Raw genomic sequence first — 72,089 nt, 5'->3', positions numbered from 1 at the left:
AGCAATTACTGACAGCCCTGGTCAAAGGGGTTGTGTCCTGAAGAAAGTGATCCTAGAGAGACATGGGAAATGGAAGGGGACCTCAAGAACAATAGTACTAGGTAAGGAAATTTTCCAGTGACCATCCCTAAGTTGGCCAGCTAAGCCAGGACTCAACTCAGGCCTGAAGCATGACTCCAAGGCCATGGAAGCCCATGAGTGACCCAGGGCATCCTAGCTTCACTGGCTCTTAGGAAGAGTGACCTCCCTGACACACTCATGGGTAGCTCTCCCCAGACATGGCTGACATGGCAACCACTCCTCCTACCTTCTCAGGGCACCTCATTTCCTTGTGCCTCCCTGTGCAGCATCCTTGCTCTGTCTCCATTGGCCACACCTGTCCTTCTTCCAGATACTTTATCAGCTCTTCCTTGGGGTGCATAACTACTCTAAAGACAGTGTCACCACCCCACTCCTACCTCACTTTCTCACCTCTCACATTTTCCTAAACCTGCACCTTCATTGAATTTCACTACCTTGGAGAGTAGGGGCAGCAGCAATGCCCCATGATAATTTTCTAGTCAAACCAACAACAACAGAAAAAAACAACAACAAAAAAACAAAAAAACATGACCCAAGAACATCTGGGCTGAAGTAAACAAAGCAGTAAAAGTCAAGCCTAAAGATCGAGTCCTACCCTGGACACTGACTGGTTTCTTCTCTCCCATATTTCATTTTCTCCTTCCCACAACCTCATCCATTGGCTTCACCACTCTCTTCTCCCCAGACCAGGCTGCATCTCACCCACTTCATAAGCTTTAGCTACCCATATTTTGTCACAATGGGAAGTGGCCCAGCAGCAACTGTGTCCACCCCTAACTCTCCCATGACCCACACATTAAGACTTAGATCTTCAACACTGTTCTCCACTAAAACGAACTAGCATTACCACTCAGGACAGCTCTGGAGTAATCCCACCATGGGCAAAAGATCAGAGGGAACACTTTAACAAAGACATGCCGATGGCCAAGAAGACATGCAAATATGCACAGCATCATACACAACCTGGATTCTTCATGAGATACCACGACTCATTTATTAAACAGGCTCCAATAAAAAGACAATACAAAAGAACAAATGACAATGTCAAAAGTTGGTGAGGATGTGGAGCAATTGGAATCCTCATACTTGGCTGGTAGTAAATAAGAAGGGTACAGTGGTTTTGGAAGACAAATTTGACAATTTCGAGTAAAGTTCCACACATGGTTACTTTATGACTCAGCAATGCTACCCCTAACAATTTACTCAACAGAAATAAAAGCTTATGTCCATGTGCCTGTATACCGATGTTTGCAGAAGTTTTAATTATAAGTTTAAAACACTAGTTTGGCACAATGGCCCATGTCTGAATACTAGCAGCTTGAGAAGCTTAAAATGTAAGATTGCAAGTTCAAAGCAAGACTCAACAACTTAGCAAGGCCCTAAGCACCTTAGTAAGACCCTGACTCAAAAACAGCAACAACAAAAAAAAAAAAAATAAGGGAAAAAATGAAGGGCAGAGGAGCTAGGGATGTAGCTCAGTGTTTAAGCTCCCCTGGTTTCAATCGCTGGTACAAACAAAATAATACAAAACAAAAACACTGTGGAAAAACAGATAAATGAATTATCCTTCAATGGGTGAATGTATAAATAATGTGCAGGGCATCCATACCATATGACACAACAATAAAAGGAAATAAAATACTGTTAAGAGCAACACAGGGATGGATCTCAAATGCATTGTATAAAATGAGTGAAGCCAAACTTAAAAGGCAAAGACTCCATTTATATATGATTCTCAAAAAAAAAAAAAAAAAACCATAAGGATGTAGGGAGTGAAGCTGATAACAGAAGATGATGAAGGGACTTTCTGGTCTATCCTTATTACGTTGGAGAGTGTATTCACTTTTCAAAATCCTTAATTGTAGATGAAAAAGGGCGAATTTTACTGTGTGTAAATTAATCCTCAAGAAACAACTTTAAAAAAAAATTTTTAATGTGGCTACCAGGTTTTTTTCTATATCCAAACTAAATTCTACACTTGAGTTTCTGGATCCTATTAATCCTGAGCCTCAGAGGGTCAACTTCACTTCCCATGCCATATCCTAGAGCTATATCTTCATCATTCCTTAAACATCCTATTTTTTGAATCCTGTGCCTTTTAGCACTACTGTGCCCTACACAGGTCATGCCCTCCTGTCCATACCTATGTCCGCAGAGGCGGCACTCCTGAATCTACAATGAGATCTCTCCACACTCTCAGTTCCTTTCACTGGGCTGCACCACTCAGGACCAATACTGCTAAGAGTGTTCCTGGGTGTCTCCTGTGTCATTGTCTTTGCAGGTTGCTCATCAACACAAGTGCACGATGTACTTACTCATCCCTGTACCCATGCCTCAAATAACCCACAGCCTAGCACACCTAGTGCACAGTAGGCTCTGGAAGCAATGCACCCAAGAGGGAGCAGGACCAGCGAGCTCCAGGAGAAGGAGATATCTGAGCTGCATCTGAAGAGGTGGGTGTGGAAGGACTAATGAGGCACCATCAGGGCCAAGAACATTAAAGCAAGCACAGAGAGTGGCGGGAGGAAGAGGTACAAGTTGACTCTGCACAGCCGTGTATCCTGACACAGGCCCCAAGGCCACTTACCTATCTCTGGGGTGCCTGGCAGTGCTCACCTCTAGAGCCTGGATCTACACCCCAAGATGAATTACAGTAAGGCGGCTGTGGAAGGTATAGCCACTAGGAAGCTGTGTGCGTGCTAAGAAGCCAATCCTGGGGACAGTTGCTCACTGGCCCCGCCCCTGGGCTCAACTCCGCCCTCCGTGACCCCTCCCTCAGGTAGCCCCGCCAACCCACTCTTCCTCCTTGGACTGGACAGTTAGACCAGTACTCCCAACGGAAACTTCCCTCCACCACGCTGCATTGTCCTCCTGCTCTCTCTGTTTTACCTTCATTACCCCTCTCTCTGGCCCAGCTGGAATCTCTGTTCCACAGTGTATGTAGCCTACCCCACCTAGCTCCCTGACCCCACAAAACTTGAACATGTCTTTGACAGGTTCTCCCAAGGGGCTTTGCCCTAGACCTGCCCTCCATTACCCCATCTCTTGGCTCTCCACCCCTCCACCCACACAACCCTGCTGTTTCCAGTGTGGGCCCTGGGGACTGCATGGACCCGCCATGGTCTTGTCCAAGGAGAACAGCATCTCTCTAGTACACAAAAGGAAGATGACACATGTCACCAGCTGGGCATCCAGGTACAAGCAAAGGGGACCAAGAAGCAGCAAGAACAGCTTGGTATTATAGTGCTCCACACAGTTCTTTACCCACCTACAGTGGTGCTCAGACTCCTATGGGAGAGGTGGCAGGCTTTGAGATTATATCTAGCCTGGTCTCCATCATCCCCAAATAATAAGGCCTCCCCCAAAGCTGTCCTCTAGGCAGCCTTCTCTTGGCCCTACACACAGGCTCCCATCTCATGGAGAACCTAGCATATCCATTGTTAGAGCACAGTTAGGACTCCATGGCTCATCAGGTCACTGGTCATGAGTGAGGTCTTTAGAGACTAGACCTGCCTGGTGTTACCTGGAGCAGAATATGCAATAACTCTGGGCCTCTATTTACTCAGATGCTGGTTAAGGATGTAAAGAACACCCTTCCCATCCATGCTTCTGCCCTTGGAGAACACTGCAGGGTGTGCACATGAGAGAGCATTCAGAACCCAGCAAACCCTCCAACTGAGACACCCAGATCAAGACAGGCAAAGACCTCCAGAAGATGGGAGCAGCCGGCCTACAGATCAGGTATTTAGTACCAATAAGCCAGGGGATGGGACAGTCACTGCCTTTCCTCCGCCTGACTCCACCAGGCTCAGCACAGATGGGATGCCCTTTGCATGTCATCATCTATGCAAGCAAGGCAAGCCTCTCAGAACACATACTGACACAGAGGCCATAACAGATGTAAGTGACCAAGTGTGGCTGGGAGCCACTCTTAAGAGTCTGGGAGGATAGTCTTGTACCCACCTCCGGCCCACTTATGCTATGAGGTTTCTGGTCCTGATCAGGTGCCTAGGAATGAGTTGGTGATTGGACAGGGAGGAGGAGTACTCACCTTCACACAGATGCTACAACAGGGACAGTGGAAGGTCCTGGGTGGACAGTGGGAAGAGCAATGTGGGCATCAGGGCATTAAAAGGCTTTTGATACATTCAGGCCATGTATGCTGCCTTAGGGTTCCGCTTGTAGAAGTCTGGCATGGGAAGAGGTTTGGGCAGTGACAAGAGACCGTTTCTATCACTCTGCTGCTCAGGGCAGCCCCATAGCTGGAAATCAGGCAGTGTTGTTAGAGAAGGACCTGCCTTTGCACTGTCTTCCTGCAATTATTCCACTAAGCCTTGCTTCAGCAAAACATCAAGAAGGGTATTGAAATTTATTTCTTAATACTTTGCCTGATCTTAAAACAAAATCATAATTTTAGCAGCAGGACGAACTCTGGTATGCCTTGTGCTATTTGGCTTCAAAAAAAGTGTGTAAATTTTCAAGAACATTTTACTTTTAATTGATATTCTTCCCTGGGTAAATATAAAAACTTACTAGTTGGTGCCATAGAGATGTTGTCAAGAGTAAAATTATGTAATTTTGCTGTTGTCTGGGATGGAATGTTGGATGGATTATCTTCTATGTCAAAATAGATACATAAATTTACATTGTAACAAAGATGCTCAAATGAAACAATAAAATGATTAAATTGAAGGCACAATTCACATCCTTGGGTACTGAGCTACAAATATTTCACCCCTTTGGAGTTGGAAAAAAATTTTAGTGTAGCAGTACTGACTTTTCCAGATGAAACTGGCTTATACAAACCAAATGTAAATATATGTAATTTCACTCACACCAATTCTCCTAGCTCAGAGCCCTGATACAAAACCCAACCAACTGAAGCAAATGCATAATACTTTTCTTGTATTGCTTAAAGAAAAAGGGAGGCCAGATTTTTTTTTCATGCACCAAGATTCTCTGTGCAAAATTTGAACTTTACTGTTCTTCATTGAGTGGGAGGAATGCAGTGGGGAAAGTTTAGAAGGTTCTTTGAAGAAGAAGCCAAGTTACTAGAGAAAGCACCAGTTTCTTTCAGACTCACCTTCCTGTCCTTCACTGGTCACAGTCAGTACTTGCACTGCCTGTCCACCTGGGAGGAAGGCAAAGCATGAAGGGATGGTAGAGGAGGGAGAAATGCAGCTAAGCATTGAACATACGTCTTTGAGTTGGGTGTGTCTGGGTATATGATAGGCAGATGAGGAAGAGACTAATAACATTTCTTTGACTTTGAAAATGACTTTGACTCCTGCTACACTAAAATGTGCTTTAGACAAATATGACTATTTGTAGTGTTCTAAGTAATCCGTACACCACTCCCACAGACAAGTTCACAGGCAGTCTTGTTCCTTTCAGGACTTCTCACTGTGTTTGCCCAAAAATCTCTCCAGCTCTCCCAGTCTGAAGGAGCTTGGTGCTTGAAAAGAGGGCAAGAAACAAAACCTCAGGGTCCCACCTGAGCAGACCCCATGCTTCATCTCAGACTTCCATGTCAACCACTAGGGGAAGTCCACACTTGGGGAAGACTAAGTTCTTTTGTTTTCTGACTGCTTATGCTGCTCCTCCTGGCTCCTCTATGGGACCTTTTAGGGAGGTGGAAGGATCTACGTTGAGTACTTTCCTGCCAGCTGACCCCAGACCCGGTCAACTCAGCCCACCAGAGAACTAATATGTGAAATTTTCAAATTAAAGGAAATAGGATTGCTTTTTCAAATTTGTCTCTGGCTTCTGCAAATTTGCTAACCCTGTCCCCCAGGGAGGGCAGTGGGGTGAAGGAAGGACACACTCACACCTGGTTAGGAAAATCTCCAAATCTATAAACAATCATAGATGTAACTCTTGTTCTTTGCTATGGAGAATTCTGTCTATGGTAGAAAGCTTTTACAAGTCAAAGGGGACCTGTGATGTTTCACTGTGTTTTGTCACTTCCCAGAGATTTTGAGGCTTGAGTCAAGGGCTAGTAAGCTGCAAGGAAATTTACCTTGACCTCAGAGAGCTGCCCCAAATAGAAGAGACATGTGGTAGAAGTAATGTTAGTTTTAGAGTCTGTGTGCTTAGTTATGTGAAACTAACTCTACGTATAATAGTATGGACTTAGAATACACTCTTACATTTTAAATAAAAAAAAAACATTAACTCTTAAGTTGATGCTAAAAATTTAAGATTTAGAGCAAAGGCCAGATGGTACACACAGAAACAAAGAGCAAAATATGAGGCTTAAATCCAAATATATCAATATTACACTGAACAGAATGAATTAAAACCCCAGTTAAAAGGCAGATATTATCAGAACGGGTTAAAAAATCAAGATCTAATCATGTCTACAAGTGATGTGCTTTAAATGTAAAGATACAGATATATTGAAAATTAAGAATCAGGAAAATAATGATGAAAAAATAAAGAATGAAAAGTTGTAAATGCTGAATTAATATCAGACAAAATAAACTTGAAAAGTATTACCATAAATAGAAGTTCTGAAGACAGATATGACAATAATTAATTTTCCTGTACCCATTAACAGAGATTTAAAATATATAAAGCAAAAATTAACTGAATGAAAGGGAGTAACATAGAGTTACCAACCATCATGGGAGATTTTGATATCTGTCTCTCAGTAAATACATTAATTTGGAAAAAATATTAATAAAGACATAGAAGTTTTGAGCAAGAGAATCAAATACCTTAGCCTAAATGACTTTATAGAATACAACACCCAACAACTACAGAACTCCTGTTCCCTTTAGGGCACATAATACTTTCAGTAACAGGTCATATTCTGGGCTATAAAACAATATTCCTTACCAATAATGGGATAGATTCAAACTCAGAAACTTTTTCTCAGAAATAGGAATGATCAATAATGTAAAGAGAGAGCCCACAGAGTGTCAGATCATTTTTACTACACGCACATCAGATAGAGCACTAATTTCCAAAATATATAAAGATCTCAAAAATCTTAATACCCCAAAACCAAATAACCAAATCAATAAATTGACTAAGGAACTGAACACAGAATTCTCAGAAGATATATGTTCATCAACCAATATGTGAAAAAATGTTCAACATCTCTAGCAATTAAAGAAATACAAATCAAAACTATCAGATTTGATCTCACTTCAGTCAGAATGGCAATTATCACGAAGACAAGTAAGAAGAAATGTTGGTGAGATTGTGGGGGAAAAGACACACTCATAGATTGCTGGTGGGACTCCAAAATGGTGCAACCATTATGGAAAGCAGTATGGATATTCCTTAGAAAACTTGGAATAAAACCACAATTTGACCCAGTTATCCCACTTCTTAATTCCCAACAAACATAAAATCGGAATACAACAGTGACGTGGCCACATCAATGTTATAAAGCAGCTCAACTCACAATAGTTTAACTATGGAACAAACCTAGGAGTCCTTCAACAGATGAAGAAAATGTGGTCTCTATGCACAATGGAATATTACACAGTTTTAAAGAAAAACGCAGTGATGGCATCTGCCAGTAAATGGGTGGAAGTGGAGAATATCATACTAAGCAAAATAAGCCAATTCCTAAAACCAAAGTCTAAATGTTTTCTCTGATGTATTGACACTAATTCACAATAAGGAGCATGGCTATGGAAAAATAGAATTATTTGTATCAGGCAGAGGGGAGTGAAAGGAGGGAAGCCAGGTATGAAAGTAGGAAGAAGAGTAGAATGAATCGGACATTATTACCCTATATGCATGTGTGACTACATGACTGATGTGATTCTGCATCATGTACAACCAGAAAAATGAGAAGTTATACACCATTTGTGTATGATGTGTCAAAGTGCATTCTACTGTCATGTATTGCCATTGTGAAACTGGGCGAAATAACTGGGAGATGACAAGCAACTTGAAGATTGAAGCGGGAACTATTTTATTGTGAGTGAACTCAGTGGGAACTGAGTGGGAACTCAAAGTAGCGGGTACCCTAGGTAGCAGGCACCACCTCTCTGCCGAACTGCAGAGGTACATATACCCAACTAATTACACACAGCTTAACTTAATTAACATAAACTAGATACAGCAGTCAGTCATTAAGGAATCCTTATAATCTTAATGGCTCCCTGGCATTGGCTCAGAAACAACTCCTCCTAGCAAATTGCCAGGCGCCATCTTAACTTGGTTGTGGCCCTCATTAATGTATAACTAATTAGAACAAATAAAAGAAAAAAAAGACTTGTGGCAGCCAAGGGGTGGAGGAGGAGAAATGGGAGTTTTACTTACATGGTGGCAGAGCTTCTGTTTGGAGTGACAAAACTGTTCTGGAAGCAGAAGCTTGTACAATATTGTGAGTGTAATTAATGCCTTTGAGTTGGTCACTTACCATGGCTAAAACGGCAAATTTTATGTTACAAGTCTTTTACAATAATTAACACTTTATTATAGTTTTAAAATTTTTTCCTTTCAGAAAATGAAAGAATAGGATGCCATGTTAGTAGCTATTCTTGAGAACCACATTGGCCGCCAGGATGTGTGGAGTTAAACTTGCTAGCATTTTTGCCAAGTTCAGGAATGGGTGCTGCCAAAGAGAGAAAACAAAAAGTGCATAATTTAAAAGCAAAACATGTTCTTTCAACTAAGGCCTGAAGACTACTTATGAATACAATTAATTTAAGCAACCCATATTTTAATACCTGCCCAAATGTCTCATAATCACAACCATAACTTTCATTAACTGTTTTGAAAACAGAGTTGTTTTTAATTGTTCTAATTTCTAAAAATCAACAGTTAAACATCCCATTAATACACTCATGCCAGCATTGAATGGATACGATATTTGATAATATACCAAAACAAACTCTCACGAAATTAAACTTTTACTCCTGGCAGATGAAGTCCTAAAATATAGCAGCTGCCTTATTGGTAGTGATCAATGAATAGTGAAGTGGAAACTTTCTGTGGGTTATTCAAAAAGAGTCAATATTTTATCCAACTCACATTATTTCAAAATTTAACTCTAACAATACCTTGGTTGAACCCCTTTTCTCCACATCCACTTCCAAACACTTATGTAAGAAATCGTGAAAGTTTGTCTGGATTTGGAAGTTCTGGAGTTCCATTTGTTGCAATCAGGTGTAAGGCCTGAAAACAGAAAAATATCTCTGACATTCTTTGGGGGGGGGGGCTGAAATACTGAGGGTTGAACAGAGGTGGCATTGCCAGTCAGCTACATTCCTAATCCTCATTTTTATTTTTGAGATAGGGTCTCACCAAATACTTGAGGCTGGCCTTGAACTTGTGATCCTCCTTTTTTTTTTTTTTTTTTTTTTTGCCTCCTGAGTCACTGAGATTACAGGTGTGCAACCATTGGGTATAGTACTTGTGACATTCTTAAGGTAGCTCAACAAAGTTATAATATATAAAGGTTATGGATTGTTATGGGTTTTTTTTAGGAATTGAACCCAAAAACATGCTAAACAAATAAGTGCTCCACTGCTGAGCTATACACCAGGCCTCTTTTCATTTATTTTGAGACAGAGTATCTCTAAATTGCCCAGAAGGGCTCAAATATGAGATCCTCCTGCCTGAGCCTCTCTAGAAGCTGAGACTACAGGTGTGCGCCCCCAGGCCTGGCAGCTTCATTTTTTTCTGAGTTGAAGTATAACTGCATACACTTGCTTAAAGAAAATAAAATCAACAACAGCAAAAACCCCACCTGGGTTGCATAAATATATAAAGAAAAATGATGACAATCCTACTACCAATGTGGACTACCCTGTTAAACCTTTGTAAAAGTCACATTTCAAAACTATTTGGATCTGCTGAAACTCTTTCCTTCAAAAGCTATATGCCAGCTTCATCATTCCTAATAACTGACCATAAAATGATTCTAATGGCTAAATTGAATAGTGCCTTAACATGGGTCTTTTCATAATTTAAACAATCTCCTTTAGAAAATCTTTGTATTCTTTAATTTTGATTATTACCTTTAAATTTCTAAAAGTGAAATTATTTCTAATTAATGGGTTTTTTAAGTAGAAGTTTTAAGTTTTATGATTAAGCAGACAGTAGAAACCCTCGTTAAGTTGCCTGTGAGACAGGAGGAACACTTTAAGGGATCTGGCTGACCTTCTTCAAAACTGAAAAGACAACTAGATAGCCTTGCAAATGCAATTTCTAAATGCATACTGGGTCTTAAAATGGGGATCCCTAAATGTTCCCATGTTGGCCTCTCATGCTCTTATTATTAATATCTTGCATAACAATACAATGCAATTATTATATTGATATTTGTGTATCAATTTTATAAAATTTTTTATATTTATCAATATTTTATATTGATAAATATAAAATATTTATATTTTATATCTAAATATAAATGTATTTTGTTATTTTTTTGGCTGGCACTTGAAATCTGGGGAAGTTGTGAATGCTATGCAAAAACTCTAAACAAATAAACAAAGATGGATATACTTCTATTAATCCAAAGTTTACAACTTTACATTAGAGTGAGTTTGGTATTGTATTGTATAATCTCTTATTAGGTATTATTATATAATTGTGCATTGTATTATTTTATTCTGTGGGTTTTTAAAAAATTAATATTGTCATGTATCCACCATTATAACATCAACTGAATAAATTCACTGCATTAAACACTTACTACTCAACTGCCGCAGTTCGGCTGCAGCAAAATAACCGGGGGTGGGGGGGGGGTGACGAGCAACTTGTGTAGATTGATACAGCAGGAGTGGGAGCTGCTTATTGTAGGACCAGAGGGGTATATATACATTTTACACAGATTATCTTAATTAACATAAACTAGATACAGCAGTCAACCAATAAGGAATCTCCACACTTAATGGCTCGCTGGCATTACTTAACAAACCACTCCCTCTGCAAAATGCCAGGCGCCATCTTGACTTGTTTACAGACTCTAACACTCAACCTCTTCACATTTCTGAATCCCTGCAATTATTGAGTTTTTAAAACTTTCCCTACTTGAGATGTCCTCTACTTACATGCTGGGCAAGTGCCCTAGCATGGATGAGCACTTCTAGCCCACACATTCAACTTGCAATTGGAGAGCATCTAGCCCCTTTAAACTGAAAGACATCATTATTAAGCACTATTCTCTTAAACATCTTTCAGAATATAATATGCCCACACCATATTTTCCGTGTTAGTTCCCTATAATAAGCAAATAGATAAAGTTCTGTCATGTCTATTGTTGTTATGATATCTCAATTTTTATCCATGAGTACTATTTTATTGTATGGATATAACATATACATTTGATTTCTTTTATTCATTTTGTGGTACTGGGGATGGAACTCAGGGCCGCAGAATTCGAGGTATGTGCTCTACCACTGAGTTGTGCACAGACCTCACATTCACTTTTTGAAATACATCTTGGTTGTACATTCTGTGTCAAAGGAACTGCTTAGCTAAAGCCAGTCTTGGTTCCAAGTTTGGCAAACACAAATAAAGATGCTATAAAATTTTTTCATAGGTTTTTTGTGTGGACATGTTTCAATGCCTGGGGGTAAATACCTAGGAACACATTATTCTAATGGCTAAATTGAATAGTGCCTTAATATGGCTGTTTTCATTATTTAACAAACAGATTGATGAGTTATGTAGTAAGGTCATGTTTTGTGATAACCTGAAAAAATTCTCTTCTACAGGGAGCCTCCCACTAGCAATGCAGGAGCATTCCTATTACTCCATCTCTCTTCCAGCATTTCTCACTTTTTATTATTCTCATTTCTTAGAGATTAGGTACAACTCTCTCTTATTATTGAATGTTTGCATCTTTCAGTGAGCACACTTAACCATCATGTGACACACAATGTCGCAAAGGACAAGAAACTTAGGGTTGTTGTTCTTGGCCCTGAGGGTTTTATTGTCATTTTACATAAGCATATCTTCTGCCTCCACTGTTATTATTTTTATTTAAATGGTTTTATCTTTTAAAGATACTTATATAGAAAAAAATCATATACTTATTCAGGTAGTTAGAAGTAGTTTCAATTTACTGCATTTGAGAAACCTGTTATTTAGCTTTTGGAGATAGATTTCTGGGTTGATTTTTTTCTTTCAGAACTTCATTACACATCATGAAAACACTTGAAACTGTCTCAAAGCTCACTGATGCTATTTCATTGAAAAGTTGTTTTCACATCTCTCCCTATGTTTTACTGTGGTAGTTTCCATTACTGCAATAATCTATCATTAATCCAGTCTCACATATTATAGTTTCCATAATGTGTTAGCCAATTGTTTCACTGTGACCAAAGTACCTGACACAACAAAGTTAGAGGAACAGGTATCTTGGCTCACAGTTTCAGAGGTTTAGTCCATGGTGCACTTGCTCCACTGCTCTGGGCTCAAGGCGAAGCAGAACATCTTGGAGGAAGGGAACGGTGGAGGAGAGCTGCTCTGCTCAAGGAGGCCAGGAAACATAAAAGCAGAGAAGGGGAAAAGGGGTACTGGGCAAAAAACCCTTTGAGGGCACCTTCCAGTGCCCCATATGCTCCAGCCACACTCCTATAGTGACCAACTCTCCATTCAAATTAGGAGAGAGTGATTAGATTATGGCTGTAACAATCCTATCATTTCTCTTACAAATATCTTTGCATTAACACTGGAGCTTTTCAGGGACATGTCATATCCAAATCACTATATGTAACTAAGTTTGGTTTGCATCATTTAAAAATTTGCCTTCAAAATGCATAGTGTTTTAAACCCTGGAACATAATTATAAAGATTATTTTCATGACCTTGTGTGCTAATTCTTTTATCTGAGTCAAGTATGGGCTGGTTCCATCTGAATATTTTCTCCTCATGATGGACTGTATTTTCCTACCCTTTTGTCTTTTTCTTAAAGCTTTGACTGGAGGTCTGGGTGCCTGTTTCATCCTGACCACTTCTGGATTCCTATCAATATTCTCTGATATTTTCCAAATCAGATCAAGGCTTCTTTTATTTGAAGGGCAGATCTGTGTTAACTCTAGAGGCTACAATGAAGGTAGAGCTTTATTTCTGGGCTTCATCCTCTTTGGAAAGTCTTGATGATCTCCTCCTCCTTTCTTGGCCTGGAGGCGCTCTTCACAAAGGTGGCCCTCACCAAGGTCAGTAAGGATTCTCATAGGTCTTATCTGCCTTCAGCTTGTGGACATGTTCCATGAGAATCTGTTTTGTTTGGGGCCATGTTCCTTCATCTCCAGTACAGGCTCTGATCAAGTGGCAATCTTTTTAGATTCATGGTATCTTATGAGAACCTGGTATACAGCTCTCACTCTCTCCTCCAGGTTACCTATTCTAACTATGCCCATGTGACTGCTTTACCTGCAGGCCAATGTGTTTTTTCATACTGAGCCCAGGGAATGGAAAGTAGCAAGCTCATCGATGACCAGTCCATCTTTTATCACCTCTTATCTACTGATAGTTGATGACATATAGGATTTAGCCAGATTCACTAGGGTCTAATCAGATCCACAACAGAGGACACTGAGGACAAGCCTCTTCTGAGGCATAAGTAGAACAATGGTTGTCATTGTGTCCCTATAAATATTCTTGAGCTTTGTTCTGGGATACAGTTTTAAGCTATTTGTGTCTCATTTGTAAGATTTGTTAGGTGGAACTGAAACAGTGTTTAAGGATAATTATTTCCTATCATTTAGATAAGACAATTATGACTCTTCTAGATATCTTGTGAGTGATAAGGGTTTTTTTTATGGTAGCTGATAGAAACAGGCACTCCTCCCAACCCTATACACGTGGCAGACACTACTCTTTCTGATCTTGTTCTTCTGAGCTTGGGGGTCTCACCATTTTTCCCAGACTTGAGCTCAAGTGATCCTCAGTGTTCCAACTACCTGGGACTATAGGTGTGCACCATCACACCCAGCCCAGGGTTTGTTCCTACTGATGGAGGTTGAACCAAGAGCCTTGTGCATGCTAGGCAAGCACTCTGTCACTGAACTACACCTCAGCCCAGTTCTTGCCAATTTCATCAGACAATTATATCTCAGTCTTTACAGTGGCTCTTGGTAGGAATTCATAAGTGGCTCTTTGTTGAATTCATAAGGGGGGTCCTCCCTAGAGCTCGAGAGTGTCCATATTTTCTATTTTCTCAGCTTCTCCAGCAATGTCCCATCTGTGTTATGCCTCTCTGCACATGGCCTAGAAATTGGGGCAGTTGTAGGGTTCATTTCAGTTGTTACTTTCTGACATCACTGTCCTTCATTCAATGTCTGACACAGCATCTTGAAAACCACTGTTTCCTATAATCTAGTTTCTTGAGGTCATTTTAAGCAAGAAGGACTAAAATGGTCCTAGCTACTTTATTTTAACAAAAAGTAGATGTGCCTATTCTTCAAGTTTGCACCAACATTATATCTTAACTGATCAAGTCTCAGTCTTCATCTTTATTGACATAACTGTGGTTTCTGCCAAGCAGATCTCTCCCTCACTTTTTGCCTATAGATTTCAGGGCATATCTTTTTCCCTGTCTTTGCTTCCATTATTTCTTGGTCTCCTTGCTGGTATGCCTCATCAACTCTTAGTTATGAACTGTGTCAGGGTGCAAAGTAAATTTATGTCCATTTATTCCCACTTGACTCTGTGACCTCATCTTGCCTTTCAGCTTTAGGAAACATCTGTAGCTAAGAAGCTTCAATTTTATCTCTCTAACTTGGATCCCAGGCTTGGATACCCAACAGCCTCATCAATATATCCACTTGAACATCTTACTAGGTGTCTTAACTTTAACATGTCTAAAACACATTAAAATGCTCACTACTAAACTCCCAATTACAACCCCAACCCCTCTACCCATCTTGAAGTCCTTCCCATCTCAACTAAGGGACACTTCAATTTCATCATTCTCATTCTTAGGCCATAACTCTTGGAACTACCCTCAACTCTTCTTTACATAGACACTCCTTTCAAAATACATCCAGAATCTGATTATTGTTTTTTTTTCCTTTTATCACTTCCATTGATACCATTCTTGTCTACATTTCTGTCATTTCTCACCTGAATTATTGCAACAGCATTCTAATTGGTCTTCCTGCTTCTGCCTTGGCCTTCCTTGAGAATCTCTTCTGAATAAATTGACCAGAGTGAGCCTCTTAATATTTAAGTAAGACCATTTAATGCCTCTGCTCAAAACTTTCCACTGGTTTCCCCATCTTAGAGTGGAAGCCAGAAGCCCTACAAAGCACTACATAGGGCCTCACTCACTGACCCTCACCACCTACTGCTTGCTCAGTGCACTGTGACTCTGCTAAAGCCCTTCAAGATCTTTCACTGCACTAGAAATATTTCTGCCTCAGGGCTTTCCATGCTTGTCATGCTTTTCTGCTTTCCATGCTCTTCCCTAGGTAAGGAACCCTTTGAAAACAACCCTCTGACTCTCACTCTCCTGCCAGTTTATCACCTAAATAGTCTGTTGCTTAAGGTATTATTCTTATTTCCTTTATACTTTCTCCCGTTCTCTAGAATGTAGGTTCTACAAGGCAAAAATTTTTGTGGGTTCTCTAGGCAGCAAATTGAATAGTGCCTTGCACAAGGCAGGGACTAAATTCAATATTGGATAAATGAATATATAAAACAAAAGTGTTTCAAAAATGGCTCTGGAAAGTGTTCTAAATAGATCTACTGTCAAAACTACTTTAACTGCTTACTTAAACTGGAATCAGGCAATGGGGCAAAAAGCATCAGGGAAAGCATATGCAAATCCAATTCCCTATGCTCTTTCACCTGTTTTCCTTAGTAGAACACATTCAAGGGTCATTGGTGTACATGTATTAGAACTTCCTTCCCTTTTATAGCCAAATAATATTCCACTTTTCATCAGGTGAAAGGTAATTGCATTGTTTCCAATTTTTGTTATTTTAAATAACACTGCTATGAACACTTTGTATATGTTTTGTGTGAATATGTGCTTTTATTGCCTTTTTTTTTCTATTGTCAGTGCTGTGAACTGACCCAGGGCCTGCTAGGCACTCTACCATTGAGCTACATCTCCCACTCCATTGACATATGCTTTTTATTAATTTATTTATTTTTATTTAATTTTCTGCTTTGATGTGGTGCCGAGATTGGAAACCAGTGCCCCACACATGCAAGGCAAGCATGCTTCTACTTATCCACAACTCTTGCCCTGGACATATGCTTCTAATTCTCTTGGATATATATCTAGTAGTAGTAGTGCTAGTTTATACGGTAACTCAATATTAGCTTTCTGAAGAACTTTTTATGACCTCCTCTTTCTAAGAGAGTGGATAATACAAAATCATATAAAATATTAAGTATAACCAGAAAAGTAGGAAAATGCATAAAGAACAAATGCAAAATGGAGAAAGGAGATATAAATACATTAAATACTACTCCAACTCTACCAATAATCACTTTAAATGTGACTAGTCTAAAATGACAATTAAAGAAAAAGTTTCAAACTGAATAAAGAAACAAGACTCTACCATGTATTGTCTATAAGAAACCACTTTGATTAAGAAGACTCAGATACAATTACAGCCAAAAGATGAACAGAGCTGTACTATAGGAACTAATCAATGGTAAATCTGCAATAGCTTTATTAATTTTATATAAAGTAGATTTCAGAATATGGAACATTATCAGGGATAAAGTGGGACAAACTCCAAGAAGACATAACAATTCTAAATATGTAAGCATTTAACAACAGACTTCTAAATATGTGACACTAAAACTGATATAACTCAAAGAGAAATTGACAAAATTTACTCCTAAAATTGCAAACTGCCGAACACATCTCTCAGGGCTTAATAGATGAAGGAAGCAGAAAATCAATAAGGATACAGTTGACCTGAGTGGCACTGTCAATCAACTTGATCTTATTGGCATTACTAAAATACTCTACTCCAAAATAATAGAGTACACATTCATTTCAAGTTTACATAAAATTCAGAAAGGTCCACCATGTCCCGTGCCATAAAAGAGTCAGCAATAAATTTAAGACATTAGAAATAAAATAAAACATATTTTTATATCACAATAAAATTAAGCTAAAAATCACTAATAGAACGAGAACTGAAATATCCTCAAATATTTGGGAATTCAATAATACATTTATAAATAACACATGAGTAAAAATAGTCTTAAGGGAATTTTTTAAATATTTTTAATTAAAATGAAGAAAATACAATGTATTTTAATTTCACAATTTATCCAAAGCACTGTGTAAGCATTTAGAGCACTTAGGAAAATTTATAACATTAAATATACAGATGAGAGAATAAAAAGGAGCTAATTCAGTAATCTTGCTTTTAGAGGCCAAAGCCAAAAGAACAATTTAAGTTAAAGGAAGCAAATGAAAAGAAAAAGGAAAAAGAAAAAAAGGAAACAGAAAGAAAGAAAAAGAAAAATCAATGAAATTTAAAACTATATGCCAGCTATATGCCAGCTTCATCATTCCTAATATCTGATCATAACATTATTCTAATGGCTAAATTGATAGTGCCTTAATATGGGTGTTTTCATAAATTAACCAATACCTTTTTTAAAAAATTTTTATTGTTGTTTGTTCAAAATATTACATAGTTCTTGATATATCATATTTCACACTTTGATTCAAGTGGGTTATAAACTCCCATTCTTACCCCATGTACAGATTGCAGAATCACATCGGTTACACATCCATTGATTTACCTATTCCATACTAGTGTCTATTGTATTCTGCTGCCTTTCCTATCCTCTACTATCCCCCCTCACCTCTCCTCCTCTCCCCTCTTCTCTGTCTACCCCCTCTACTGTAATTCATTTCTCCCCCTTGTATTTTTTCCCTTTCCCCCCACTTTCTCTTGTATGTAATTTTGTATACCCCTGAGGGTCTCCTTCCATTTCCATGCAATTTTCCTTCTCTCTCCCTTTCCCTCCCACCTCTCATCCCTGTTTAATGTTAATCTTCTTCTCATGCTCTTTGTCCCTACTCTGTTCTTAGTTACTCTCCTTATATCAAAGAAGACATTTGTCATTTGTTTTTTAGGGTTTGGCTAGCTTCACTTAGCATAATCTGCTTTAATGCCATACATTTCCCTCCAAATTATATGATTTTGTCATTTTTTAATGCAGAGTAATACTCCATTGTGTATAAATGCCACATTTTTCTATCCATTCATCTATTGAAGGGCATCTAGGTTGGTTCCACAGTCTTACTATTGTGAATTGTGCTGCTATGAACATTGATGTAGCAGTGTCCCTGTAGTATGCTTTTTTTAGGTCTTTAGGGATTAGACCAAAAAGGGGAATAGCTAGAGGTAAATAGGGAGCCCACATTTTGGGAACAAATCTTTACTCCTCACACTTCAGATAGAGCCCTAATATCCAGAGTATACAAAGAACTCAAAAAATTAGACAAAAAGATAACAACCCAATCAACAAATGGGCCAAGGACCTGAACAGACACTTCTCAGAGGAGGACATACAATCAATCAACAAGTACATGAAAAAATTCTCACCATCTCTAGCAGTCAGAGAAATGCAAATCAAAACAAACCTAAGATACCATCTCACTCCATTAAGTTTGGCAGCCATTAGGAAGTCAAACAACAACAAGTGCTGGCGAGGATGTGGGGAAAAGGGTAGACTGGTACATTGCTGGTGGGACTGCAAACTGTTGCGGCCAATTTGGAAAGCAGTATGGAGATTTCTTGGAAAGCTGGAAATGGAACCACCATTTGACCTAACCAATACCCTTTAGAAAATCTTTGTAGACTTTAATTTTTGGTTATTACCTTTAAGTTTCTAGAAATGAAATTATATCTAATTAATGGATTTTTTAGTATAAATTTTAGGCTTTAAAATTGAGTAGACAATAGAGACCCTCACTGAGTTGCCTGTGACACAGGAAGAATACTTTAAGGGATCTTGCTGACCTTCTTCAAAACTGAAAAGACAACTAGAGAGCCTTGAAATATTTTTTATTTCAATGTCTATGCAGTTATAAAGCAAAATCTCCTTCTATGCCACTGACAATATATTTATTTCTAGCATAAACTTTTTCTTTCTAAACTGAAAATCATTTAAGGCAGTAATGAGAGGAAACACCCCAAGTAAATGCAACAACTTGGAACAAGTGTCAGTCCCACTACTATGTTTAATTATAATGTATAAGAAATATGGAAAGATGTAAAACATCCAATTCAATTTCTAACAAAACTATGAGATCAAAATAATCCTCAGGTTACAGAAGATGTTCAAGAGCCATTCAGACAGTTGAGAAAAAGCAGTTTCTATGTAGGAGGAAGTAGGGACAATATAGCTTAGCCTTTTATTTTTCCAGAAATGATCTTTTCATCTATCAGTGCTTCACAAGTTTCCATGTGATTCAGTGTTTTACCACTGTCTGATGTCTTACCAGGGGGAGTAAAGCTTAGATATTTCTGCTTCACTGTGTTGACATCACACCCACTGCTCTGGCATGCCCTAACAAAGAGAAATTCAGAAATTAGTTGTGGTTTCAATTGCTCTAATAAATCAGTTTTCAGAGATTAATGTCAACCATACATAAAACAAACCAATACACATAATTTTAGATTTGACTAAATTCTAAATGGTCTAGCTTTCTAGAATTCTATGTTTCTATATCTATTTTGCAAATGAACAGGAATGTTCAAAACAGAGTACTAGGAATGGAGTGCTGGGTTTTTTTGGGGAGAGGGACAGAAGTGTCAAATTTGTATTTCCTCCTGTTAATCACCCACCAGAGTAGCTCCTAATTTAAAAGGCTTAAGCTAAAGTCAGGGGACAGCAAACAGGAAGGAAGATGCTTGCTTATGTCTGGTTCCGGTATAGGCTTTAGACCAATACAGAACACAGGGCAGCAGGCCCATTCCAACTTCAGCATTTCAGGAAATAAAAATTTAGGGTTTCTAAACCAGGAAGCCATCTTATACACTGTTTACTGTTTCATATCTTTTTTGGATGGAGAGGGGGGGATGGGTACCAGGGATTGAACTCAGGGGCACTCAACCACCAAGCCACATCCTCAGCCTTTATATTTTTTAAGACAGGGTCTCACTAAATTGCTTAGTTCCTCCCTTAGTTTCTGAGTCTGGCTTTGAATTTGCAAACCTCTTAAGTCAGCTTCACAAGCTGCTGGAATTATAGTCATGCTCCACTGATCCCAGCAATATATAACAGTTTTTTTACCCCTAAATTCATTTAAAATAACCAAGTAGTACATTAAATGGCCATGCCACATTTTAACCAATTTACCACTAATAATATTTGAGTTGAGTTTTTGCTACATTTTGCTATCTAAATAATGGGACAAAACTCTTAATATATGCTGTTCTATTGTTTCCCTAGGACACATATGCTAAAAATTACATTTCTGGGTCAAAAGGTATACAGGTGAAACTAACATTTTTATTTGTGATTTGGAAAATATACATAAAGTTTTTTAATTTGTTTTTATTGTTTTCTTGGTGTTTGGGATTAAACCAGGGCCTCAAGCTTCTAAGTGTAAGCTAAACACACTACAAGTTACACATCTAGTCCCAAGATTTTAATGTTATGGAGTCATTTCCTCCCCCATCTCCTGGACTGAAACTAGGGGTGCTTTACCACTGAGCTTCATCCTTATCCCACAACCCTTTTTTAAATTTGGAGACAAGAGTCTTGTTAAGATCCCAACACCTGCATCCTCCTACCTAAACCTCTGGAGATTCTGGGATTACAGGGGTGAACACAGTGCTTGGCTTCACAAATTATTATTATTATTATTATTATTATTATTATTATTATTATTATTATTATTTAGTGTGTTTTTTTTCTTGAGACATAAGATCTCACTTTTTTCACAGGCTTATCTCAAAATCATGGACTCAAGTGATCTTTGTGTATGGGTCTGCAGAGTAGCTGGAACTACAGGCATGTGTCACCAAGCCCAGCTTTAAAGTTTATTCTTTTTTTAAAAAAATATTTAGTTGTAGATGGACATAATACCTTTGTTTTACTTATTTTTATGTGGTACTGAGGATAGAACCCAGGGCTTTGTGCATGCTAGACAAGTATTCTACCATTGAGCCACAACTCTAATGTTTTTATTCTTTGTTTTGGGCAGTACTAGGTATTGAAGCCAGGATCATTATACCACTGAGCTACATTTACAACCCTTTTTACTTTGAGATAGAGTCTTGCTAAATTGCCCAGGCTGATCTCAAATTTAAGTTCCTTCTGCCTCAGGCTTCTGAGCTGCTGGGATGATAGGCTTATGACACTATGCCCAGTCATCTTAAATTGCTGTTTTTTATTCTGGGTTTCCTGTCACATGTAAAAGGTCTTATCAATATTAAATTATACAGCCAGGTATGGTGGTATGTACCTGTTGTCCCACCTGATCAGAAAGCAGCAGCAAGAGAATCACTTGAACCTACAAATTTGAGACCAGTCTGAGCATCACAGAAAGCCCCACAAGACCCCCAAAGAAAATGGGAAAAAAGATAAAAGTGGGGTGCTTCAATAACTAACAGGGAGAAAATAACCTAAATTTAAATGTAAGGTCTCTGGTGTGACTCAATGCCTAGCATGATCAAGGACAAGAGTTTCCATGCTTATTCATATTAGCCCCAAAGCAGAAATCTAAACTCTCCAAATCCTTCTATATGATAGAATATGTATGTATGTATGTATGTATGTATGTATGTATGTATGTATGTATATCCCTCCCCCAGAACTGGGGCATTGACCCCAAGGACATCCTACCACTTAGCTTTATCCCTAGCTCTTCTTATTTTGGGATACAGTCTTGCTAAATTGCAGAGGCTTGCCTAAAGCATGTGATCCTTCTGCCTCAATTTCCTGAGTTGCTAGAATTAGTCATGTGCCACCAAACCCAGTTTACAATCTCTTTTCTAGCCAGTCCAGTGGTGCACACCTGCCTTCCAGCACTCAGCACATTGACATAAGAGCACTCAGCACATTGACCTCAGGAGTTCAGGACTGGCCTGGCCAATATACTGAGACTCCACCTCAACAAACATAAAAACCACAAAACTGATTGTCAATTTTTTTTTCCTTCTCCACCTCTGTGGACTGAATCCAGGAGTGTGTTACAATTGACCTACAGTCCTATGATTTTTAGTTGTTTTTATTTTTTATTTTGATACATAAAACAATTATCTTTCAGTTACTGATCCTTGACTTGTGATCCTCCTGCCTCAGCCTCTTGAGTAGCTGAACTTATAGACGTGCACCCCTGTACCCAACTCTATTATTAGTTTTCAAGTATGCAATAAATTAACTGCAACAACCATATTGACAACTATATCTCCAATACTTACTCATGTTTAACTGAAACTTTGCAATTTATGACTAATATACTATCCTATTAGGACTAATAATAAATAAGTTCCCTTCCTATTTTATGAAATAGTTTGAGGTGCACTTGGTATTATCCAAGCTGGTAGGCATCTGCCCCTCTCCAGGCCTTGCCAGGAAGCCAGCCAGGTCAGTTGCTGTGATTATTACTGTTGCCACATTTTTAGAATGAGAGACATGCTGAATGTTTTGCCCAAGGTCAAAGAGTCAGGCAGTGTTGAGCTTGAGTTCCTGAGCTTGAGTCTCCAGAGTGCAAGGATCTTCTCTTCCAGGAGGACTCTATCCCAGCCCCTCTGAGCCTCCACTCATGCCCAGAAAACCCACTTCTCTGAACCTAGGACAGACAGCACAGAAGCCATAAGAAGCAGCAAAAAATATGAGTATATAACAGGTGTGGGGGTCTTAGCACTCTTATCAGGAGAGTGAGTGAGGGCTCAGGCACAAATCCCCCACATGTGGCTCAGGAGATGAGCTTCTGTGTTTGTCCTGGCATTGCTGGGTGTGAAGGGAGAATGGGAGGCCAAGCCTCCCCTGAAAGCCTCCCAATACATCACTGAGCTAATGGTAAGCTAAACACAGAGTCAGTACATGGGGGCTCTCCCTAATCTTCATCTCACAGATCACATTCAAGTCTCTGGGTATCTAGAGGCAGGACAAGAAAGAGGGCTGGAACCACATCACTGCAAGAGACCATGGGGGGCACTGTTGGTTACCCATCCCATTGCACTTCTAATGCTCCACTCTAAATTTTTCATATCATATGTCAAAAAAATTCCAATAAAAGGTAAATCTGGGGGTGCTGGGGTTGTGGCCCAGTGGTAGAGTGCTTGCCTAGGATGCATGAGGAACTAGGTTCAATTCTTGGCACCATATAAAAACAAACAAGTAAAATAAATATATGTGTCCATCTACAACTAATACACACACACACACACACACACACACACACACATAAATATAAAAGAAACAGAATTTTCTTTAAAAAAAAAACTATTGGAATAGTCTCAGTCCTCATTAATAGCTGAGAAAACTGGGAACAAAAAATGTAAGGACTGGCCCAAAGCCAATTAGAAAGTTAGTGTTTCAGTCTTTTCTTTATCTTTCCAGGGACACCTTAGTGTGCTCTGAAGCCCTGTGACCTGGACCCTGCATCCTCCAGGTCCATAATCCCACTCTTATGCCCCAAGTGCTTCAGCTTCAGGGCCAGCCTGACATCAGGGGCTTCCCCCAACACATGTGCCACACACAGACCCCCATGTTTCAAAGCACACCTAATACTCCTCACCTCCTTTAAGGGTGCAGACTTGCCACTCCTTGAGGAGACCTGAGTTGCAGACCTGGGCCCAGGAAGGTCTGTAAGATGGTGTGCTGAGTAGTGCACATCCATTGGCCCTCAGTTGGTACCCTGCTCCACTTGAAGGCATATAGCCTCCAACATGTACCTGCGAAGCAACAGACCAAATGCAAGGAGTCACTACCCACCTTGGCCTGGTCTCCTTGACCACTCTCACCCCTCAGCTAGAAAAGCACAGAGCCAAGGGCTCTCATCCAGGAGCCTTATCCAGGCTGCCATTCCCCTCTACCACATTTCTTGGGGAAAGAACCTACAATGACAAGGAAAAGTGAAATTCCCAGAAACTCCTAGAGCACCCTGGAGAAAACCCCAAAGGATAGGAACAGTGAGTGTCAGGGCCTGGGAGCTGGGGTCAGGGACCAGGTAAAAAGATCTAGCTTCACCCCACCCCACCAGTGCCAGGCAGGGTCCACCACTTGATCCCTTGGTTTATCAACTCACTTGGGTCACAGGGGAGCACATATAATGATGGAACAGTTCCTGGTAAAGCCCTGGTCAAATGGATTATCATTATGGAGGGAGATGAGGAAGGGAAGAGGAGCTCAGAATCAGAAGGACTACATAAGACCATCCCAGTGACTCTCCCTAAGTTGGTCATGTAAGCCAGGGCTCAACCTGGGCCAGAGGCCAGTTTTTACCAGAGTCTTTGCCACCAACCACCAAACAAGTGACTACAGGAGGAGTTGCAGTCAGGGAATGGAGTATGGTGGGAATGAAAGTTGGAGCATGGGGTCAGTGCCTAAAATTAGTGCTGCCAATAATGGAAGGTAGCCCTGTTTGTTGAATGCCAGAGGGCAGACCACATTTAGGTCCCTTGAGACTTGAGGATCCTGGTCTTGGAGAGTCTCCCTCTGAGCAGAGGAGAAAGGCCAATGGCCTCTGGCCTGACCTGGGATGGAAGAACCACATGATAGAGAAAGGGAAAAGGCTGCCAGGCAAACTCAATGATATACTAGAAGCTGGAGAGAGGAGAAGACAGGCAGACCACAGGGCTGAGAAAAAGGGTCAAGTATAGGAGTCACAGGTGGGAGAGGAAACCATATATGGCAGTGGTGGGGTCCTGAATATAAGGATGGGAGGTGATGAACAGACAGCCTCCTCTGTCTGTTCAGCTGTCTCAGGGTCTTCAGCTTCTCCTCCCCCACTGATGGTGCCCACCAGTCTTCCTGAAAGAGCCTTTAGTCAAGTGATTTCCATACTAAAGGAATCCCATGGCAGAGATGCCCACTCCTATCATTCCTAGTTGAAGCTCAAAGAAAAATAAATAACACAGAAGGGGAAGAAAGTAATGAAACAGTTCCTCACACAGGACATGAGGTTCCAATCAGAGGGAACAACAAGGAATGTTGGGGAAGAAGCTTAGTGGTCCTGCACCCCTGACTCAATCCCCAGTGCTGGAAAAACAGCAAAACTAAGGACTCCTGCTCTTTGGAAGATGCTATGAAGAAAATAAAATGACAAGCCATGAAATGCAAGAAAAGATTTGCAAAACATAGATCTGAAGCCAGTATAGAGAACTCCTGAAACCCAGTAAGAAAACAACACATTTTTTTAAATGGGCAAAAGATTGGAGCAAACACTTCACCAACAATATACTCATGGGTGAGAAGACATGAAAATATGTTCAACATCATTAGTCATTAGGAAAATACAGATTGGAGCTCTAATGAGATACCACTACTCATTTATTAGACTACAATTTTAAAACAAAAAGAATAGCAATAAATGACAGTGTCAAAATCTAGTGAGGATGTGAAGCAACTGGAAATCTCATTCATTGCTGGTAGAAAGTAGAAATGGTGCAGATGTTTCCTAAAAATTCCCACATATGTTTACCTTATGACTCAGCAATGCCACTCTTAACAATTTATCCAACAGAAATGAAAACTTATGTCCACATGTCTCTGCACCAATGGTTGTTATAGCAGCTTTATTTATAACTGCCCAAAACTGGCTGGGCACAGTGGCCCGTGCCTGTAATCCCAGTGGAATGGAAGGATAAGACAAGAGGTTGGCAAGTTCAAAGCCTCAGTAACTTAGTAACTTAACAAGGCTTTAAGCAACTTAGTGAGACCCTTTCTCAAAATTTTAAAAAATTTTCAGAAAGAAAATATAAGGGTCCTGATGGTGGGGTGGGGTGAGGCTAGGAATGTTGCTCAGAGGTTAAGCACCTCTTGGTTTAATCCCTGGTACAAAACAAAACAAAATAAACCAAAAATAATACTACCAAAAACTGGATACAAAGTAAAAGTCCTTCAATAGATAAATGTATAAATAATCTCTAGGGAAAAACAATACTATGCAGAAAGAAAAGACAATAAACTACTGATATGAGCAACTACATATATGGATCTCAAATGTGTCATGCTCAATGGATGAAGCTAGACTAAAAAGCCTACAATGCCATTTATACATGATTCTGGAAAGAGAAAAACCACAAGAACTCAGAGATGAATGGATTTTCTGGGGTAATGGAACTGGTTAACCTTGATCTTGGAGGAGAGTATACAATGTCATTGGTCAAAATTCCTAACTATAGACAAAAGAGTGAATTTTACTGTTTTTAATTATTCCACAATAAATGACATTATTACAAAAATGTTACCATGCTGCCCAGATTTCTACTCCTTCTAAACTACTTCCCATGCTTGATGATCTTTCTAATCTTGAGCCCCACAGGATCAAACTCATTGCCCATGCCACCTTGTGCTTGAACTAGATCCATTTCTTCATCATTCTGTTAACACCCTACTTTCAGGTTTCTGTGCCTTTCTGCAAAATTGTACCTCTCACAGTAAATGCCCTCCTGTCTCCTCTCCAAGTGCACACCAAGGACACAGAGAGGGACATGTTCTATTCTAAGGCCTGGGTCTTGCCAAACTCCCAGTCTCTTTCAGTCTGCTATATTACTCAGGACTCACCCCTTGGCTCACAGTGTTCCTGGGTATCTCCCAGTGTTATTCTGATTGCAGGTTGTTTATCAACACAAGTAAATGATGTACTTACTCACCTCTACACCCATCCCTCAAATAACTACCACCTAGCACACCCAGCAAACAGTAGGCTTTCAATTCAATGCACCCAGGAGGGAGAATGGCCAGCAAGCTCCAGGGTATGGAGATATATAAGCTGAATTTTCATAGATGGGTCTGGAAGGACTCCTGAGGCACCATCAGGGCCAAGCCTGCAGATAAAGCACAGAAAATGCCTAATTGCAGAAGTGCAAGTTGCCTCCACACAGCCAAGGACACTACACTCATACCACTTACCTGATTGTCATAGGGTCACCTGGCATTGCCCACTGCCACAGCTTCGATGAACAGCTTCAGAATTAGGGGGAGAAGGAGGGCTCCCACGGGTACAGCCACTAGGATGCTTTGCACAGGCTAAGAAGTGAAGCCATGGAATAGCTCCTTCTTGGCCCAGCCTTTCAACCCGCATCATCCCCTCCATCCCTCCCACCGCAGCTAGCACTGCCCACCAACTCTCACTCCCTGGACTGGACAGTTAGTCCAGTAAAACGAAGTGAACCCTAACTTCACCACACTGTCCTCCCACCTGTTCCTTTTCAACTTTTTTTATGCTACTCTTTGGCCCACCTAGATTCTTAACTTAACAGGCATCCTAACCCTCCCACATCCCTGACTCCACTGGCCCTCCACATGTCCTTCAAAAGTCCTCCCAAGTGACTTCTCCCTCAAGCCCTGCCCTTGGTCTCCCCCATTCCTTCTTGGCTGTTCACCCCTACTTCCCCAATACACTAGCTCTTCACAATGTGGGCCTTTGGGACTCTGTGGTACATCATGGTATAGTCCAGAAATGCCATGTGCCTCCTGTGCATGATGAAAAGCACACAGGTGGCCAGCATGGCACCCAGGTAGAGGCACAGGGACAGGAGGAGTAGCAGGTAGAGCTGGATGTTTGATGCCTCACACAGTTATTCAAACAGGTGCAATAGTGATCAAACTTTTAGGGGAGAGGAGGCAGGAATGAGGATCCCTATGGAATGGCCTCCATCACCCCCTAATACTGAGGCCTCCTCCTATTCAGCCCTCTAGGCCTCCTGCTCTTGCCCTACACACAGGTTCCATCTCAGAAAGAACCTGGCATTTCCAGGGTTAGAGCACGGTTAGGACCCCATGGCTCATCAGATCACCTGTCCTGAGTGAGGTATATAGAGACAAAACCTGCCTGGTGTCGCTTGGAGCAGGATATAACATCTCTGGACCTCTATTTTTACAGTAACTGAATCAAGATGAAAAAACATCCTTGCCCATCCAGACATCTGCATTTGTGAACCCAAGCAGGATGGGCCCATCAGAGAAACACACTCAGAGCCCAGGAAACCCTCCAACTGGGACACCCAGACCAAGACAGGCAAAGATCCCAAGGACATGGCAGCAGTCAGCTTAAAGGGCTGAGGATCTAGTATCAGCAAGCCAGGAGAGGGGACAGTCACTACTTTTCCTCCCCAACTCCACGAGGCCCAGCACAGATGAGCTCCCCTATTTGACATATCAGCACCTGTGCAAGCAAGGACAGCCTCCATGGACAGCTACAGACACAGAGGTGATGACATATATAAGTGAGCAACAGAGGCTGAGAGCCACTTGAAACACTCTGGGAACATGGTCTGATACTCCCATCTTGCCTACTCATTATGTGAGGTTCCTGGTCCTGTCCAAGTGCCTAGGGACAGGTTGGTGAGTGGACAGGGAGGAGGAGCACTCACTTCCACACAGACATCACAGCTTTTGCAGTGGAAGGTTCGGGGCAGAAGCTGAAAATAACAGGTGGGACACCATGACATTTTGTATAACCTGCCATTCACTCATGCCATGTAGGGAGCCTCAGGGTCCTGCTCGAAGGTGCCAGACAGGGAAAGAGGTTTGGGCAGTAAAGGAGGCCCTTGTATCACTCTGCTGCTCAGGGCAACCCATAGCATCACTGGGCAACAAGAAGGTGGGGTGGAAGTAAACAGGGGAATCCTGGTCCTTGTTGAGCAAGCTGACAATTCAGGTAGGCGGCAGTCAAAGAGAAGAGGCTGTCCAGCCTCAAGAGCTCTGTATGTTGCTCCCCCTTTTGGAATAGTAATCAGTGCTTGGAATTGTGTGAAATGGGGAGGAGAAGGAGTGAACTACATGGTGTTTGAAGAATATGTAGGCCTCTCATGCCAGCCTGCCCAGGCCTCTCTTCTAAAGCAACTGGGAAACCTCCAGGGATTCTGTTTTTTTCACACTTCAATGACTTGGGAAATGAAGTGTCAGGGCCCAAGTAATGATGACAGGATAAGAAGGAATCCTGAGGTCACAGGTGGGGTCAGCCCTTTAGAAATAACCCCTGTAGGCACCAGCCCTTTGGGTGCCACATCCCTCTCCCAGGGGTCTGAGGCCTTACCTCTGTGTAAGATGCCTGGGTCCGATATAGTCATAGAAATGAGGCTGTACATAGTGATGGGGCAGAGAAGACCCATGGCCACTGGAAAAGCCCACTCTTATTTGGGCCAGTGCTCAGCATCTGAAACCAGGGCCAGACTCAGTTCTAATCTGGGACAACCCAAAGCCCCCATGAGGCCCTGCTCACCTGAGGTCAGTCTCACACACCTTAAGGTCAGATCTGAATATCCAGGTAGAGACAGACCCTATTTTCTTCACCAAATATCACCAGCATTATCAGCCTCCCATACTTCTCTAAAAGCCTCAGGCTCCCCATGTCTCTGTGCTTCTAACTAAATATCCTCCTTCCCCTCCTGGCCTCCCTCCACTTCCCTGCCTCTGCATTTTCGCTGTCTGTTCCTTGTCTGTCTCTTGGTGAGAAACCTGACAGCTGTCATGGAGACTCATGGAAAGGTGAAGAATATTGTGCTCAGAGAGACCAGTGCTGTCACAGTCAAAGAAGCCCAATGTCTCAAGAAAAGCCAGGATCTGGCTGGGGGTGGGGGTGGGGACCAGAAAGCATTTGAGATACTCATGCTCTGATGCCTCCTCTTAAGCAAATGAGAGCCAACCCCTCCTTCTCCTAGCTTGGCACCCAGAGTACCATGACTACAAGTGTGACATCAGAGTGGTTCCGGAATGGGGGCTGTAGCTGCTTCCAGTGCCCTCTGAGAGCAACCCTCACCTGAATTCACATACACACCTGTATACTGGGAAATCCTGCTTTTACAATGGTGGCTTTGTTGGAGCTGGTGATGATGGGATCTGGTTTGTCCTCCAAATGTTCATAGGCTGGAGAGTTGGTCCTGGGTGTGGCAGTGTTGAACTGGTAGCACCTGCAAGAGGTGTGGCCTAGTGGGAAGTAATTGTGCCACTGGGGATGAGACGCTTGGAAGGGAGTAATAAACTTCTCATGGGCCCCCATTAGTTCCAGTGAGAGAGGCTTGTTATAAAAAGAACAAGACTCATGCTCCCCAGTTTCTCATCATGCAGCCTGTACCCCTTGCATTTCCTCTCACCATGATGCCATTCACCATGTTGTAAGCACTCTCACCAAAGGTTAATCACAGGGGCTGCCAAATGTTGGACTCTGAGCTAAATAAACCTCATCCCGTTATGAAGTACCCATTCTTGGGTCATTTGTTAGAGCCAGACAAAGCAGGCTAATACAGAGACCATGTATTATGGTTCCTGGGGAGATGGCATGGGGAGAAGTTTGGTGATGGTTATCCACTCTCAGGCCCAGTGCTAATTGAAGTAGGCAGTGCTCATTGCTCATCCTATCTCTATTTCTTTTTTTTTTCTTTAAACAGAGTTCCAGTTTCTGGAAGGAGTTTTCAATCTACAAAACTAAACAACTTCCCAGCTCCCCTCAAAATGAAAAATAAAATGTGTTTGGGATGTGTCTCAATGGATAAGCAACCCTGGGTTCAATCCCTGATGATGATGATGATGATGATGATGATGATGATGATGATGATGATTATGTTGATGATGATGATACTTGTACATGTTTATGGCATACAACATATTTTGAATCATGTATATACTGAAGAATGGCTGAGTCAAGCTATTGAAGATATACACTCTTTCATATACTTATTTGTAGTGAGAACCCTTAAAATCTACTGTCTCAGTCATTTTCATGTGTATATAACATTACCAACTGTAGTCATTCTGTTGTATGTTGTTATTAACTGTAGTCATTATATTGTATATTAGATCCTTGAAACTTATCCCTCCCATCTAAGTGTAATTAGATCTCCTGTGACCAGCATCTCACCAGAGCAGAGCCAAGCCACCCTTGGGCCCCTGGCAGTCACTACTCTGCTATCTATTACTTTTTTTATATATTTTTAAATGAATGCTAGCACACTGCATTACAATTCCTATTACACATATAGCACACAATTTTTTATTCATTCAACTTAATGAGATTAAGACATACCAAAGATTAAGAGATTCTGAGTGTGTCAATGAGGGTGTGTTTAGGAATGATTGACATGTGGGATAACAACTAAAGTGGAGACTCTCCATAAAGTGGGTCAGAACCATCCAATAGCATGGTGGCTTGGATGGAATAAAAGGTGGGAGGACAAGGAAGCAGTAGCAGATACAAGTGTGATTCTTTTAGGAAGGGTTCTTGATTGCTGCTGCCATCACTTGAGAATATCAGACTCCTACTTCTACAATCCTGCAAAGTGAGCTCTGCCAGTAATCATCTAAGTAGTTTCTGAAAGCCTTCTGTTTCAGACTCTGAGAGTACTGTTGATCTCTCTTGTTTCGGGGGCTTCAGTCACTTTTGCAGCTACTGGTTCCTCTAGCTCTACAGCCTGCAGATGGCCATTGGGGACTATCCAGTTTCTGGTCAAGTAAGGCAATCTAACCAATCCCTTTTTATAATTATACTTCCTGTTCATTCTGTTCCTCTGCAGAGCCCTGACTAATACACCTTCCTGGTCACTGTTTCTGCTTCATCCCAGAAATTTGGGTATAATGTGTTCTCATGATTATTAGTTATCTATGTATTTTCTTCTCTATCTTATGCTTTTTTCCTTGATCAGAATATTATTTTATATGCTTTTTTGCTTTCGACAAATTTGTGAATTTTCACATCATTTTTATTATGGATTTCTAGCTTTATTCTATTAAGGGTTTAGAAGATACTAATGTGTGTAAAATATTTTGCTGAAAAAATCTCCAGTATGGGACATAAATACATTTCATGGGGTATTATGGCCTCATTTACTCTAAAGAGCCCAAAGTTCTCCGATTATCATAATGGGGTTTCGTTTTTCAAGTTATGAATTGGATGGAGATTGGGATGAGGTGATAGATCAATCCGATTATAGCACCAGATCTGAAACCCTAGACTCATTTGCCATTTTAAATTTCTTTTTGGAAGTATTCCTAGTGACAAGTATTCTAGCACACAGGCAGAGTTCAGGAAGGAAAAGGGTTACAACCAAACCAAGTTGTGATAGTCTAGGTATTGTGCTGACAACCCTGCTGAAGCCAAAAAAAAAAAAAATGTCCATTTTTCAGTGTCTTGTATGGAGCAAGACTTCCTATTACACAGACTAACAGATAATTGTTGCTGTTGTTATTCTCATTAAGTGAGCTTTGTAATGGGATTTCCTTTCAGGATTAAAGCAAACACCACCCAGGTTCCCAGTGTGGTTGGACACTCACTGGAGGCCAGAGGAGTTTCAGAACACCAAAGCTGCTGCCTGCTGAGTCCCACATGCTTGGTGGTACCTTGTGTGAGGCCCACAAGCCATGGAGCAGCACTTTCCCTGCTGTGTGCCACAGGCTTCGCATTCTGCAGACCAGGCACCTGGGCCTGGTCTGAGGCCTCTAACCCTGAGCTTAATATGTCCTGGGCCCTTGCCATTGTCCTTCTATATCCAACCGCCAGATACTTTCTATGACTACCAAGATTTGCACTGCAACCTGCATCCCACACCCCAAGCGCATCTTCTTTGGCATTGGTCATGGAAAGATGACTTTCCCTGGGCACACAGCACCTTGCGCCATGGCACAGAGCTTCCTGTCCTGGACTCTGTGTCTGCAATCCAGAAGAAGCTCCAGGTGCCCCAGGAAAGTCAGTGGTCTTCAAGGTGCCTCACCATCGACCAACTGCTGGGGTTTTCTTGTGTTCCAGGTGTGTGGGTGAGGGATGTCTAGAAACCAAGACCTCTGGTGGTGACTCTTGTAAGAGTCCTCTTCCCCCTGCTCCCATCAGTGTCCAGGAGACAAGCCAAGGCTGCTGGGAGTGGATCCAGGCCCTTCTGCACAAGACTCCCTGAGGCTGCTTGAGTCTCCAACCTTTGGGACCCAGAAGCACTGAGATTTCTCCTACAACGATGTTTGGAGGAGCGTTTTGGAAGGGATCATCTAGAAGTAACGCTTGTGTTTGCTAGTACACCATGGAGGCTTCAGACCTCTTGTGCATTTTTCTTCTGTTTTCTCAATAAAATTGTGTCAATGCGAAATTCTTGGTTGTAGTATACTCCTGTTGGGGATGTTAGGGAAAGAGGAGGCTCAGATCACTGGGTGGTGAGAGACCAGGTCTAGATCTAAGGGGTCAATTCTAAACCTAAGGGGGCCCTCCCTCATTGTTCTTCCTCTGCTTATTGGCAGCATGATTTGGTGGTGTCTCCAGGTATCCAGAGCACTGGTGTATTGGGTGTTGTACACACACTGCATCTCCAAGTAGATACACAGAAGCCTTGAGAACCCAGATGAGAAATTATCTTCCTGTGTTACCCTGCCATCTAGTTCCCCCAAGACTATTTAAGAGGTGCTTTCACATCTTACAGTTGACTAACTGCTACCTCTGCCTATCTTCCTTTCAAACCCACCTACAATCTTCTGCTTCTTGGGACTCACAGTCTTCCCAGGCAGTCAAAATTCAATGGAGTGGAGCTGGGGTTGTGGCTCAGTGGTAGAGCACTGGCCTAGCATATGTGAGGCTCTGGGTTTGATCCTCAGCACCACATATAAATAAGTAAACAAACAAACAAACAAACAAACAAACAAATAAATAAATAAATAAATAAATAAAATGTATTAAACAAAGATTCAAAGGACTCAAGAAGCCAAAAAAGAAGATCAAGTCTAGCCAGGGAAGAGCAGGCAATCTGCCCAGTCTGAGTCACAGCTGCTACTATACCCTTGACTGCGCTCATTGTGAGGCCATTCAACAGACCTAAATAGCTAGACCTCAAAACTCTAGGCCTTGGTATTCTCCCATTGGCATAGATCTTCCAGAAGACTAAACCCAGAGTGTTCTGCTGCCAGGGGTCCTACAAAGTAAGCTACTAAAGATGGCCTTTTTGGACCCAACTTTGTCTAGCGTTTTTATAATTTGAACTTGAAATCATGGATCTTTGGTTTTTTACAACCTTACAAGATGTATCTCCAATAATTTTTAGTTCTTGTTTTGAGACATGATCTAATGAAGCTGCTGAACAGCCTCTTGAATTTTTTTAAAGTATTGTTATTAGGTGTTTATAAACTTTTTTATTTTATTTGTTTTATGTGGTGCTGAGAACCAAAACTAGAGCCTCACACATGCTAGGCAAGCTCTCTATCACTGAGCCACAATCCCAGCTCCTGGATTTTTTTTTTATACAACAATTGAACTTAGGGGTACTCAACCACTGAGCCACATACCCAGCCCTATTTTGTTATTTTGTATTTTATTTACATACATGGACTCACTGAGTTGTCTAGCACCTCATTGTTGCTGTGGTTGGCATATACATCACAATCCTCCATGCTCAGCCTCCATAGCCACTGGGATTTCAGGTTTGTGCCACCCTCCCTGCCTTGTCTTGAATTTGTAGTCCTCTTGTGTCAGCCTTCTAGGTCACTGAGATGACAAGCCCGTACTATCCTGACCACCTGGCAAGATTTATCTTTACAATTAATTTATTATTCAGGGAGCCAGAGAACTGTTGCTCAGTGATATTTTACAAAATATCAAAATGTAGCTACTTTTTTGCTCCAGTGAATTAAGTGGAAAAAAACAGTGAATAAATTAATTGTAATGAACATGTACCAAATAATTCTGTTATGCTAGAATATGCTAAGGTCTTCTAGTATATAATTCTGGGAAGAAAGTGGATTCAATAAGTTGTGTATTTATAGCATCTATTTGACTAAGAAGAAAAGTGAGCGATGACTTCAAATTGCATTAGAAACTTTACACCCCAGAGTATATAAGAGAATGAAGCAGTTTGATTTTGAGTGAACACATGAGATGGCAGTTCCCTAGGTTTTTAAGTCCAAGTATAAAAGGCTAATCCATTGGATTGACAGTTATGTTTGTGTTTATTCTTGGTATTGGTCTCCTGGGGTGAAATTTCACCCTGAGTTTTTTGCATGCACTCTTAGTTTGGCATTCTTGTTTCAGACCAAAGCGCTTCCTTTCTGCCACCTTCTCTTTCCTTTCCCCTCCCTCCACCCACTCTTTCTTCTTTCTCTCCTCTCTCTATTTTTCAGATACTGCACACAACTTTGATAGATCCCAAGCTCCAGGATGACCTCTGTGACTTCTATGGCAAATGCAGCTCCAGACACTGGCTTCTTCCAGGACCTCTAGGAAGTTTTTGTTCCTGAATCTTTTCTCCTGTTACCTCTTCTCCTGGAATTCTAGAGCTCTATTCAATGATGTCCTCCCCCACCACGTTTCACTCAATCTGACTGCTGATGTGTTCTTACCTTAAAACTATGCAACTTTTTCTTCTGGAGCAAAAAGTAATGGTGCTTGGGGGCAGTGTGAACCTGGAATCTGGAAAGGAGAGTTCAGATGACACTGGGTATCCAGAGTTCTTGGCTGTTATGGTGCAAAGTGGAGCCATAAAGAGATGTTTCGAGGTGAAGTGTTTGAAATCATAATTGAAGATTCAGCAAGAGAGCAAATTGGGATGAGTATTAGGGAGAAAAAAATGGACGTTAATGAGGAAAAGATGAAATAAAGTACATAAGATGGGATGCTTTAAGCTTTTGAACGTACTAATTATTGATAATTACATATTATCAATGTCAGTCACTCCAAATCAATTAGAAAAGTGATGAAAATTATGGAACTCTTCAAATTCCCACAGACAAATACATAACATTACTAGCTTTTCAGTAGCAATGTTGAGCCTAGTCTCACCAATGTTAGACACTAGAAAATTAAAAGAAACACATATTTAAATGGCATATTAGAAAGAGTTAAAAACTTTCATCACAGGGTCCAGGGATGTAGGACAGTGGTGAAGCACTTGCCTAGCATGAATGAGTTCAAGGATTTGATTCTTGCTATATAAAAAAGGAGAAAAAATGTTCATTATAATCCATGTTGTTAAAATGTTGGCAAAGGACTGGGTTGTGGCTCAGTGTCAGAGCACTTGTCTTGCACATGTGAAGCACAGGGTTCTGAAAATAAAGATATTATGTCCTTGTGCAACTAAGAAAACAATTTTAAATAAGCATTTTTAAATAATGTTGGCAGAAAGATGTTCCTCAATATTGGTGTTTGAATGAATTTGGTATGCAACATATCCATGTATTTTAACAATTTTAAATATACTGTTTTGATATAGGAATTCCATTTTAGAAATTTATTGTACAGATTTATTCACAGAAAAAAAAGAAACTCTATTAAGGAAAAAATAGTGTTCTTTCATAGTACAAGATAAAAATAATCCACTTAGTTAGAAATAAGGCAACCCTTAAAATCTCAAAGGGAATATATAGCATAGAGGTTCTAGGACATACTAAATGCCCTTATAATTCTAAGAGGTAGAGAGCATTAAGGAATTATATATATATCTAAATTTTTATGGTATTGAAAACATGGCTCCCTTTTGATATGGAATCACATAGATTTTATATCTCTAAACAAAGATAATGATGGTACAAAATTTTATACATTTTGTATAGGACATTTAATAAAAAATATTTGATAAAATCATTCTCTAGTTTCATATCTCCCACTTTCATTCTCTTTCCTGTACTACTGGAAATTATTCTAGTGAAATGAAATTTAAGTAATGAATATTTTTAAAAAGTATTTAGTAAGAGTCACAAAAACTACAAAAATATTGTGAGATTTTAGTTTGCAAAATGCATGCAAATGATATCAAAGATAATTATATAAGAACTTTATTAAATTATGAATGGATATAAAAGTTACTAAAGATTATTCAATGACAAACTTTTAAATAATACAAGCATTACTTAAGACAAGTAAATGTGTCATAGTTAAGGGTTAAGTGGAGGTCAAGTCAGAAGATAACTCCTCTTCCTGGTGTATTCACCAGCTAAGACCAAAGCACTTGGCCTCCCTCTGGGCTACTTATCAAAGACTGAGCCTTCCTCAGCCTGGGGAATTAGAACACATACTGTGGCCCTCTGCCCCTAGCAGAAACCCACCTGATCCTTTGGCATTCTTTTGCCTTAAGATACTCTTTTCTTAACTAAAATCTTAATCAATACATTAAATTAAAAATTATTGTCAAACACTATGGTTTTATAAAATATGCTGATGTTATATAACAGGTGTTATATTATGCATGATAATTATTTTTTTTTCTTTCAGTTTCAAAAGAAATTAAAACAATTTTGTAGTACCATAATGTATTTTAAGGCCCTAGTCTCTTTGCACAGTGGATGGGTGAGCCCTGCCTGGAATCTTACTGATTTATGTTAGCATCAGCTAAGGCTCCGACTCTAGAGGGCCAAGTTATAAACCCACTACAAAGCAGAATTTGCTTTGCCCAAATGAATTGTTAAGAAGCAAGTTTGTGAAGGAGTCTATACTTTTATGGATGCTCTTAAAGCTCCTAATGATAAAAACTACTTCTCCTGAGGATCATTGTGACAAAAAATGTGACAGTAAAATCCACACTGTAACTTCTTTCTCTCAAATATATGCCACAGAGATTTTTTCATGGATCAGTTTTAATTCAAGATCATGAGACTTTGATTATATTTCAGAAAAATAATACCATATAGAAAATGAATGTGAACATAATCTGAGGAGTGTCCTGCCCTAAATTAAAAAAAAAATCACCATTTATCTAAATGTAATAATTTGAAATAGTTAGTGATTGAGAAAGTCAGCCATAGAGGTAGTTGTGTACTACCTCTATGCAATATTGATGTTGCCCATTATCAATAATGATATTTGATTATTAATGTTGCCCATTATCAACCACTAAAATGTCTTTTATTCCAGCTACTCAGGAGGCTCAAGCAAGAGGATCATAAACACACAAGCAACATAGTGTGACTCTCTCTTCAAATATAAAAACAGCAGGAGATGTAGCTTGGTATTAAAGTGCCCCAAGTTCAATCCCAAGTTGCAAGGGGGCGGGGGAAACTTTTAAATGTCAGGTTTTTTGTTCTTTTGTTATCTATTATTTTATTTTGCCCATAGTAAAATTTGGATTCTGCAATCTGAATACTCGGAAAATGAGAAATTATATACCATAGATTCAAATGTATGATATGTCAAAGTCATTGTACTGTCATGTGTAACAAAAAAATTATAATGTGCTATGCTATGTAGTTCTTCTCATCATTTTCTATACTGAAAGCATAGTTGTATAAAGATTTTTAGAGACTTCTAATTTTGTTTTATCTAAATAAACCAAAGGAAAGTACATTATTAGAATGCTCAATATTTTGGTAGGCATGGTGTATGTGTGTGTAAAGCAGTGAAAGGTTCTCAAAAATGAAGATGTCCTTTATTACTATTACATTTGTAAAATATATCATCTCACAAGGTCTGGAATCTTTTTTGCACAGTGACATATGTGGTCATGACACACTATAGGTGTTTTTTTCCCCCTTGGTGGTGCAGGTGAGTGAACAAAGAACTTCATACATCTCTATACAAAACTACATCTCCAGTGTGTGTGTGTGTGTGTGTGTGTGTGTGTGTGTGTGTGTGTGAGTGAGAGAGAGAGAGAGAGAGAGAGAGAGACAGAGAGAGAGAGAGAAAGAGAGAGAGAGAGAGAGAGAGAGAGAGAGAGAGAGAGAGAGAGAGAGAGAGAGAGAGAGAAGGACTTTTAATTTTGCTGTTGCTGGCCTTGAACTTATTTTCCTTCTGCTTCAGACTCCAAATCCCTGGGATTACAGGCCTTGGCCTCTGCACCTTGCTTCCTTTGTTTATTGTGGAGGCTAAATCTCGAGTTGTCCCCAAGGTTCAAGAAAATTCATGAGAGGGAGAGGAAGAAAAGCTGATTTAGATTTTAGCTTTTTAGGAAAAAGGATGATCCTATTTGAATCCTGTCTGTATATCTGAACCACAAAATACTTCAACTTCTCCTTGACCTCTACTTCCATTCCATGCCATAGAAAATTGACACTCAATTTAGCTGATGAGAAAAGCAAGGCAAACAGGTCTGATCTCACTAATCAGTAAGACCTAGCACCTAAGTCCCTCTAAATCCAAATACCCTCAATCTAAAACCTACGGGGTTTCAGGGAACAGGAAAGTTTAAAAATCAATGTTCATGCTAATGAAGGCATTACATCCCATCAAGCTGAGCTCAATGTATAATTTATCTTTTTATTTTTTGAGACAGGATCTTGTTCTGTTCTCCAGGGAGGCTTCAAAGTCCTGGGCCCAAGAAATGCTCCTGCCTGAGCCTCCTGTGTAGCTTAGACTACTAGTAAACAACATGGCATCCTGCTGATGATAATTTGATAAAGCTAGCTCAGCCAACTGACATTAGGCATATGACCCCACCCAAAAACCTTCAGTTTTGGTGGATCTCAAAAGAAAATCTGTAAACTCTCTTAACCTAGACATAGCTCACCAGGGCAGGATTCTGTAACTGTCTGGACATGTCTGACCTAGAGCTGATGTCTTGGATCCCATGATTGTCAACTCAGAAGTCCCAAGACTAGAGATTTCATTTTGATATCCTTCTTAGTTAATAAGAAATTAACTGTAGACCATTTAAAGGTTATTCATTGATGCTTATTCTCTCTCCTCTTCCGGAAGGTCACATTCAGTTTTGAAGAGACACCATCAAGTGGCCACCCAACTATACATTCTGTTAGCACACTACCCTCATATCTCCAGAGATGGCATTGAGTTCAGCCACAGATCTGAGCTGGGTAATTGGCTCCTTCCTGGCCCAGACCTACCTATACAGCTTCCCAAACTGACCCTTTACTCACCCCCTCCAGATCAATAGACAAGCAGTGAATAAAGGAATGGCTCATCATGAAAAATTCAATCACATTAGAAACTAGAAGAATTCTCAGTTCATTTAAAAGAAGAGTTCTTTAACAAATTAATTACACAAAGAATTTTTTTTATTCAAGAACCTTTAAATCATTTCAGAGAGAAAGAACAAAATGAGGAATGATCACCACATCCAAGACTTCAAAGTGCCTAGGCATGCACAGCATAGTCCCAGTGCATGAGTCCACAGGGGCAGTATGAGGGTCCCCACTGGTGTATTTCAGGTTCCTTCTAGGGCTTTGGCTGAAGGGCATTGTACTGCAAGGCATCCTCAAGATGAGATTCCTTTCCTTTCTGGGTTCCTCTGGGATGTGAGCCTCAGTTTTCAGCAGCTTCTGGGGAAATCCTGGGCTCCAAGAGAAGGCTTGAGTGTGGGTTTGTCCAATTGTCCAAGCACTGGCACCTCCTTGGAAGTTCAGGACCCATTGGTCCCACTAACCATAGTGTTTGCAGATATTTGAGGTGACTAGAGCTCCTGAGAGGTTTTAGTCATTGGCTGCTGAATGGTCTTGAACTTGATGCTGGTCCATCTCAACACCCTGCTCCTGGGTAACAACACATACTTTTACTGCACAACCTCAGTTCCCCAAAGACAGCTCCCTGCTCTTTGTAAGCCCAGTGAGGCAGTTGGCTTACTGGAAAATTCACATCTCTGCATCTCTGGAGGCACTGGGAGGAGTGGCAGCTCAGTGAAGGAAAATTACCTGGGTTCAGGCCTAGGGGAATGTGGGGCTGTGGACAAGATCTCCTAAGAGTCAGTGATCTCCAGGTTGACTGACAGACTGCCATAGCTTCAGCTTCCCTACCATGCCAAGGTGTGTTTTTACCTGGCCTAGAAAAAGGAAAAACTCATTCAGTCTGGTATGGACTGAAGCTTTTCATAGTGTTCTGTCCAGTAGTTAACCTCAGAAGAAACACCCAATCATGTGGGAGGGACATTAATTTGCATCATACATTGATTGAGGACCCTCATAGGATTAAGGTGCAAGTGGACCAATCCTGAAGGCATTTTTGGAAATTCCTTGGTTTTGATTGAATTAGGTAATGGATGCATTGATGAGGTAAAACAGAAGCGAGCCTCTAGTTCTTTCAAGTTTCAATTCACTCCAAAAATTCTTTCTCTATTTCAAATAAACATAGACAAATTAACCATCCATGGTGGTGCACCTCTGTAATCCCAGAAGCTTGGGAGGTCAAGGAAGGAGAATGTTGAATTCAAAGCCAGCCTTAGCAAGGGCAAGGTGCAAAGCAATTCAGTGAGACTCTGTCTTTAAATAAAATACAAAAGAAAAAAATCAAAATACCTGGCCTAATTCTGCATTTAATTTTTGTTTGTTTTTCAATGATTCTTGTGATTGAATATTAGACTTTACCAAAGATCTTCCTGTCAGCCCATTTTATCTTGTGTTTGAGACAAGATCTGGCTATCTTGCCTAGGATGGCCTCAAACATCTGTATTTCTTCCCTCAGTCTCTTGCTTCTTTGGGATTGTCTGCAAGGGTCACTACACCTAGCTAGTTCTCCACATATGGACTAGCTGGTTTCAGAGACCAGACTCAGTGGTGCTGGATCATACTCTTAAGACCATGGATATGCATACCCTTGATGGCCTTGACAGTTTTGCTGTGTTTCAAAAGTGAACACAAATATTTGAACCTCTTGATTTGCAAGATTTTTTCGAGCTTTTTGTATCAACACAATAGTGAACCATTTTCACCATAACCTCTAACAAGTTATAGGAAGAGGATTGATTCATTCTTCAGGAGATTATATTTTTAATTGATGTAAAAAGTTTCAGGGGACATACCCAATTGTATTTAGAAAAAATTTTAACATTTCTTTTTTTTTTCTTTTTCTTTCTTTCGACTATTTTTTTAAGTATCATTGGGTATTGATGCTAGGACTTCATGCATGCTGGCAACCACTCTACCACTAATCTGCACTCAAAGTCCCCATCTGCAACGTATTAAGATCTTTTTATGTACATTTAATCTGCTGCTTCAAATTCTGACATAGTAGCCTCTGATGTGCCTTAGCACACCCCAACTCTACATTGTTCTGCAGTGGACATTCATATTGCTGCTGTCCCCATAACCACACATAATTGTCTCTATGAACCTGTGGGAGAATTTCTCTAGAACAGGTGACGATTAATAAAACTGTTTCATAAAAAATGGATGACCTTAATTTTACCAATAATTGACAGATTGTTCCTTAGGGTGCAGCATTTATTTTCCAATAGTGATGTGCAGTAAAGCATGCACATATTCCCCCAAAACACTTGGAATGACCCAGTATTCTGACATTTGCCAGGGGCTTTGTGGCTCTGTAGAGGTTTGCTCTGGTGTTGATGGCTACCTGTCCAGTCTTTTCTAATTTCTGAAACTCTCTCTATGGGCCAGTTGCTGTGCGATTTTTGAGAGACATTCTCTAATATTCAGCCTGAAATCTGCTTTTGGTTTTTGATCAGATTGCTAATTTTCTTTATCCCTTGTGCATAAACTGTATGTGTTCAGTGTGGGTTCCTAAAGACTGAAGGAATACAATCATGCTATTATATTAGACTTTGTGCCTTGAGCTTATAATAATCTCTTTAATTTTTGACAACCCCAGAAGAATGGATAAATAAAATAATACATTTCCTGTTGGGCTGGGGTTGTGACTCAGAGATACAGTGCTCAACTAACATGTGTGGGGCCCTGGGTTTGATTCTTAGCACCACATAAAGAGAAATAAAGAAAGGTATTGTGTCCATCTACAACTGAGAAAATATATTTAAAAATACATATTCTCCATAAAAAGAATATTTAAAATATTTTTGATTTCAGGATGTTTTTATAAGGTTAGTTTTATATAATTTTTTCTTTGAGAAAATATACAGGTAAAAGAAAACATGTCTTTCAAAATTTCATCTAGATACTTTATAGGTTTTCTTCTGTGTAAGCCTTTCCATCAGGAAATACATTGTTTAAATAGAGAAATTTGTACATTTTCTATATAGTTTAACTCATTACCACAGGGATCCAGGGACCAGAGGCAGACATTCTGCCTTCCAGGACCTTCTCTCCCTGGTTGGTATTAAACTGGATCTCAGTGACACCACTCAGAGATGATAGTGTCTGAGAGAAGCTGTGCTGGTCAAGGACATCCTTGTGGCTGTCTTAGACACTGAAGACTCCAGGCCCTTCCTTAAATAGATGCAGGATACAGATATTGTGCAAAGAGACACATTTTCCACCTAAGAAGCTCCTACCGTCCCATAATTTCTTTCCTATACTTGGATATATTGTTTGAGGCTAAAATTTGGGGCTTCTTTGCATCGCCTTCTCTGGATACTTTCCATACCTCTGTCCACCAAAGGAGACCATCTCTAAGGCTCCGATGTCCAGTCCACAGCACAGCTCAGAATCAGAGCTCTGTCTCCTACCACTTGCAGCACTCCTCCATCCTCTCTTCTCTCTTCATTCTGTCTCCTGTTGATCAAGAGAACCAAATATTTATGAGAGCCTGTACAACAACATCGATTGCCTATTAGAAAGTAAACAAGGAGACTTTGGTAAGTGATACATCTTACATTTTTCTGGAACAGAAGTAAAAACAAAATCTACTAATCTGAACACTCAGTACTCCTAGAACTCAGTGGTCATGGATCAGGGTTAAAAGTTTGCATGTCTCTTGGGAGCCTGTCTCTAGGACTATACGGATTTCACCAAAAGAAGCTGCCAGGTCAGGTGACTGTCTGGTTGCTTTGCAGCATGGCACTCTCCTGAGGATGAATTTGAGTTCTTTGATGTCATCGGCATAGGGTTCTGGAAAGGCAGGCAGGTAGAACTAGGGATGGTTCTATTGTGTATGGGCGCTAGGCAAGTGTCTGGATGGAAGGAGACCAAATATAGCAGCCCCCATGGCCTATATTTTAGGCTTTCCCACCTGGGTTCTCCCAGCTGAGGACAGAAAGGGAAACAACTTCCCAGAATCTTCTAAGCTCAGTGACAAAGGCAACTAGGATATTACTGTCACTCTGTAGATTCCTGAGCTTGCTTGACACAAGAGTAATTGGTCCATGACTTTGGCCTCTAAATCAGAAGAAGCAGTGGCAGGGCTGAAAGAGGATGGAAAGAATTGAGTGGCTGCTCAGCATTTGTTTTTTATTGATAGCCCACTTGAATGAACAATTTCAAGGTAGCGTTCATTATGTTGGATGATGATAGTACTCTTGGCAATAAATTGCTTCACAAGGTTGGGTCCGATGAACTTCAGTAGAAAAGCAATCATATTTACTGTCCTGTATATCTTGGAAGAAAAAATTTTTTAAAAAAAGAAAAAAAGAATAGAAATCATCTTGGATGCAATTATAATAAATCTAATTGGTATGAGTAATTCATTAGATTAAGTAATTAATTAATTAGATTAAGTAGATTAAGGTTAAAATATTTCGCAAAGGCTTACTCATTATGAAACACCAGATTCTCTGTTTCCTTTGTGTATGTGAAATCCCATGATCACAGCGCTTCTTCAGGGCATGTACCTTTGCTTCTACAAAGGCTTAATTTATTATCCAAAATCACACCACAGGCAATGCTGCAACCGAGTCCTCTGTAGAGAGTCCTGTTAGGAGAAAAGATGGAAATCAATTCTCCACTCTTGATTGGAATTCTCAGCTACCTGTTGTGTTTCTCTACTGATGAATTCCTAAATTATAAGGACTAAGGGGAATAGAGAGGTGGGGTGGGGGAATGGAAAGCTATACTCTTCAAATATCAAAAAAAAATATGGTTCAGACTTAAATTCTTATCTCAACATTTAATAAATTAAAATGTGATTATAAATTTAAAATTTTTAAGTCACAGCTGGTAAACATTATTCAATCTGTGAAGTGAGAACTAAATTCTTAATTTTGAAACTTATGTCTTAGGATTCTAAGAAACCATAGGTCAGTCCAGCATTGTTCTGTCACACACTTGTCATCACAGCAACTATGAAGCTGAGGTAGAAGGAATAAAAGTCTGAAGTCAGGTGAGGGACTAAAGGAGACTCTCTCTCAAAATTATAAAAAGCCTAGAAATGTAGCTTTGTTCTAGGGACCTTGCTTCAATTCCCAGTACTGAAGAAGAAAAAAGGAAATATGAGCAAAGTAACAACAGTTCCTAAAACATAGTACAACAAATAACCTTTGTAAAGGTTTGATCATTCTTACATGATCATACTGCTTATTATCCTACAAGCATAAACCCAATGAAGAACAAAACTGTGGCCCTTTAAAACATCTCCCTAATGTAAAATAATTTTTCACATTTTACTACCAGAGCCCCTTTATTGGTATTTTCTTTCAGCCACAGAGCCTTCCTAAATATCCCAGACATTCTAAACCTTGAAGTCCTCCCACCTCAGGTTCCTCAATAGGTGTGATTACAAGTATGGCCCACTGTTGCAAGGTTACCAGAAATTGGTTATTAAAAAATTATCAGAAGCACACATATATTTACATTTTATAGAAACACCGGCCCCCCTGTTTAATTATCCATTCAATGTCATCAACTCAGCATTATTATTCAATCAAGCATATTATTCAATCACGCATATTTCAGCAAGTTGTTATGAAAATAGCTACATGTATGGCATGTTCTCTCTCAAATTTAGAATTTTATAAACAAAAAGTTTACTTGAATGTAGAGTAAGGATTATTAGGGTCTAGGAAGAATTGAGGAGAAGATAGAAGACAAGTTGGTGGAAGTGACCAATGCCCTTGGTATGAATGAAGATATAACATGAACCCCTTCAATGTTTGTTGTAAATATGTCAATAGATACATTTTTAAACAATATAAAAAATGAACATGAAGAAAACTAATTCTTTTCTCTCCTGTGGGAGCAGGTTCAGAATTCTGTAGTCCTTGAGTTCTACCTGGAAAGGGACCACAATGTGGGGGGAAATTCCCCACCTTGCGAAAGCCTTGAGCAAGCAAGAACCAATCCACTTACCTGAGGGTTGCTGAGCAGGATCCTTAAAGTCACAGAAATGACTTCCTTTATGGATAAAATTGGAGGCTCTGTATAAGCACCTATCAGGTCTTGGCATCCCCAAGCTACTGCAGATGAGGTCCTAGTCCCAAGAGATCAGTGCATTCAAAATTACAGAACGGAAGATGAGCCTGTTGGACACCACATATGTCTCCCAGGGGCATTCCCAAAGCTTTTTTGGTCTCTAAAACCCATTTTTACTTCAGATCCACTGCCCTGGGATGCCAGCCCCACACAGGAGCCCTGCAGATTCACACCTTCCTTGTTTGGGTTGGAAGGTACAAGGTGGAGTGGTGCCCAAACTGAAACTGGAATATCCAGCTATAGTAGTGTCTTGGTGCAGGCACACTTTTCATCTGTGCCCTTCGTATTCTAGACCTTTAGGAAGATTTTCAGATTAAATCAGCCTCTTTTGGTCTATAATAACATAATAAGATTTTTATTAATAGATTATAGTAATTGTGAGGGATTTTCTAAAAATATTTATTTAGTTGTAGATGCAAACACAGTATCTAAGTATTTTTATGTGGTACAGAGGATTAAACCCAGTGCATCACACGTGTGAAGCAAGCACTTTACCACTGAGGTATGGCTTCAGCCTAGGGAATTTTTCTAAATGACATTTTATCCCCTCTTTAAATAAAAGAAAAAAAAGTAAGTAGTTATTTCATGAATTTCTTCAGTTAATTGTAAAGCAGAAGAGCAAAACCCTCAGTGAATGGCAAAACAAAAGCCCCTTCTTCTGACATTTGCCTTTAGGTTAAGCCCCAACTTTTGTCTTGCCATTTTCAAACTTAAGCTCTTACCAGCACCAGATTCTGAGTTGGGCCCTGGCTACTATGCTACTCCTATCATTCAGAATCCTATAAGTGAGTTATCATTAGGTTTATCATAGAAAGCATATCATTTCTTATGAAAAATTGACATTTTCCCTTTTATCTTGTTTTATTCAGAGTGAGAAAACTAGAGGGCAATATGAAAGGCAAAGGGTAAAATATGAAAAAGATGGACTCCTCTCAAGAATGAAGGAACTGGCAGGGGTTGTAGTTCAGTGGTAGGGGCCTTGCCTACCATGTGTGAGGCATTGGGTTTGATTCTCAGCACCACATAAAAAACAAATGAATAAAATAAAGCTATTGTGTCCATCTGCAACTAAAATTTTTTTTAAAAAAGAAGGAACTTAAATTTTATTAACAATTAGAAGTGTTTGGATAAATGATCTGCACACATCTTTTACTGTCATTAGATATAAAAAGACAGACTCTTGATCTCCCATTGTTTATTAATGTTCTAGGTTTATAAAAAAGTTTTTAGAAAATAGAAAAAATATCTTAACTCATTGCTTAAGAGATCCTGACAAATCATAGATTGTACTTATTAATCACTAAAGGCCACTGAAATGAAAACAATGTTACTGAGATTTAAAAAAATTTTAACTACCTAAAATAAAACTTTCTTTCCCAGCAACATCAATACCCCAGAGTATATCCTAACATTTGAAAGGGTGGATGTTGGAGCATCAGGGCACTGAAGACCAGTGTGTCTCACTGATCCAAAGCAGAATCAAGAGGCAGAGGTTGTGTTGTCTTGCCTGCCTAATGGCTCATTCCAACCACACCTATTCACACCTCACCAAGCAAATATCTTAACTTCTGTTCTTTTCAGTGGTGGTAGGTGTGCTACACCAGCTAGCAAGAGGGTCCTGTTTGTGAATGAAAAACAGATAAGGCTGTCTTAGCCTTCCCACTTTCTGCCCTGTGGGCCTGGGTCCCATTGGCTGTGGATTGTAGTCTACTGACTGCTGTGAGCTATTCCCTGCTGGGAGGCCTTCACCTGAGAGCAGGCTGGAACTGCACTCTCAGGCTCCCCACAGACCTACTGAATCAGAATCTCCTGTTAAAGTATGAGCAGGTGATTCCTTTTCTAAGGGTGTGGAAACCAGAATTAGACAGGCATCAGTATAGATAAGTAAATAAAGTCAGGTCACATCTAGGAGGCCAATTTTGAGTGAGTCTGGGAAGTGGGAGACTGTCCCTGAGGGATCTTATCAGGAACCTGCCCCTGCTCCAACCTGTTGTAAAAGTAACCAGTCTCAGGAAAATCTCTGCCCTACAAGGAGCTATAAGGTTATTAGGGTGTTTTTCCTCTACTCCATTCTGCCCTTCTGCCTTAAGCCTACCTATTTCTCAACTTTTGGCCATCCCACCAAGCATTCCTGGGCCTAGTCATGACCACAGGAATAAGAAAAATAAAAAGGGAAGGAGAACATCAAAGGAAGCCTAGGACATATAAAAAGGGCAGAACACCTGGCTTCTTGGGATACCAGGATAGAAGCTATGCCCCCTTTCTCCCTCGCAAGAGTAGTCTTTTAAATAAACCCTGCTTCATTTGCTTGCCTTGGCCCGCTTCTCTAATGTTCAAACTTCAACATGTGCAGAAGCAGCAGTCTTCACCAATAACCAGCGATATCATATTTGGAGGTTCATATTTTGAGGAGCTTACCTCTATACTGAGATAAGCTCCTCTCCATACATCCCACATCAGTTTGAGGTACATCTTTCTTTCTCTTATTTTGGAGGATGATGGGTACCTGTCGGCTATTTAAATGCAGTTAGTGCAGCCACCACTCTTCAAGACTAGGGTGAAAGGTTTCTGGCCTAGGCAGCTGTTAATCACCTGTTAAACACAGAGCAGGTATGTTGGGGTCTGCTGAAGCCTCTTCCTACTCTTCTGTCCAGGCTCAGAGAGCAATTGGCTTGAGTAAACAGTGTCCCTAGTCCCGATCTTCCTTGGATGTGTGGAAGTGGATGAAGGAGTATGGAACAACATGAGGAATTTCTGGCCTGAGCTACAGTCAGGGGAAAATTCTAAGGTTCCTTCTCTGAAAATTCCTCCCGGCTGCCCTAAGAGGTATAAAAGGTGATCTGTAGATGAATGACACTGAGGGAAAGCCCCAGTTATATTTGCCTCCATTTGAGCCACACAACACTCCAAACCCCATATCCATTCCCTCCTGGATGCTCCCTTCCTTTGCAAATCAGAAACACTGGCAAACACTGGAGAAGGAGGAAAGAGTGGGGTGGGGGTGGCGCAAGGGGCACCGAGGGGAGTGCGTGCGGTAGGGGGCCCAAGCAAGAGACCCCCGGTTTGACCCGACGACCCAGAGCGACGCCACCCGACCCCATAGCACGCCACGAGACATGACGACGAACACGCGCACAGGGGCCCGGCACAGGAGCCAGGCCCCAGGACTGGAGCTTAAAGCTCCATGATTAGGGAGGGCTGGCTTGGATTAGGGGCAGCCCGCAAGGCAAGAGGGCAGGGGAGGGAAGGGAGGGGATCGCGCAGGCCAAGTTCAGCGCAGCGCCCACGTCCACTGCCATGTGTAAAGCTACGGGCAGCCAAGGGGGCCCAGGCGAGGGGCAGGGCTGTGTTTCCCCTAGGGAGCCTCGAGGGCTCAGAGGCCAGCCCATTGCACTCCTCTGCAATCCAGGGGAGTAGATCCTCCAGATAGGGACCTGGAGCCAAGCAGGGCCATAGGAGGGCCCGGGGGGGGGGTGTGGAAAGGCTGCCAGAGCCAGCATGAACCTTGGTGTCTGGGTGGGTAGAGACCCGGGACCCATGGAGGAGCCCAGGCTGGGGAGAATCAGGTTGACTGGAGGGTCCAGGCAGTGCAGGGATCCCACAGCACCAGGGCAAAAGAGGGGAGGTTCAAGTAGAGGCACCAGCAAGGGGCCTGAGATCCAGAGATAGGGATAGGGCCAGGGTCCTGGAGATGAGTGGTCTGGGACTATAGCAAGGAGCCAGGCCCTGGTCTGGAAAGCCAGTTACCACGCCCCCCATCAGTCCCAGGGGATGGGAGGAAGGGAGTGGAGACAGTGGAGTAGGTGGCACAGGGGGGAGGAAGGCTCAAGGCCCAGGTCCACCTCAGGCTGTCTGGGGTCCTGGAGCATGGTCACAGGTCTGAGAAAGAAAATTTCTTAATGATCCCTACTAAGGGGTCCAGGCACTTTCCCAGGACTATGTATCTAAGGAAAGGGTCTTGAAACCTAGACAAGGATGGGAATCTATGGCCATGGAAGTCGTACACAATAACATCGTAATTTTGTGAGGCAAAGTTTTTACGACCAGGCAGTAAACATGTGGGAATGGGATAATGACACAGGACTGGTGCAGAAAATATTAAAAAGGAATTGAAACGGGTCCAAAGCAAAAAATCTGGGCAACAAGTGTAAAGAGCCAGTTACACCAAAACAAAGAGATGCTGGGCATGGTGGGGGGGGGGCTTATGGAGTATCTATCTGCAGCTTCCCCCAAAAAAGGCCACAACACTTGCATTGCCCAGCCAAATTTCCATATCCGGTGCCCACACTGGCACTGTTCAGCTGGATCTTATTTCCTGCACACATACCTACTGTGCACCTATGGCGTTTCCTCATAACCCTATTTCTCACACTTGCATGGTAGAGCTGAGAGGCCTGATTGCCTGTGATGTTTCCAGCTCTGCTGCTGTGTCCAGTGTTCAGCCCCAGGTGTGACAGGAGCCCAGCAGTCCCATGACAAACCAATCTCAGAAAACCAAAAGTTCTAGACAACCCCCTACCCCCACCCCACCCCACCACTATATGAAGGAAGGAGACTTACCATCTGAAGCAGGCACATCCGGCTTGGCCACAAGTATAACCCCTCAAGATGGAAAGGGCTTCTTTCTAGTCATTTCAGTCACATGATTCTCACACATCAGGTACTGGCTAGGAATGGGCCAAACTGGCCCTTCCTAGAAGTCTCATATAGGGGACGTCCAGGAGCAAATCTTCTGCTCAAACCTCAGTTTGTTTGTGTGAGAAACATGCAAACCCATAAAAAATAATGAACTGTTGACAAAAGGTTTACCTCTGTGGTCCCAGTTACAGTCACAAATGACATAACATTTCAGTCAATGAAGATCAGTTTATTCCCATCAGACTAGATCGCTTAGTGATGTAGCCATCTTACTTTATGTGGGTACACACTCTGATGTTTGCATATAGACAAAATTAACCCAGGATGCATTTGTCAGAAAACATTACATCATAGAGCAATACCTTAAGTGTATGCCTGTGAACAAGCATCATTTTGTTCCTTTATATAAATTACTCTTACTTATATGCCTTACAATTAAAATTGTCTATTGTGCTCCAAAGAGAGGCTAAGGTAGAAAAGCTGCCTAAAATTTTACAGCCTGCTGCCTAAAGCTAGGAGTGTCAACCAGTGATTGCTTCCCTAGCTTGTACCAGGCCCTGGTTTTTAATCACAAGAACAAAACAAGTCCTAGAGCCTTAGTCTTCTAATTCCACCAACAATATGGGGCCACCAAACCAGAACAAATTCAAGTGAATTTACTCTTTCTCATCTCAGATGTGAACATGTCAATCCTGTGTTGACTTCATAGGATCAATTCCCCTGCTATAACCCTGCCTCTAATAACCAACCTCCCTCATGTCTGCTCTTTATTGAGTCTGAGTTTCTTCTGATACTCTAGACACTTGGACAATACAAAGTCATAAAACAAATTACATCATGAAACTCAGTTATAACAACTACATTATGTTAAAATAGAACCAATAATAAAATCTGTTACTGTTTTTAATCTGGAAAGCCCATGGTTAAGGCAATGCCACCATGTTCCAGAGGTGAATGTTCATGAGAGTTCTGACGTTACCAGTGGGTTCATCTATTAGTTGGCTTAATAATTTGAAGGGACCGCAGGGAGGTGGTGAAAAGTATAGGCATATGGGGCATAAATGGAGGAAGTAAGTCATTATGGGTTTGGCCTTGAGGACAGTATTTGTCTTTGGCCCCTTTCTCTTCGACCCTGGTTCCCCACTGCCAAGAGCTGAGCAGCTTTCTCTACCATACCCTCTGCCATGATATTCTGCCTCATTTGGGTGCCATATCAATGGTGCTAATTGACCATGACTGCGTCCACTGAAACCATGAACCAAAATAAACTGTTCTTTCTCCAAGTTGTTCTTGTTTAGGTTATTTTGATCACAGCCATGAAAAACTAACATAGCATCTTTACATCTTTTTTAGAATTTTTTTTTATTTGTCAATGGACCTTTATTTTAATTATTGATATGTGGTGCTGAGAATCAAACCCAGTGCCTCATTCATGCTAGGCAAGCACTCTGCCGCTGAGCCACAACCTCAGCCCTGAAGTTATTCTTAAAAATATTTATCAAATATATAAAACCTCAATCATAGAACCACAAATATTGACTTAATAAAATTATTAGTTACAACACCAGAAATGTACCACTTGCCTGAGACTCTGTTCCTCACAATTAATATCCTGGAGGCGTCAACGTATAGGAACTTGATGACAAGTACCAATACAAAAGTATTCTATTTTTTAAATACATGACTGAAATTACCATTAATTTTAAAATAAAGGCACTCTGCTTATTTTTCTATGAAATCTTTATACTGAAAATATAAATGTTCCTCCTGGTAAGACAATGTCCACCAAGTGCCTGAAAACATGAACAAATTACAAATGTATTCCTTAAGTACATCTTATCTTCATTTTCCTTGGAAAACCTATATTCAACCATTTGAGTTAATACTCAGTGGAAACTAAAGTTGATCATTCTCTTCCATCTTATAGAAGATAACACTCAACTATTACTAACACTTAAGCATAAAAACCAAAGTTCCTAAGCACTATAACTATATGGAATACAACTATTTTACTTCATTTCGCAAATGTTGCTGGTACTTAACCATGTGCCAGACATTACAAATTACTTCTACTGAATTTCCATTAAAGTCCTCACATGGGTCCATTATTTCTATCATTTTTGAAAACACACAAGTGATGAAAATTCTTATAACTCCCATATCAATATCATGTGGTCAATGTCCACAGGTCAAGTTCAAACTCCAAAGCAAGACAGATTACCAAGAGACCCACAAAGGGGCCGGACACAGGAAAGAGGGTCCATCTGGTTGCAGCTCGTTGGGCCAGGCCACCCAACACAAATTCCCTTTCAATTCCCTCTTCCAGACCCTCTTTGCCCCCACCCACACAACCCTGGGTGCATTTTCAGCAGCACTCACCCTAGGACTTTGTCCAGCAGGTTCTTCACCTCAGTACTCACAGTTTGTAGAGACCAGGAAGGGCACTGACTGCAGCTGGGGAGATGCAGGAAGTAGGTGTGAAAAGTCCAGTTTCACTTGAAGAGTCAAAGGTGAAGGACAAATGCAAGAGCTCATGGATGCCAGGCCTGGGAAGAACCTCAGTGTCTAATGTACCATCCACTGTTTCCTCTCAATCCTCCTCCACAACTTTGTAACTTACTGCACCATGTACTAATTTCTTTCCTATTGCCAATCTCTCCCCCACTAGAACATATACCCTTTTAAGGGCAGCATTTTTTTCTGGTAAGGAAAATATTGAAGCAATGTCCCCGCAGTCTAATTGAAAAGGATCATATTATGATTTGGACATAAAGTGAAAACTGTTAATGTAGAATGATTCAAAGGTGAAATGATTACACTTAGAGCTGTGACCTAAATCAGTTCATCTTATTTTGAATAGAGTAATTGAGTGGTAATCATACACAAGTGGGGTATGATTGAAGGAAGTGGGTCACTGGGTACCTATCTGGAATGGGTCTATATTCCCTATGTCCTCTTTCCCTTCCCCTCTTTCTGTCTCCTGACCAACATCAATGGGGCAGCACTCCTCCATCATGCCCTTCCGCCATGACATTCTGCCTCATTTTGGGCCCAGAGCAATGGAGTATGTCCACCATGGATTGAACCTCTGAAACTAGTTTTCTTATCATGTACTTTGTAGTTAATGACAAAAACCTGACTACACAGGCCACAAGCCTTGTCTAGGGGAGGTCAAGGATACAGGAATGCACATACTAGAAAATGCCTCCTTGGAGGGCCAACTAGTAAATAATTCTGCCTTGTAGGTCATCCAGTGTGCTCCACTACTCAATTCTGCTCCTGTGCCAAGAAAGCAGCCATGACTGTGTTCCAGTGAAACCTTACTTAGAAAAACATGTGGCAGGCCAAATTTGATGCACAAAAAAACCATGTCCTAAATGAAGTAAAGTTCAAGTACACAGAAAAATGCCATCATTTAATTGGGTGGATCTGTCAAACAGAAACAACAATGGAAGAGGTTTTAATAAGTCTAACAGTGACACAAAAACCTGAAAATAATGCCCCAGGCTGGGAGTGGTGGCTCCTACCTGTAATTCCAGCAGCTCAGGAAGCTAAGACAGGGGGATTGTGAGTTCAATGCCAGCCTCAGCAACTTATCGAAGTCCTAAACAATTTAATGAGACCCCTGTCTCTATGTAAAATATTAAAAAGTGTTGGGTAGGTGACTTGGTAGTTAAGCACCACTGGGTTCAATCCTCAGTACCTAAAAATAATAATAATAATAATTAAAAGGTACCACATTGTTAGCTAGAGACAGGACCACAAATGTAAACATTAAGAACCTGAATCGAACCTGAATCTAATATCAACCTCACAGCCTCAGGAACATATTTTGTAAGGTCAACACCCACTTGAGTTAATAAGGTCAACACCCAGTTAAGAGTTTAACACAGGTACAACTGAATTTTAAAACCAAACTCATGGTGGAGCTAATGGACACAAGCTTTCAGGGACCAGACAGGAGTACTGAAGAACATTTCTACTACCTGATGATACCTGCACCAATTACACAAAGTAGAAAATAAAGAAGAAAGAAAAAAAAGAAAATGAAAAACCATCATTTCTCATTCTCATGAAAATCATTAGAAAAATCACTGAATCAGCAATAACCTCATATAAAAGTCCCTTTCAGGGCTGGGATGCAGCTCAGTTGATAGAGTGGTTACCTTGCATGCACACCATGTTGGGTTCAATTCCTAGCACCACCACAAAAAAAAAGTCTCCCTTTCACAACAGACATAAAATATTTAAATCCTTAGGAACAAACAACATAAAATATATGCAGCTCGGGGTTGGGATTGTGGCTCAGTAGTAGCGCACTTGCCTAGCAGGAGCAGGACCCAGGTTCAATCCTCAGCATCACATAAAAAATAAATAAATAAAAGCATTTTGTTGTATCCATCTATACCTAGAAAATAAATATTAAAAAAATATGCAGGCCAAACTTCAGTAAGGGGCACATGTGCTGACTGCAGGGAACACATGCCCTGCATGGGTCAAAAAAACATTAATTTTGGAAACAAGATGTCATAATGAATGTTAATTTTAATCAATATCACAAACATTGGGAGCAAGATAAAGTTGTTGGAAAATATATTTGAAGAGGTATGGGAAAGGGGGCCAACCTTGTAAAGACTAGCTGTGATATGTGGGAAGCCAGAGTGAATGCTTTGTCTATTTCTGGACCCCACAGTCCTGCAGGCAGGAGCAACCACACTTTTTTTGGTTGGAGGGGTGTGGTGAGGGCAGTGCTAGGAATGGAACCCAGGGCCACTCTATCATGGAGCAACACTTGTGGCCATTTTGATTTTGAAACAGCATTTTGTAAGTTGCTGAGGCTGGCATCCAACTTGCAAATTTTCTGCTTAAGCCTTCCCAGTCACTAGAATTATAGGCATGGGCAACCAGGCCAGTCAGGTTCTTCTTCTAAGAAATCATTTTCTCCGCCCACTTACTCTACAAAGCTCCTGGGTAGCCTTTTCATACTCCAGAATTACAAAGGCTTGGAATAATGGCATCTTCTGTCCACCTGGTCATGGGTTGAGCATGGAACCAGGGCAGAGGGTGGCTTGGTTTTGGTGCTTGGCCATACGTTATGTAAGTATAAAATATTTTTAAATACTTCTAAATGTTTGATGTTTTGGAGAGTTTTCCCTTCTTGTAAGAGCATGTTGTGTTGCCAGACCTTATATGTCTCATCAGACTCCCCACGTGTCAGCCACTGATCTAAACTACTGAGCTTCAGAAAAATCTCAACTCTATAGTTTTTCCAGACACCCTGAGAGCTTAGGTTAAGGTAGGGCCACCTCTGTCATGTGAAAGACCATGACACTTCTCTGAAAGCCTGGAACCAAGAAGTGACAAGGTCTCATCACCTGCAAATTAATCTCAGAAGCCTCATCCACCAATACCACCTGTATCAACTAGCAATAAGAGACCTTACCTGTTATCCTGACTGTCCACCAAGGTGGTCAAGCTGGCTTCTCCAAGAACTGCCCCTGTACAGGAAAATCTCAGCTTCAAGGACACTTTACTTTTCACAAAGCCTTTTTCCATATTAATTGAACAGTGGGCTTTAAGAATTTTGGAAACCATTAATATGTGGATAAAGTACTTCATCTACCAGCAGTATTCTATGAAGATTTTTCACATTATTCTCTCCCCTCTGAGCATGTAAACCTACACAACAATTTTCACTGTATTTCAATAAACTCTGATTCAGCAAATCATCTCCTCATTTCTGTCATATACAACAAGTGGCTGCCAGCAGGATTTCATAATCCATAGAGGTAAATGATTGAACAAGGTTCAAATTTTAATTATAATTTTAATGAAAGCATAGAGAATACAAATTGCATAGCATTCTTCTTCATGCTCAATATTCCACTGTATTTTCAACTTGATGACCTGGGAAGAATTTCTAAAAGTGGCAAAAACTATAAGAATTCTGTGCCATGCTCACAAACACTTCTGTCAAATTAGTTGAGTAGCATAAAGCTGTTTTCAATATAACTTGTGATATGTGCACTACTCAGTACCTTAAAATGATGGCATAATTTTTTTTTGACCAGTAAGCATATAAATTACTATTCTTAGTCTTTTCATTTTGAAATTTTGAAACTATTCTCTATCCTAACAAGCTAGAAAATTTGAATTGCTTATATATTTAGGTAACAGGAATTAAACCCAGAGGAACTCAATCACTGAGCCACATCCCCAGCCCTACTTTGTGTTTTATTTAGAGATGGGGTTTCACCAATTTTTTGGACATCCCTAAGTTGCAAAGCATGGCTTTGAAGTCATGATCCTACTGCTTCAGGCTCCTCAGCTGCTGAGTTTATGGGAATGCACCACCACATGCAACTAAATTACCAAGTTTTAAATACATGGTATACATAAAACAATAGGTTGGAAGCCAGGAAGGGTGGTATGTGCATGCAATCCCAGTGAGGTGAGAATCTGAGGCAGGAGGATCACAAGTTTGAGGCCAGCTAGGAAATTTAGTTAGACCCTGTCTCAAAAGCAAATTTAAAATAACTGGGGCTATAGTTCCTTAGTACAGCACAAATATACCCCCAGTCCAGAAAATTAAAGAATGAAGATCTAAACTATCTACACCTAGTAAATTAAAGACAAACAATTTCAGATCATACAGATGGTTCAACTAGGACCTGTCTACATCTCAGAACAAGGCTTATGTATGCATTTTAGAAGTTTCTTTCCAGGTTTAAGACCTCAAGAATACACACTGCCTTTTATGAAAACTCAACAACTGAGTGTTGTGAAGGCACACATCTCACAAGAAAAATTTACATACTCATGGGCTGATGATGAAATTCCCACATTCTTTATAATCCTACTGCCACTGTCTCTATCAAATGCCTAATACCTTGCTTAAATAAAAGCTTCAATTGCTTACTAGACCCTTAAAACAGAGACAAAAACCAAAATTCTTTAGCAAGCTATTAAATCATTAAAAAATTGGAAAGCCCCGGCCCCTTGTAATCCCAGCAACATGGAATGCTGAGGCAAGAGGAATGCAAGTTGAAACCCAGCCTCAGCAACTCACCAAAGCCTTAAGCAACGCACTGAGGTCCTAAGCAATCACCAAAGCCCTGTCTCTAAATAAAATATAAGAAACTGGCTGGGGATGTGATGCAGTTCCTCTGGGTTCAATCTCCAGTACCAAAACCTACCAAACAAACAAAGATATACATACAATAGCGACACTCCTGTGAAAACATTACTACCAGCAAGGATCACCAATACATCTTATTATACAGAAGATCACCACTGATTATCCTAAACACTTGAAAAATCTTAATTAAAAACAGGAGAAGACTGGGGTTGTGGCTCAGTGGTAGTGAGCTTGCCTGGCAGGTGACGTACTGGGTTGAATTCTCAGCATCACATATAAATAAATAAATTTTTTAAAATGTCCATTGACAACTAAGTATATACTAAAAACAAACAAAAACCATGAATGCCAGGCACAGTGGTAACCATCTGTAATTCCCTCTCAGTCACTTGGGGAATAAGGAAGAAAGACAAAGTTAGTGAGCAGCCTGGGCAATTTAGACCTTGTGCCAGAATAATTAATAAAATCTACTGTGGCTAAGCCAGGCGAGGTAGTGCACACCTATAGTCTCAGTGGCTCCAGAAGCTGAGGCAGGAGGATTAACAATTCAAAGCCAGTTTCACCCATTTCACTAGGCAGTAAGCAAATCAGTGAGACCATCTGTAAAAAAATATTTAAAAAGGGCTGGGGATGTGATTCAGTGCTTAATTGCCCAGGGGTTCAATGCCCTGTATATAACAAAACAAAAAAACTCAATGGCTGTAGCTCAGTAGTAAAACTCTCCTAGATTCAATCCCCAGTGTCAAACACACACACACACACACACACACACCCAACATAAGAATGAATGTCTAACTTGTTTATAAAGTACACACTTTTCTAGCAACTCTGCAAACTGAGGAAGGAGGAATCAAAGTTTGAAACCAGTCTTAGCAACTGAGGGAGACACTTTCTTAAAATATAAAGCAAAAAAGGACTGGGGCTGCGGCTCAGAGGCAGAGCACTCAGCTGGCATGTGTCAGGCGCTGGGTTCGATCCTCAGCACCACATGAAATGAAATAAAGTTATTGCGTTCACTTATAATTTAAAAAAATATGAAAAAATAAAATAAATAGAAAGCAAAAAAGACTTGAATGTAGCTTAGTTACAGAGAATATCTGGGTTCTACCCCTAAATGCCCACAAGAAAAAAAAGAATGTTGGCCCATGAGTGCAGCTCTGAATTTAACCCCCACTCCCGCCAAAACCAGAGTACATATATTATCATTCATTAAATTGCTTATGTGGGCTGGGGATGTAACTCAGTGAAAGAGTCCTTGCCTAGCCTATGTGAGGCACTGGGTTTGATCTTCAGCACCACATAAAAATATACAAATACAAAACAGAGGTATTGTTTCCATCTATAATCTAAAAAAGTATTAAAAGTTCTTGTTTGAGTTATAAGAATACTAGAAAACAAATATCTTTACAAACAAGAATAGCCAGAACACAATGGGGGAAAATTCATTAGGAATAGACATGTTGGTGGTTGGTGCCTCCCTGCAAAAGAACACTAGACCTTAAACCCAGGGCCTCCACGAATGCTCAGCATTGAACGTATATCTCAGCAAAGAAATCAGCAATTGTTAAAAATATTAATAATTCAAAGCCAGTTTCACCCATTTAGGAATAAACTCACATGCAAGTTCTACAATTATAAAACTGCAAAACTTTCTTGAAATGAGAAAAAAACATCACCCAACTTGAGTCAAACCTCTATTTCGATGAAAAACATGAGAAACACAAAAGAGGGCTGGGGATGTGGCTCAAGAGGTAGCGCGCTCGCCTGGCATGCGTGCAGCCCGGGTTCGATCCTCAGCACCACATACAAACAAACATGTTGTGTCCACCGAAAACTAAAAAATAAATATTAAAATTAAAAAAAAACACAAAAGACAAAAGCCTACACTTGCACCCAGGGGGTACCAGCCTGTAGTCCCAGCTGCTCAGAAAGCTAAGACAGAAGGACAACTTGAGCCCCAAACTTTATCGCAAACCTGCACAACATAGGAAGACCCTCTGAAAGAAAGAAGGAAGAAAGGAAGGAAGGAAGAAAGAAAGAAAGAAAACAAGCAACAAATATGAAATAACTCTACTCCGGAGCTGAGGCCAAGGAAAAAAGTTGCAGTCTAGCCTGCTTCTAAATAAAAAATGAAAAGTGCCAGGGATAAAGCTCAGTGGGAGATCACCCCTGGGTCAATTCCCTAGTTTGAGAAAATAATAAAAATAATTATAATAATAATAATAAAACCATAGAGCAGTTCACAAAGAACTGGACAGGCTGGCATAGTGGCACACATGAGCTTGGGAGGCTGAGGCAGGAGGAGCACAAATTCAAAATCAGGTCAGCAATTTAGTGAAGCCTTAAGCAACTCAGCAAGACCCTCTCTCTAAATAAAAATTAAAAAAAACTGGCTGAGGATGTGGCTCAGTGGTTAAACTCCCCTGGGTTCAATCCCCAGTATCAAACACACACACACACACACACAACACAGTGAATGTCCAGCTGTTAAAAAGGTACACTCCTTCAATTAATCCCAGCAACTCTGCAAAATAAGGAAGGAGGAACCAAATTTGAAGCCAGCCTTGGTAACTGAGGAAGTCACTGTCTTAAAATAAAAAGTAAAAAGGGCTTGGGATTTAGCACAGTGGCAGAGAATCTCTGGATTCAATGCCTAAACTACCAACTTAAAAAAAAAGTTGGTCGATGAGAGCAGCTCTGAATTTAATCCCCAGTTCCACAAAAAATAGTGCATGTAATATTATGAACCTTTAAATAAAGGCATCAGAATGCTAGAAAACAAATATCTTTATAAACAAGAATAACCAATTAGAACACAATGGGTGAAAACTCATTAGGAATAAATGAGGGTTTGAAGAGTTGGGGGAAGGTTGATGTGATGATGCAGGTGAATGCTAGGCAGTAAACCCCAGGCATCCACACATGCTCAACATTCACCATACAACCTCAGTACAGAAATCAGCAATTGTTAAAAATATGTAACACCTAGGAATAAACTCTTATGCAAGCTCTACAATTATAAAACTGCAAAATTTTCCTGAAATTAGGAAAACAAAACACAAACGCCTAAACCTGGACCCAGAATGTACCAGCCTGTACTCCTGGCTTCTCAGAAAGCTGAGACAGGAGGACACCTTGAGCCCCCAACTTTAACACTGTCTTGGATAATATAGGAAAACCCTCTTCCAGAAAAAAAAAAAAAAAAAACATCAACAAATATGAAATAACTCTACTCCAGAGGTGAGGCAGTAGGATGAAAAGTTGCAAACTAACCTGATCTAAAAAAAAAAAAAAAAGGCTAGGGATAAAGCTTGGGGGTAGATCACCCCTGGGTCCACTTCCAGTACCTAAATAAATAAATAAACGAACCAAAAAGCAGTTCACAAACAACGGGATAGGCCTCAAAACAAACAAACGAAAGACATATGTACAATAGCAACACTCCTATGGAAACATTACTACCAGCACCAATCACAAATACACTTACTATACATAAGATTACCACTTATTATCATAAACAATTTCAAAGGAAAACTCTTCATTACAAAATGTGAAAGCCACGCATAGAGGTGACCATATATAATCCCCCCCTCAGTTGCTGAAGTTAGAGAGCGGCCTAGGAATTCAGACCTTCTGCCAAAATAAGCAATAAAAATTGTCATGGCTAAGCCAGGCAAGGTTGTGCAAACCTGTTACCCCAAAGGCTCCAGGGGTGAGGCAGAATGAATGTGAGTTCTAAGCTAGCCTCAACAACTTAGCAAGGCACTAAACAACTCAGTGAGACCCTGTCTCTAAATAAAATATTTTAAAAAGGCTGAAGATGCGGCTTAGTGCTTAAGTGCCCTGGATTCAATTCCTAGGTAAAAATAACAACAAAAAAACAAACAAACAAAAATGCATAGCTATAGCTTAATGGTGAAATTTCCCTGGTTTGAATCCCCAGTGTCAAAAACACACAATACACACACACACACACACACACACAAGCACACACAAGGGAATTAATGTCCACCTGCTTACAGAGATACACTCCTTTAATCCAAATAACTCTGCAAACTGAGGAAACAGGAATCCCAGTTTGAGGCCAGCTTCAGCAACTGACAGAGACATTGTCTTAAAAACTACAAAAGGGGCTTGTTTGTGGCAAGGCACTGAATTCCATCCTCAGCACCACATAAAAAAAAAAATAAATTAAAGACAGTGGGTCCAACTACAACTGGAAAAAAAAAGAAAAAACTTAAAAAAACATAAAAAGACTTTGAGATATATCTCCATAGCAGAAAAATATCTGTGATTAACCCCTATATCCCTAATAGAAAAAAAAAAAAGCTGGCCCATCAGTGAATCTCTCAATTTAATCCCCAGTTCTGCCAAAAATAGAGGATGTATATTATCATTCATTAAGTTATAAAAATGCTAGAAAACAAATATCTTTATAAACAAGAATAACCAGTTAGAACACAATGGGGGAAAACTCATTAGGAATGAATGAGGAGTATAAGGGTTGGGGGGTGATGAACACTGGGCCTCCACACATGCTCAGTATTCACCTATACTCTCAGCACAGAAATCAGCAATTTTTAAAAATATGTAACACCTAAGAATAAACTCTCATGCAAGCTCTACAATTATAAAACCGCAAAACTTTACTGAAATGATAAAAAAAACTTCACCCAAATGGAGTCAAACCTCTATTTGGATAAAAATCATAAGGAAAACAAAGACAAATGCCTGAACTGGACTCAAAAGGTACCAGCCTGTAGTCCCAGATGCTCAGAAAGCTGGCACATGAGGTCAACTTAAGCCCTTAACTTTAAGGCTAACCTGGACAACATAGGAAGACCCTCTTCCAGAAAAAGAAAACAAACAACAACAATAAATATAAAATAACTTTACTTCAGAGGTAAGGCACTAGGATGAAAAGTTGCAGGGTAGCCTGCTTCTAAATAAAAAATAAAAAGGGCCAGGGATAAAGCTCAGTTGTAGATCACCCCTAGGTCCCATTTCTAGTCCCTGGAGACAAAATAAATAATAATAGAACTATAAAGCAGCTCACAAACAACAGGATAGGCCTCAAAGCAAACAAACAAAAGATATATGTACAATAGTGACACTCCTGTGGAAACATTACTACCAGAACCAATCACCAATACACTTACTATACATATGATTACCATTGATTATCATAAACACTTTAAAGGAAAAGTCTTCATTAGAAAATGTGAGAGCCAGGCATAGAGGTGACCATCTATAATTTCCTCTCAGTCTCTGAGAGGGGAACTAAGGCACTAAGGCAGGAGAAATGAAAGTTAGAGAGCAGCCTGTGAATTCATATCTTCTTGGCTCAGTACTTAAGAGCCCTGGATTCAATCCCTAGGGAAAAACAACAACAACAACAAAATGCATAGCTGTAGCTTAATGTTGAAACTCCCATAGTTTGAATCCCCAGTATCAAACACACACACACACTCATTCACACACACTCACACACACAGGACACACACACAATGCACGCACACACACACACAGGATGCACTCACAAACACACACACAAGGGAATTAATGTCGAGCTGGTTACAGTGGTACACTCCTTTAATCCCAACAACTCTTCAAACTGAGGAAAGAGGAATCCCAGTTTTAAGCCAGCTTCAGCCACTGAGGGAGACATTGTCTTAAAAAGTAAAAAGGGGGGCTGGGGTTGTGGCCTAGCAGGTGCGAGAGGCTGAGTTCCATCCTCAGCACCACATAAAAATAAAATACAGACAGTGGGTCCAACTACAACTAAAAAAAAAAAAAAAAAAAAAGAAAAAAACTCAAAAAAATGTAAAAGGGTTTGAGATGTATCTCCATAGAAGAAAAATACCTGCGATTAACCTCTAAATCCCCAAAAGGGGGGGGGGGAGCTGACCCATCTATGCATCTCTCAATTTAATCTCCAGTTCTGCCAAAAATAGAGCATGTATATTATCATTCATTAACTCATAAAAATGCTAGAAAACAAATATCTTTATCAAAAAGAATAACCAGTTAGAATACAATGGGAAAACTCATTAGGAACAAATAAGGGGTTGAAGGGTTGGGGGTGGCTGGCGAGCCGCTGCAGGTGAACACTAGACATTAAACCCCAGGACTTCCATTCAGGCTCAACATTCACCCTATACCCTTAGCACAGAAATCAGGAATTGTTAAAAATATATAACACTGGGCTGGGGATGTGGCTCAAGCGGTAGCATGCTTGCCTGGCATGCATGCAGCCCAGGTTAGATCCTCAGTAACACATACAAACAAAGATGTTGTGTCCGCCGAGAAGTAAAAAATAAATATTACAAAATTCTCTCTCTCTCTCTCTCTCTCTCTCTCTCTCTCTCTCTCTCTCTCAAATATATATAATAAAACAGGAATAAACTCTAATGCAAGCTCTACAATCATAAAACTGCAAAACTTTCCTGAAATGATGAAAATTTAACCCAACTGGAGTCAAACCTCTATTTGCATAAAAATCATAAGTAAAATAAAAAACAAACTCCTAAACCTGGACCCAGAAAGTACCAGCCTGTAGCCTCAGCTGCTCAGAAAGCTGAGGCAGGAGGACAACTTGAACCCCGAACTTTAGGACAACATAGGAAGACCCTCTTCCAGAAAAAGAAAACAAACAACAACAACAAATATCAAATAACTCTACTTTTGGAGGTGAGGCAGTAGGATGAAAAGTTCCAAGCTAGCCTGCCTCTAAAAAATTTAAAAAGGCTAGGGATAAAGCGCAGTGGTAGAACACCTCTGGGTCTAATTCCTCGTACTGGCAGAAAAAAAAAAAAGAACCAAAATCAATTATAAGAAAAGACTGGCTGGGCAAGGTGGCACACACTCCATAATCTCAGCAGAGCTCACGATGTTGAGGCAGGAGTACAAATTCAAAGGCAGTCTCAGAAATTTAGAAAGGCCCTAAGCAACTTAGCCATACCCTGTCTCTAAATAAAATATAAAAAACCACCTGAGAAAGTGGTTCAGTAATTAATCTCCCTGAGGTTCAAACCCTGGAACCCCCCAAAGTGTAAAAAGACAAAAATGTTCTACCACACAGGTGCTGAACAAAATGCAAAGGATGTCTACCTATCGAACCGACAGAAATGCAAAGACTCACAACCCTGTTTCTGGACCTTGGGTACTGACCCAGCGATTTCACTTCCACAAACTCATTTTGAAGATTTAGGGCCAATTCAACAAATATATTCCACAAACTCACTTACATAAGAGCAAATAATGTGGGCAAACTAGTGCCTGAGTAGATCCCAAGTATTCTGAAACACGAGCCTAGAAGATACAAATTTTAGGCCAATCTCAAGCAAGTCAGTGAGACCCTATTGACTCAAAATAAAAAGTAAAATAAATAACAAAAATGGACTGAGGGCGCTGGGATTGTGGCTCAGTGGTAGAGCGCTTGCCTACCATGTGTGAGATGTGGAATTCAATTCTCAGCACCATATATAAAAAAGTAAAATAAGATTCATGACAACTAAAAATATATTTTGGAGATTTAGCTCAGGAATAAAGTAGTCCTAGGCTCAATCCCCATTAGCAAAACTAGTTTAAACAAACAGCAGCAGACTACTATGAAGAAATATCACAGCTTTGGCTCATTCAGGCTTCTAAAACAAGACCCCATGGCATCTCTACCTTGCAAACAACCATTTATTTCTTACCGTTTTGCAGGGGTAGAAGTTGGAGATTGAAGACTGCTTCCAAATTTCTTAAGACACCTTCCTGCAGGCTCCTCACAAAAGGGAGAATCACTTTGGGACTTCCTTTACATAGCCACAGCTATATCCTGGGTTGTGGACTTCACCCCCAGGGTCAAAAGGTGGAAGGGTCCTCCCCCTAGGAGATAAGTTTCAGCACACTAATGGCACACTTCTGGCATCACCACTCCCTCAATAGGGTGGAGTAAATTAGAGTGCATCCAAAAAAAAAAAATATCACTCGGCCTTTGGGAAACTATTTAGACCATGAGGCAAAAAAACTATTCATGTTTTGAGACAACTAAGGAAATCCAAACACCACCAGTATGACAATAGTAATGAATTACTGTTGATAGTCTTAACTATTTGTGAAAACTTAGCATTGAGAGATACACAATAGAACATTTAATGCAATGGTTTTCCTAGCCATGTATGGAGAACTATTGAAGAGGTGAAAAGTGGCAAAAGCACAATCTCTCAACTTTTGTGAGTATTGAAAATGCTCCAGGGCTTCCTTCTCAGTGAAGGAGCGCTCCCGCTCCTGCTCCTGCTCCCGTCATGATATGAGGCACTGGGTTCCATCCTCAGCACCACATAGAAATTAATAAATAAAATAAAGGTACTATGTCCATCAAAACTAAACATAAATTAAATAAATAAATAAATACAAAAGAAAGAAAATTCTCCACTAATTTTTTTTAAGTTATTCATGTTTCCGTTTACTGATATGAAAAACCTTAAGACAAACTGTCACATAAGGCAGCAGGAAACAAGCCAGGTGCAAAGGCAAAGGCAAAGGCATGTAATCCCAATGGCTCTGGAGGCTGAGGCTGCAGGAGTGTAAATTTAAAGCTAGCCTCAGCAATATAGTGAGGCCCTAAGCAACTTTGCAAGACCCTATCTCTAAATAAAAATTTTAAAATAAGCTGGGGATGTGGCTCAGTAGTTAAGTGCCCCTGGGTTCAATTCCAATTTATTTATTGTAGCCAATAAATAAATAAATAAGAATCAAATTTTAAAATACCAGGAAACAAAATGTGAGTTCATTCAGGTAAATTTATGTGTTATATGTGCATGGTAAACACAAATCCAGGGTGATAACCTCAAATTAACTATGAAAATATTAATACTGAAGTCACATTAGACTATGATTTTCATGACTACTTCCTAATGAAACATTTCTACATAACTTGAGTTTTAAAATAAACTCTGTTTTAACAATTTAGTAATATAAAATTATTCAATTTTCTAAATGATACACAGGCACAAACATTAAGAAGCTCTACTAAGGTCCTAGGGGCATAGCTCAGTGGTAGGGTGCTTGCCTAGGATTATGAGTCATATTTGATCCCCAATACCAAAAAGCAAAAAAGAACTATAAGGGGCCAACAAGGAGGAGATTAAAGCTGCAGACCTTAGGTCAGTTGAGGGTCACCCACAGAAAAATCTAAACCCCAAGGGGCAATAGAAGCAAATACCTTAACAGACAGTGGACAGAGCAGGACAGTTCAGAGAACCACAGACCAATCAGTCCGGAGAGGTAAGGAGGGGTTGAGTGGGCAGCCAAAGAATTCTGATTCTCCTTCACAAGACAAAAAAGACAAAGGAAAGAAAGAGCAGGCTGCTAAATTTAGCAACAAGATATTGAGGACCTAAAGGGAGTGCTCAGCATAGTATTCTATGCAAATAATGTAAATTACCAGAGGTGCCCCCCAGTCCAACAGGAGTTGAAGCACAGATCACAATCTAGGGGGAGAGGAAATGTTACCAGAACAGCCAGAACACCCACAGGTTTTCTAATAAGACAGCTCAGACCCTGATGCCTAAGGATAGTTTCCATCCCTTTGCACCTAAAAAGAGATCAATCTGATGCTAAAATTTTAAAATTATAATCTCTTCACTCCACTGAAGAAGTACATGATGCAGGTACCAACAGCCTTGTGTTCACAAGGGAATGAAAGGCCTGCAGTTTGTGCTAGATTCAGCATCTGTCTCCACACTGGACTTTAAAGCCCTTCTTAGAAGTTCACTCACAGGCCAAGAGCAGAGGCTCATGTTTGGAGGTCAACCACTAGTGGAGCAGAGGCAGGAGGACTGAGAATTCAGTGCCAGTTTCAGCAACTTTTGAGGCCCTTAGCAACTTGGTGAGACACTGTTTCTAATTAAAAAATTAAAAATTGGCTGGGGATGTGGCTCAGTGGTTAAGTGCCCCTGAGTTCAATTCCTGGTGCCAATAAATAAATAAAAAAGAATCAAAATTTTAAAATACCAGGGAACAAAATGTGAGTTCATTCAGGTAAGTTTATGTGTTATATATGCATGGTAAACACAAATCCAGGGTGATATCCTCAAATTAACTATGAAAATATTAACACTAGAATCACATTAGATATGATTTTCTCGAGTACTTCCTAATGAGATCTTTCTCCATCACTTGAATTTTAAAAAAAAACTCTTTGTTTTCACAATATAGTAAAATAAAATTAATTCATTTTGTGTGATGCCAAGGATCGAACCCAGTGCCTCATGCATGCTAGGCGAGCACTCTACCCCTGAGCCATCACCCCAGCCCCAAAATTATTTCATTTTCTAAATGATACAGAGGCACAAACATTAAGAAGCTCTACTAAGGTCCTAGGGGCATAGCTCAGTGGTAGGGTTCTTGCCTAAGAGTGTGAGGCATATTTGATCCCGAATACCAAAAAGCAAAAAATAAGTATAAGGGGCCAACAAGGAGGAGATTAAATCTGCAGACATTAGGTCAGTTGAGGGTCACCCACAGAAAAATCCAAACAGCAAGGGGCAATAGAAGCAAATACCTTAACAGACAGTGGGCAGAGCAGGACAGGTCAGAGAACCACAGACCAATCAGAATCAGGAGAGGTAGGAAGGGGTTGAGTGGGCAACCAAAGAATTCTGATTCTTCTTCACAAGACAAAAAAGACAAAGGAAAGAAAGAGCAGGCTGCTAAATTTAGAAACAAGACACCTAGGACCTGAAGAGAGTGCTCAGCATAGTATACAAATTTCCAAAGGTGCCACCCAGTCCAACAGGAGTTGAAGCACAGGTCACAATTTAGGGGGAGACGAGATGTTCCCAGAACAGCCAGAACACCCACAGGTTTTCTAATAAGACCACAGCTCAGACCCTGAAGCGTTGAAGTGGTACTCCCTCTCTCCACAGGAAGGTCTTAACTGGGCTTCTCCAGAAATCTTTACCATGGCTGATTTTAGGACTGTCAGCAAAAGAGACTCTGCAAAAGAGTTCAATGTAGATAAACTTCCTATATTCTTGTTGCCCTGTTTTACTTGGCCACTGGCAGAGAAGATAGCATCACTCCAGGTGCTGGACACCCCTTACTAGTTTTTCACAAACATATTCAGTATAGTACTTTGAAGAAATGTGCAAACAAGGCCTCTGGCCTTGAGCTGGGCTTCACAGAGATGTCTATATTTTTAAGATAAGTTACAATTGGGTTCCTTGGTAACAACTGGCAGGGAGAGGAAAAAAAGGGGGAAAGAAGCTCTCCCCTTCTCAGGTGTTGTCCTTGAAGAGTTGACTTGCCCAAAACAGTGAAAGAAAAATCTGCTTTTATGTGAACTTCTGCAGACTGTGAACTTCTGAGACCCTCCCCTTACATGGTGGGTATAAAACTCTGAAACTCCCTGAACTCGGGATTCAGGGAATTGATTGATTACAGCAAAGGCTGTACACTCTGAACCTGGCTACAGCCAAATAAAACTGTTTCCTGCCATCTTCGGTGCCTTGCCTCATTCGTCCCTAAAACCGATCAACGTCTGTTGGGTCTGGAGTACTGTCCAAAGTAGTTGAAGCTGAAATGAACCCAGGGAGTCACCAGAGTAGTCTGTTCAGGGACAGCGAGCAGAGGGGAAAACGTGACTCCCTTTTTGTTTTGTTTGGAATTATTGGAATTTGGGCGGTATAGAAATTCTGTCCTGGCCATGTCTGTGGGAAAGTGTGTGAAACTTTGTGAATGAGACCGACAAAGGGAAGGGTTCCGACCCAACCCGAGGGCCAAAACAAGTGCAGAGTTCTGATCCGTGGTTCCGTAGCACCTCATACAGTCTATGGCAGAATTTCACCAACCAACATCCAGGTGAAAGCTCCAGGTCAGCGGTTGATACCGACTTGCAAGGCTAAGAGGGCCCTAAGTCCCCATAAGAGGAGCGGCAGGAGATGGACAAAGCAACTTTTCTCCTAAGTGTGTTTTGTTCTAAGTGTGCTCCACCGATGCTGGGTTGAACATGGGAGGCACACTAAGGAAACTGAGCCTTCTGAAATGTGTTAGAAACCTTTAGAAGGTTTTCCTGGTAACTGTGGAGTGAAACTCACTCCACAAATATTGTGTACTCTGTGAATTAGAATGGCCCACCCAAGATGTGGGCTGGCCACCAGATGGATCTTTAGAAGAGAGAGTCATTTCTGAGGTCCTTTTGATTGTTGTTGGAACCCCTGAACCAATTTGCTTATATTGATTGCTTGCAAGAGATAGTTCAGAAACAGCCCCCTTGGTTGAGAGCCTGTCTAGATGGACAGTCCAAGCTGATGTTCACCAGCAGCATCTCTAATACCCAGTGGAAACCAGCTAAACAGAAAATATGACTAGGAAAGGGGAAGGCAAACAGTTTTTCCTGTGAGCCAAAAGACGAGCCAATCCCTTTTGTGCCACTCTACCCAACTTTGCCAAGACCACTGGGACAACAGACTCTCCTTTCAGCCCCCTTGTCCTCAGAGGCAACTAATGATGGCCCCCAATACTGGCTATTCTTTCCTCTGTGATGTCCTCAGAGCTAAAGGCTTCCTAGAACCAAAGATTCTTTCACCTCCAAAGATGAAGGTAGAAGATCTGTCCTAATACCATAGCCACAACTCAGATGAGAACTCTCCAGATGCCCCTGCAAGGGACTAAAGGACATACCCATGTTGACCAGAAGGGAAATGTCTGAGGGAGACAAGGCCGTTTTGTGTGCCGGCCTTTCACCACCACTGAGCTCATAAGTTGGAAAAATCATACTCCCTCCTACATGGAGAATGCTTGGGCCATGACTGATCGGATGCAGCCCATTATCCAGACCTAGGACAGGGCCTCAACAAAGAAGAAGGTCTAAAAATGAAGAGATGTCAAGAAGCCCTCATAGAAACTCTAAAAGAAAAGTAAAAAGAGAACAAAACACACTGTCTGGGCCCTGAGCCCAAGCCTAAGCCCAGCACATCTGCAGACAATCAGAGCTGAGATAAGCCTCCCGCTTCTCCAGCATCTCCTTGTCAAACCCTCAATAGCCCTGAACATTTCTCTGGCAGCAATAATCAAAAGAGATGTGCCCAACTGACTGAGAGCTAAATGTCCAGGCCACCTCTGCTGCCACCCCTCTGTCTGCCCAGAGGTTTCCAGGGGAGGAGGGGCACATACAAGTGTAACAGCCACAATGCAAGTTTGTCAGTAAAGAAATGCACAGGTGCAAGCAACAGGTGATCAATGCAGCCTTAGTGGGACAGGCTCAGAGAGCCATTTGCCAAAAAATACCATCCTAGAGGGCTTTACTGAGAAGTGTGCCAGTGAGTTGATTAAGGTGGCCACCACAGTTTTCATCAATCGAGATCCAGAGACTCAAAGACAGGCAGACCAAAAAGATGAAGAGGAGGATGAATCTTCTTACAGTGGCCCTCACCACAAACCCAAGGTCACTCAAAGGGGGGGGTCTCACTAGAACAAAGCCAATGGTCTAAATGTTTATAAGGAAAAAAAGCGTGGCCAGAAAAATGGGAAGCCTCCAGTGGCCTCAGCAGGCAAGCACCCACTGCCATGCTCAAATGCTAAGCCTTGAACAGAGAAGGAGTGAATATTTTCCTCCAGCCTTTGGCCCCAGCCCCTCCTTTCAGTTTCTTCCCACTTGCTTGGAAGTTGATGATTGACGAATATGGCAGGGGTCCCATAGACACACAACTGCATCTGATGCTCAGGACCCAGCACCTCAGGAGGGCTCAGCTGCTGCGAGCCTCCAAATGAACCATGAATATGTTCATGTTAACAGCTGATAGTGGGCCATAGGGTGCTCACTCCAAAAGGACATGCCACCCTGGCTGCAAGCCACACACTGGAAGCCACCAGCAGAAAGGGCCACAGAGCCCCATGCACCCAGGCATACTGAACAAAAACACAAGTGGAGCAGCTACTATGGACAATTAGAGCAGGCTTCCACCTGGAAGGAGGAGAAAGCCACACAGTCAAGGAGCAACACCTAGGTGGGCACAATGTGGCTGCCACACTGGGACCTGCACGGGACCACACCACTGCCCTCCATCCTTGGCAGACAGCCCATGACGAGATTGACATAAGTGGCTTTTACACAAATGATGTGCCAGATCATCAGTCTCTGTTAAGATTTACATTAGATTTAAGAGTTGGAGAATCCTAGCAGCCAAGATCCTGCACTGGGAAATAACAACAACAAAAA

General features: G+C 40.7%; 1 long non-coding RNA gene across 5 annotated transcripts; it reads right to left on the bottom strand.

The window, feature by feature from the left end:
- Positions 1 to 17,976: 17,976 nt before the first annotated feature.
- On the bottom strand, positions 17,977 to 65,751 carry LOC144372184 (uncharacterized). Of its 5 annotated transcripts, XR_013432204.1 has the most exons (13): positions 65,578 to 65,751; positions 56,183 to 56,237; positions 54,267 to 54,442; positions 53,921 to 54,168; positions 50,662 to 53,234; positions 48,520 to 48,920; positions 45,979 to 46,099; positions 44,447 to 44,605; positions 43,343 to 43,470; positions 29,945 to 30,093; positions 26,817 to 26,990; positions 23,738 to 23,894; positions 17,977 to 19,554 (listed from the first exon to the last, which is right to left on the bottom strand). It is a non-coding gene; the product is annotated as an uncharacterized LOC144372184 (long non-coding RNA). The 5 variants fall into 5 exon arrangements; XR_013432203.1 differs by lacking the exons at positions 17,977 to 19,554; positions 23,738 to 23,894; positions 26,817 to 26,990; positions 29,945 to 30,093 and adding an exon at positions 40,051 to 41,265 and having other exon boundaries at positions 48,520 to 48,614; positions 48,694 to 48,920; XR_013432201.1 differs by lacking the exons at positions 17,977 to 19,554; positions 23,738 to 23,894; positions 26,817 to 26,990; positions 29,945 to 30,093 and adding an exon at positions 40,051 to 41,265.
- Positions 65,752 to 72,089: the final 6,338 nt, after the last annotated feature.

Source organism: Ictidomys tridecemlineatus (assembly GCF_052094955.1).
Source record: "Ictidomys tridecemlineatus isolate mIctTri1 chromosome 1 unlocalized genomic scaffold, mIctTri1.hap1 SUPER_1_unloc_1, whole genome shotgun sequence".
Classification (NCBI taxonomy): Eukaryota; Metazoa; Chordata; class Mammalia; order Rodentia; family Sciuridae; genus Ictidomys; species Ictidomys tridecemlineatus.
This window is presented reverse-complemented; position numbering and strand designations above follow the sequence as displayed.